This window comes from Chenopodium album, chromosome 11 (assembly GCF_948465745.1).
Source record: "Chenopodium album chromosome 11, dcCheAlbu1.1, whole genome shotgun sequence".
In the NCBI taxonomy this organism is placed as follows: Eukaryota; Viridiplantae; Streptophyta; class Magnoliopsida; order Caryophyllales; family Amaranthaceae; genus Chenopodium; species Chenopodium album.
In genome coordinates this window covers 15,622,302-15,694,390 of record NC_137844.1, presented here as the reverse complement: position 1 = coordinate 15,694,390, position 72,089 = coordinate 15,622,302, and the positions used below count along the sequence as shown (strand labels likewise).

The window sequence follows — 72,089 nt, the reverse complement described above, 5'->3', positions numbered from 1 at the left end:
ATCTTAGCCCTTTCAAGTTTACCAAGCCTTTGCAATTTCATAAGGAGGCTTATTGCTTGATGTACTACATGCTGGACTTGGATATAATCTGTTTTTCAGTCAACTTAGGGGAGATGTGTCGTTATTTTTGGTTATGTACCCATTTTCCGGTCAGATACCGGTACCTTACTAGGTTGTTGTATTTGTTTATGGACATTGATCAATGGATCGCCGCCATGGACGATCTCATTAATACCCATGGGCATGAGTCTTGGACGTTGTTAGTTCTTTGAAGGGAGTTCTCCTGTGAGATTGTCATAGGCATCACGGTGAGTTCAGTGGAATGGATTAAGTTTGGTCCAGTTGATTTTGTGGATGTATTCATGGAAAACCAAGAGGAGTACAATCAGTTCAAGGATGTCATATGTACTAAGAATGGAGTCAACATCGGTGACCACCCGGAATTGGTCAACCGCCCAGCATATAGTGAAGAAGGCTATCCTCTAGTGTACAAGGAGAACATGCTTAATGCTATTCTGACCTATGCCGAAAAGGTTTGCAGATGGTTTGCCCGGAGGGTCCTCAGCCTTCGATGTTGAAGGAGATTCAAGTGATGATGATGATGACTTCTAATAAAGCAGGATGCTTAGTTTACTAAGTTCAAGTTTATCAGATAGTTTCTTATGTTGTTATTTTAAAATTGTGTTATTAATGTTATAATGTTTAGTATTCTGTAATTAATGTTATCATGTTGTTATTTTAGTATTCTGTTTAGTATGTAGTAAATCATAATTAGTTATGGTATGTTTTATGTTTGTGTTAAACTTTGTCCTCATAATGACTTACTTTTAACATATGTTACAATTAATTATGTTTAATTTGGTTATTTTTGTGCCAATTATTTGATTATTAAAACCACTTAAAACAAACAACTAAAAATTTGGCTTCACAAAAGAATTCTCTTCTACATTAAAGGGAAAATATGTATTTTAATTTAGAAGGGGAACTTAAAGTAGTCAAATGTAGGGGTGAAAGTTCAGATTTCGATTTGGATTATACACCAAACCGAAAAAATTCGGTTTTAGATTTTTCAATCCAAATCCAAACCGAATAGAACTTTAGTCCAATCCAAACCGAACAGAATTCTCAACCCAGAAACCGAATCCAATCCATAAACCGAAATATGTTTGTACTACTTTTGTAGATCTGTGATTTTTTATTAAAATTATTGCAATTTCATACGAACTTAATTACAAATTACAAATTAACTTAACAAGGCATAAATTTACCCTTATACAGTCTCACATTTAATAATTACAAGCAAATTACATCTAACAACCATGAATTTAGATAAAATTTCAGACCCAGCAACCCATTACCCAGAAAAATAAAATACATTCTAAACAAAATAAAAAGATTAAATTATAAATTATAGCATAAATAATTAAAATCAACAACTTTGAAGCATTTCACCTACTGTTTCTTCAAAAACATTCTTGAAAAAAACCCTTGACGGCAACGAGGTGGTTGTCGTGGCTGGCTTCGAGAAAGTTCCGGTTGAAAAAGAAATTGAAGAAAAAAATGGGCTAAACTTGTAAGATGTATAAAGAGGATTAATAGTTGATAAATTTGAGCGTTGGAAAAGGGGAAAACAAAAGGATCTAAGAGTAGGAGGAGAGAGAAATAAACTAAGAAAGGGGAATGAAAGAGGTGGAGTGAAAGAGAGGAGAGAGAAAGGTAATTAGGCTATTTTAGCTTATATATTACGTAGTATAAAGGTCAATAGGGAGGCTGGCTAAGGGATGAACTGTGCTTATGCTCTTTTGGGCCGAAATTCGGTTTCTTATTCGTTTTTCGGTTTTTAATAACCCAAAACCGAATCCAATCCATAATCCATATTTTGAAATTTTTTCAATCCAAACCGAACCAAATTATAAAATAATCCAAACCGAATTGCTTATTCAGTTCGGTTTTCGGTTTAGTTCGGTTTTTATCCAAATTACTTTCACCCCTAGTCAAATGTCAGCTAGTCAGTGTGTCAAATCCAAGTCAAATTAAAGCTACCCTATGGATTCTTAGGTCGTTAGAAATACATGACCTCACAATAAAATGTGAATATATTATCACATACTGTTATTATATTATATATTACAGTTAAATTGGTAATAAATACTGTTATAGTAACTTATTCTTTTATGTCATAAAAGTCTTAATACTTCATAATACTTCATAATACTAAAATTACATTTTTAAAACATAAGATCTTAACTACATTAAGCTGTAATACTTTAAGACGTCTACAACATTAATAGATTAAAGACGATATTAAGCTTGTCGCGATTTGTCTTCTTTTTTAGGCTGCTCGTTTTCATGTTTTAACTTCCCCACTTTAATCCCGGCCCACATTTGCATCAGTAACTTTCACCGCACGCAATAACCTGTAAGAAATAAACCATCGGGGAAAAAGTTATTTTGTTTAGACCATTAGCTAAAAAAATCGTTAACAACAAAATAAACATGCACCTGTGGCACTTGGTTGTGTCCCTGGTCAGCCATTTTTGGAGGACTTATGAGGCTATTTTGGATTCTCCTCGCTCCCCTTTTATAAACACGTTCCACCAAATAAGTATTAAAATAACTAACTATTACTTTAATTATGTTGATAATTATTATAAACCGTAATATAATTCTGTTATTATTAAATTGATATACAGCTATTAAAATTCTATATATATAGTTATCAACACTATACATATTACTAACACGTGAAAGGATAAGACGTATATGACTTAGAGAAATATTTTTTAAAATGTGAAGGGATGCATGATCTGGTGATTAGACGTTTATGACCTAAAAGAATAAGCTCGTGGCAACATGTGAAGAGATGCATGTACTAAATATGTGTTATTATTCAATCAACAATACAAAAGTAGTTATAAACTGCATTTGAAAAGTAAATCAACAATACAAGAGTAGTTATAAACTGCATTTAAAAAGTAAATAACAGTATGTATTAACATTTGTCCTTATCACGTACTGGTGATTTAGATGTTTATGACATAAAGGAATAACCATGGTGAAAAATGACTTTGGTTTTATTGTTTGAACAATGTAAATTCATCACTTACTCCCTTCTCATACCTATCACAATTTCTAGGCAAAAATAAGTTCGAAATGCATCACCCACTGTGAAGTAATTGATTTTATTTTGGATGCTGGGATCAATACCGGTGAAGTTACCGAAATATATGGTGAAAGTGGAGTTGGCAAAACACAAATATGTTTACAGTTGTTGTTGACGTGTATGTTGAAGCCTCGGGATGGTGGGCTTTATGGATCTTCAGTTTACATACAAGCATATTCAGTGTTCCCAGCCAACAGACTAAACCAACTAAGTACATATTTGGTTAAGAGTAAGTTAGATGATGAAGATCCACTTAGTTTGGTACTAGTGAAAAAAGTAGATAACCCGGATCACATTTTTTGATCTTAAATCAAGTATAGCTGATGTTGTTGAACTTGCATGAAGGTTGTAGGCACACGAGGGTTGTGGTCCTTGATTCAATAGACTATTTATTCAGACAAGAACACGACATCACATCCAGAGGCTTTAATGAGTGGAAAAGGGTGTTACTAGCTGTAGCCAAAAAAATTAACGACATTGCTAAGACTTACAACATTGCCTTCATTGTGGTGAACGAGGTTACCGGTGTGTTTGATTCACCGACTGCTTCGGGTGGGTCCTTCCAAACTTTTACATCTGGCCGAGAAGTTAAGGCATCGCTGGGGAAAGCATGGGAAGACATGATTTCAAATAAAATGTTCATTTCAAACCAATACAATACAAGTACTAAATCATGGTACCGTGAGTGGATGGTGGTGAAGACCACAAACCCTAACCTAGTAGGCCGTCGTTGTCCATTCCGTATCACAACTTTGGGATTAGTAAGCTATTATTGAGTTTAATAAATTCATCTTAAGTAAGCTGTGTTAAGTAGTTAAGTAGTTTTGTATGTAACTAGTTTAGTATTTAAGTAGTTGAATTATTGTCTTTAGTATTTAAGTAGTTGAATTGTTGTCTTTAGTATTTAAGTAGTTGAATTATTGTCTTTAGTAGTTAAGTAGTTATGTTGTAATTATTAATTAATTTTTTTGCTTAAATATATGTTCTAATTATTAATTATATTTGATTTAAACTCCACTTAAACATAAATTAATTAGAAATGTCAAATGGACCTTGGGGTACGCCACTGACAAAGATTAAAATCCTTGGGATAAAGTGCAACATGTCAACTCAATCATATTGTATAAAGTCTTCAATATTTTATATATTAAAACCGTCGGTTAAAGATCATATTGCCGTTATAATACTTATATATTCAGCCTATAAAATATTGAATACAGTCTTCTATATTTTATGTACTGTTATTTATTTACTAAACTGTAGTATTTTAAACAAGTCAACTCAAAAGTTCTCTACTTAAAGAATAAACAATAGTATTTTAAACAGGTCAAATCAAAAGTTGTATTTACTAGTAAATACTGTTATTATGTTATCAAGTGCTATTATATTATAAAGAAAACTACTATTATATTTGCAAAACAAAGTAGTATTTTAAACAGGTCAAATCAAAAGTACTCTATAACTTATTTTTTCTTTTAATACAGTTATTATGTTCATAAGTTTTATTATATTTTTATAAAAACTACCATTATGTTTTAAAGTATTGTTATATCTGCAAATCAAGGCAAATTTGCCAATTACTACCACGTATTAATGCCTCTTTGGCAATTACCACCGCAAATTAAAAATCTTGTGAATTACTACCGTAAAAAATTTTAAAAATTTTATTTTACTACCAGACTCCACTTTAGGTCAATTATGACGTCATTTATTCCCTTAACCCATATTTAAATCTTAATTAAGCATTTAAACGACCCTAAAAAAAATCCCCCAATTCATGGTTCCCTAGCAAACTAACCTAACTAAAACCCCCCTCTTTCCTTTCTTTCTCTCTCATTGATCTTCCTCCTTCACCATTGCTAAAGTCCCTTCAAGCTTCTTACTCCAAAATTAACACTAATTATTCCTCCCATCTATCCTCCAATTGCTCCACAAAAATGTGTAATTCGCCTCAAACAATTTCGTTTTCGAATTCTAGGTTTTTCGAATTTTAGGGTTTTTGCAATTTAGGGTTTATGGATTATGATTTTGTTGATTAACATAGGCCTTTTGTATTTTTCTTTGAATTAAGCTATCGATTAAACATAGTATGTTATTTGACAAGTTTGATAGGATAGAAATGCAAGTGTGAAGACTTTAATTATGAAGTCTTAGCTTGGACCAAAGAGAATTGAGGAAGAAGATTAGAAGGATCAAAGTGCATAGTGTTCTTTAATGGAGGTTGAATGTCAAAAGGTCAAAGTGAAGCTATGAGAGAGAAATATGGGTTGGATAATTTGGGTAACCTTAGGTTAAGAGGTTTTTTTTTGTCGTTTAATTGCTTAACTAGGGTTAAATGGGCGTTAAGGGGGAAGGTAATGTCATAATTGGCCTACAGTGAAGTCTGGTAGTAATAGCAAATATTTAAATTTTTTTGCAGTAATAATTTGCAAGTTTTTAAATTTGCGGTAATAATTGCCGAAGAGGCCTTAATACGCGGTAGTAATTGGCAAATTTTTCGCAAAACAAAGTAGTATTTTTAAACAAGTTCAAATCAAAAGTTCTCCATGGTTATATTTTCTAAAAATACTCTTATTATATTCTCAAGTATTGTTATTATAAATACTGTTATGTTTTCAAGTATTGTTGTATTTGCAAAACAAAGTTTATAGATAGTTTATAGATATTGAGCGGTAAACCAAAATTTGACACTAATTCATGTAAATGTAAGATATACTGTTATTATATTTATAAATACAGCTTTATTTGAAAACATACTGTTTGTTTTTATTTTACAAACCTGCGCCGGTCAAATTCAAATGTGACACTATATTGCCGCTAAATATAGTTCGAAAGCCATATAAATATGCAGGAACAATTACCCAAATACAGATCTTATTACCCAAACTCAAACCATGAAGGAGATCCTGATTAGTTCTTTGATGATGAAAACTCAAAAGATTAAAAAAATTGCCTCCAAACACGCTCCTTTCAATCTCCAAACACGAAATCGAAATCAATTGCCAATCTATTATGCCCAAGCTTATCTAAAATGATCGCCAAAATTAGGTTCTTTACAAAAAGGGAGCTGTTAAGTTTGATGCTACAACCACAAAGCATAGATCAGTCAACCAACATCGTTCAAGTTTCAAACAATGGTTTTATATCACCTTTCCACATACCCGATTTAAGCGACCTTTTATTACTACCAAAACCAATGAAGGTGTACTTTGGGTGGGTAATTGGGAAAGCAACGGTTGGGAACCTATTAACATCCTTAGATGAAGTGTTAGCATTCACTAGTTCGACGCCAAGGATGTTTAAATCTAGTGGCATAGTTTGTGGGGAGTACTGTAGTTCTTTTCATAGTTCTTCTAATGAACTGAATTTGGTGGTCACTCAACGAAGAAACATACGTTTGTCGTTGAAGACAGTGAATGCCACTTCTAATGCAAGGGATGGACGTCGTGTCACAATGAAGGTTAACAACTATTCTTACATGGAACTGTAAGGGTTTGTCTAACAACTATTTCCCAACTCGAGCTTCCCAATTTATAGAACTCATTAACCCTGACATCTTAATTATTGCAGAAACACGGGTGTCTAATGTCATTGTGCGATGGGTAACAAGTGAATTAAAATCGTACAACATATCTATGGCTCAGCCAGAAGGTGTTTGAGGAGGCATGGCATTACTTAATTTCAATAAGCAATGCTCATTCAAGAATGTGATGACATCAACAAATCAGTGGAATGGTCTGCTTGTAAATAGTTAGTGTAATTAGTAGTAATAAATTACGTAATATTAGTGGGGCAATACTTGTGGAATTAAATCAACTTGGTTACTATTATCTTATCTCAGAGTTAAGTCATATTTGTGGAATTAAATGATTTTGGTTAGTATTATCTTATCTCATAAATTACTTAATATTAATGGCCAATAATTAACTCCTCAGTCGCTTATTTCTAATATGTCAACCCATGCAGAATAAATGCAGAATACAATACATTCCAAATTTGTACGGTATTAACATTATATTTAAAAGAGCTTCTAAATCAAATAACAATTCAGGCCCAGGCCCAAAATAACCGTCACATTATGATTCTAAACTTTCTAAAACATTAGACTTTAAACATGATTTTTTTTTTCTGAAACCTTCTAAAACATTCAACTTTAATTATGAATTTTTTTTCCTGCCTAAATTTTCTAAAACCTGCCAAAACATTCAACTTTAATTATCAATTTTTTTCCCTGCCAACACCTTCTAAAACCTTTCCTAATTTAACAGTCCACAACCCAACCTTAAATCTTAAATCACTAGTTGATCACCTACTTATACTTACATCCAAAAACAACAAGTCATTCCTCCACATAAACATAGATTTAAAACACAATCTTCATTTTTTCGCAACCGCATCCAACACCGTATCGCAAGCCTCGTTGAAATCAGACATTAAGTCCTCGAATAATAGCCACGACCGTTCCACATTTATATCAGGATCCTGTAGGTGTAGGTGATACAATCAACTATACAGTTTTTTTTTTTTTTAAAAAGTGAAATAAAAATAAAATATTTCAGGGATACACACTAACCACTTTCAAATCGGTTAGAAGTCTCTCAGCATTCCGCTTAATTGCCGCTAGCATATGAACTCCGCAACTGTGCCTGATTTAAGCATTTCATGCATTCATAAAGTACACACGTAAGGATGAATACTATAATACTCAACATAAATATAGTTACAAAACTTATTGGTAAACATAGAAGTCTCCCTGTTGATCCATTGTAAGCGATGTCTGCGTCTAGGTGCCAACTGTCCCAAGAGGCCAATCTTCTTGTAGTAACTGGAAGACCAAGTCCATCGCGTATGCTTTCCAATACACCCCGGGTAAACAACGCAATATACAAAAATGAGTTATTAACAAAGAGTTGTGTAAAATTTTTTTACCAATTTCTTCACATGTAGCCAGTGGAGATCTGCAACCATGGACGTTTCTATGGAGTCATCACTAGAATCTCTTCCCCATTAAGCGAAAATGCCACACACCACCAGTGATTGTTTAACACAACAGGGACAAAGACCTAAGCAAAATGCATGTTTCCACAAAACTCATCAGTTAAGAAATATACTAACCACCTCTTTTACAACAGAAATAGCTGAATAAATTCCGTACCACGTTAATCAGGTTTGATGTTAAACCAGACATATGAGCACTAAACACACGTGTGACCCGTTCCAACTCTGCTGAATTCTTCATTTGCAAAACACGAATCTTGAAAAACAAATCACACTTTAGTATCCTAAATATTACAGTAATTACAAACATATGAACTCTGCATATTTGTAAGACAAGATATACTGCAAATGCAGGATCCAACATGAATCGTCGACTACGGCCTTCAAAGCGATGAGCCCATACCTTTTAATACAATCTACCAGCAACCCTAACATACTATACACATCATGGTGAAATCAAATCAGATAAGCTTATTACTTTATTAACAGTTGAAAAAACATAACTTGTTATCGTGTACTACATTACCTGATCACAAACTTGGCCCCTATTCAACGCTATACCAGAACACATACTAAGAGTTGCTACCTGTTCATCGCACCTTAGCATTACCGGATCTTCTTCCCTACAAAAACATAATAAAGTTTATCATAGTATCAGAACAATAATACGCGGATGCAGACTAAATCACTATGGACAGAAAACTTACATGTTACCGTGCTTCCTCCTCCTTGGGGAGAAATTAGTGTTGAGTCTTCAAATAATGGTTTGCGGAGGCTTCGATGCTTCCTAGGCCGCCATGTGATTACATACCCTTGAACTATTCGACTGGGGGTTGTCGTTGTCTTCCGTTTCCGCCGAGTTCTTTCACCAACAGCAACCAAGGTCGACGGTGAACCAAAATCATCGTTCCCATCCTCCTCAGAACTGAAACTTATCTCTTGATCACTTCTCTCCGGGCTTTTTGGTCTTCGTATTGTGTTGCACTCCATACTTTTCTGTTTTTCCTCCCTTTCCAACCTCTCTTTTTCCTCCCTCGCCATCCTCTCTCTCTCCAACCTTTTGGTTTCCTCTCGCTCTGCCTCAAGCTTGTCTAATTCCTCTTGCTCCTTCTCCATCCTATCTCTTTCCTCCCTTTCAAGCATTTCCTTTTCCTCCCTGTCATGTTTCTCCTTAGCCTCCGTTTCTAGCCTCTCCCGCTCCTCCCTCTCCTTTCTTTGTCTCTCTCCATTTCTTGCGTTTCCTTCTCCTGCCTTTCAAGCCTCTCCTTTTCCTCCCTGTCATGCTTCACTTTAGCCTCCATTTCTATCCTCTCCCGTTCCTCCCTCTCCTTTCTCTGTCTCCCAACTTTTTCCATCTCTTGCCTTTCCTTCTCCTACTTCTCCCTCTCCTTTCTTTAGGTTTCCTCCCACTGATTTTTTAGCATAGGTGTGCTACACATTAATCCACTTAAGATGTAATCATTTACATCTATGTCATGGACAGCAGAAGAAGAACCTTGCATACTAGAAGATGTAATCATTTATTAATCAAGACTGAATAATTCATAAACACTATTTTGTTTCTGACATAATTGGACCAAACCAGAAGAGTAAATAATATTAATTTTATTAGTTACCATAAACTCACATTGTTTCATTAGATTCATTTTTGGACCCATACATTGAATAGCTACCTTTATACTTTCTACTAATTATTGATAGATACAGAGTTTGCAATAACATGCTTCTCATTCTCATGTGAAATTGATTCAATCTGGAGAAGTTGGTTGGTTCTTGATTCATTCTCATGTGAATTTGTCACATATTTGGAATCTTTCCCAAGTGATGATAATAATTATAGATCTTTCTCTTGCAACTATTTATATAAACTAGTAACATCATGGATCTTTTTGCGTTTAGGATAAGAGGACCGGTGGCTTTCAAGTTTTGTGAAGCTTTACCCCTTGTTAGTAAGGATGGTTACTTCAGAAACACTGCACTTTAATGACTGAGGATTTGCATACCTGAAGACTTATTCCACCCGCAATAACCCGGCCCGTCCTTTGAGCGTTTTTTCTCACCTTGAGTGGATATAAGTTCTTCCTCTACATCCTCCTCCTCTTCTACATCAACAGCTTTCAACAAAGCTTCAGCAACCTATTGTTTTAACATATTACATTTTCCATCAGTTACACATACACAACAAACAAATTAAACAAAGTACAAAGAATTCCATAATTCCACCTCAGCAGCAACAACCCCAGCCCTTCTTTTAACTAGCATAATGTCCATTGCAGCCCTTTCATGTGGCCTACCATACGTCGCATTCACACATACAAATAACACCTAAATCACTCAGAAATTTATTATAAAAAAATTATTGAGATTATTTACACATAATAGTAAGTTTACTTACCCCTAATTTTCCAAAATCACCACTCGTATGACGATCAGCCTTCTTCACCTTTGTTATCTCGGTTTCTGTCCAAACTATCATCCGAGGATAAACTCCCCACTTCATTGGAGGCCGTCTCAACCGATCAAGATACATTATCTGCAAAAAAAATGTTGTCATCATTTAACATGGTCTGTGATGGTGTCATCATTTAGAAAAACCAAAATAAAATAACTTACCGAAAGAAATATTGTACACCCTCCACATCCTTTGGAATACCCTATCGGGTAAAACCTCCTGATTGCAAAGCTCTTAACAGCATACATAATTTGATCAAGGACAGCATACATAAGTTGATCAAGGACTAATGTGCACCAATCATAAGACTGAGGGTCACTTGCTGCAATGGCTGCTGGTATAAGCTTAGGACAAAGCCTATGAGATGTTGTAGGACACAGAACATCCACCAAGGCCAAAAGCAGGAATGCAATCCTAAACTCATAAACATCTTGAAGTGGAGCTTGAACTGCATCCACTAAATTTTTCCTAGGTATCCCTTTCACATTGCTAGGTGTAGTCGCGCTGAATCGATTAACGACAACTTAAACAAAATTTTCCGTGTCTTCATCAAATGCTTCCTTCGGGACCGGCAAACTCCCCCTTGGAATGCCAAGAACTTAGTGGACTAGAACAAGGTCAAATGTAAACTCTAGCCCGTCCGGAGTAACAAGGCAATAATTAGGTACATCAACCCTTGTAGCAAGCCAATAAGCCAACTCCCTGGGAAGTCTCCTATCAATCAAACCAAATAGTCCAGCAAATCCCATCTCCTTAACTATCTTCCTTTTTTTCTCACAAAATTCATTCAAAATCATACCAAACATCTCCACCCGACAATTTACATTTTCAGGCTGTACAAACAATATATAACAATAAGACAACATGACAAAGCCATGCCATATTCAAGTATAAACAAAGATAAGACATTTTACCCTTGTCAACTCCTCCTTGCTTCTTTCGATAACTTTACCCAGTTGCTTAATCTTACCACCCTCACTAAGTGTATTGTCCGACACAAATACATTTTAAATATATTCAACAACACTCCAATAAGGCAAACCACTATCACAGTCAAGCAACATTAACATCTCACCCTGTACACAACATCATCAGCTTTCTTACAAACCTGTAAACAAAAAGAAATGTGCCATCAAACAATATATACACCCCTTTCAAATATTCTTATTGGATTAAAGGGGTAAAAAGAGTCCTTACAAATATTCTTATTGGACAATTACAAATATTCTTATTGGATTAAATCGTGTAAAAATAAGGAAATCATTTCTTTTTTACCATAATTATGCATTACAAGAACAAGCTAAAATCATCAACAAACAAACCTCAACAAAATGAAAGCATAGCATATGTATTTGGAACCATAAAAGTTGTTTTCAATGATAGGCATAAAACGTGTTATAACTTCGGGCCATATCATGATAAAACTAGCTAATGTGAGGTTGTCGAAGTAACCTTTATGTCTTCATCATGAGGTTTTATTATTATTATTATTATTTTTTATTTTAATTCAAGTCAATCATACACCCACATGATTTTCTGCACATAATTAAAAAGGAAAGGTTCATTATGGAGCACACAAAATTCTATTATGGACTAATCATACAATGATCCTTGATCCTGGGAATGATTGAAAGAATTACTGATAAGCTGAATTGTAGATTGTTAGGAGAATTATTCATTTTCAGATTGCAATTCATCAAAGTTGTCACTAAGTTCACATATGCTTCTTGTTTTCAAATTAAACATGACCAAAAAAAAAAAATATAGCCAACCATCACTACTCATTTTCATAAGTACTTAATACACATCATTTTGAAACAGAGACAAAATCAATTTGAAACAACATCAGAATACAAAATGTCGAGCCTGTTTAATTTGAAATAAATAGATTATGGTTGGAAGTTGCAAGTTTAATTAATTTAGAGATGTTATGTGATAATCCTTTTCCCCTCATAGAGAATTTGATGTAATTTCTAGCCTGGACTTATTGTTTAGAATCTTATGCACAACGTCGAGAAATTAGGTGTCCTGAATAGGGAGGGAGTAATGATAAGAGAATGTTATGGACCATTGCTATGGTTTGTTTGGGTGTGAAAGATTTTGTTTAATTTGTTAGTTTGTGATGGTAGGTTCATCAACTAGGCAAATAATGATCAAGGATGGGGGTATCTTGCAACCAGGAGGTAATGCGAATAGAGTCAGTACGAGTGAGAATGACCAGCAAGGAAGAGTAGGGAACTATCAAAAAATGGTTAGAGTTGCAGAACATGATGGTGGTGATGTGTATTATATGCAGTTGTTGCAAGGAACAGAAGGTTGCACCTAAGGTTAGAAGGATGTAGCTGGGGACAGTGGTTGTGGGTTCAATGGAAGGAAGCACATTGCTATTACTACCGATAACATGAGTGCTTGTGGAAATTAATTCTCTCTTGTTTGACCAGACGCTTGAAAGTTTTTTTTTTTTTTTTTATTTTCCCCCTACTTTCATTTAGCCATCACTACTCATTTCACAAGTTTCACAAGTACTTAATACACATCATTTTCAAACAAAGAAAATATCAATTTGAAGCAACATCAGAATACAATTCCTAACATAGTCAATTCAACCATACTATTCACAGTATTACTAACATACTCAATTATGTAGAAGGATTACCGAGTACTCACAAACACAAATTCCATTTTAATCATCAACAAATTCCATTTTAATGGAAAACTAACTAACTACTCAGGGCACAATTACCTTTCCAACGACACCAGATGGCGCATGCCCACCAAATTGCGCACGCCCACCTCTTCGTCCACCCCTACCACCCCTTCTACCACCTTATTCAGAAAAAGACTAGTTTGTTACACAAAATCCTAAATTCGAAATTGAAAGTTTCTATTCAAATTAATAGCTTAGTTTACCTGCCATGGCATGACAATTGCCGAATGTATGTAATAATCCTTCGAATTATGTAATAACAGTCTATCGATGTAACGATCTGTATAGTACTTCGACTTGTCGCAAAAATCAGGATCTCAAAGAATGCTCTTCAATAGGACAAAATCGAGATTAAACATGACAACTTTCCACGCCCTTTTCCGCTAGGGTTTATGGTAATTTTTCCGACGAGTTTTCCGGTCACGAATTTTCAAGAGAGAGAATAGAGCAATTTTTACAGCGCATTAAGTAATGAGAGAGGAGAGAGAAACATTTTTACAGCAGTAACATCACTGGGGTTAATGTGATGTGTTATGAAGGAAATGACTTTTTTGCCCCTGGTATGGGACAAAGGTGTCCCTACCGGGTAGTGGTCCATCACATCTCGGGGTTAAGGAAGGAATTAGAGGAGACTTAGAAAAAGGGGTGGGAATCAATACTAATATCTAATATTTAAAGACAATATAGAGTGCCACGTGTACATTAAGTCCCTTCACATATTCATCTGATTTTTATCTTTTTGTTTCTTGGACTCGAGTTTTTTCCCAAACAATGTTTCCCTTCAGTTCACCATTTATCCTTTCCTTTCTACAATTTCACCCATACGACACATCAATCCTTCCAATTTTCCAGTTTATTTATACATCAATCTCCTCCGCTCGAGATGTTCTTTCTCTTTACCTACGCTCTTCAGTTTCTCTCTTTTTTTTTTTAATTCTATTTAATTTCTAAATTTCATCTCTCTTTCATTCCTTTTACCAAATTCAATTTTAGGTTTGGATTGTATTTATCTTCCCCAGTTTTGAATTTTAGAAGCAGGTAATTCCTTATTTTGATATTAATTTTATTTTTGTTAGGGATTTCTTCACTTGAAAAATTATACAATAAATTTTTTGATAATTTCTGGTATAATAAGCTAATAAGGAACACTCCAATTGTTGCACGTTAGTTTGTGATAGTTGCTTTGTATTTGATTATCAAACTACTTGATTATTTCGATGTTCATCAAACCAATTTCATTTAAATATATTTCATATTAAATTTCGAATTCCCTGCAAATATGAATTTCTATTGTAATTTACAAGGGAATATGACTTTAGAGGAAATGATGCACTACTACAAAATTGGGCTTAAGTAACACTCATTGCTAACACTTTATAAATTTCATGATTGTTTGATTTTTACGTAACATTTTTGTAACATTCTAATATTAGGTAACACTTTTTGTAACACTGTAAAATTAGATAACACTTTAATGTAACACTTTGATATTAGATAGCATTTGGTTGTAACACTTAATTTGATATGCTAAATCGTTCTTTCTTATTAATTTTTTTTTCTTATCTTTACCCAATATTTACTTGAATCACCTATTCTTTAAATCATTACATTCACCCACCTTTATAAATATTAAATCATTACTAAACTTGAATCACCTTTTGGCTTTATTCATACGGTTTCACTACAAGAAAGTGTTACAAATATAGAAGCTTTTGTAATGACTTTTTCAAAGGGGAAGCTGGCAATTTTTGTTGTTGGAAAATTTAATTTACAAATTTTGACTTTTTTTTTTACACGAAAAATTGTTTACGCACTTAAAAACATCACTATAGTGAATTAGTGATAAAGTGATAACTGAACACGTATGACGTGTCACACAAGTAAAATACAAAGCCGCTTTGAAAATTTCACTTCTAAAATAAAATGGGAATTTTTTTTTTTGAGGAAAAATAAAATAGGAAATTAATACTCCGTACTCCGTATCCCGCTTTCACTCCTAGTCCCACCTCACTCATAAGCTCCCACGAAACCCTTAATTTTTCCTCTAGTAACCACCGCAATCACTCTCTCTATTTCAGAAAGAGGAATCCAAATCTAAACCCGTCGCCGCCACCACCACGCACCACCACCGTCGTTACCTCTACCGCCGTTGTTAGAGTCGCTGGGGCAATGGCTTGAAACTAGTTATGATTTCCGATTGTCGCTTCTTTGAGTAAGTTCGTTCCTTCTCTCATTGCCAAAGAATAACTTAATGTTGTCCTGTTTTCCCTTGTTTTTTTTATTGCTAATAATGTTGATTCCATTATTGTTACAGAATTATGTAATTTAAAGAAATGAAGAATTAGTTATTTATGAATTGAATTCTCAGGGGAAAAAATTATTTATTATATTGCATTTCTATATTTGTCCAAATTGAATAGCTTTGTGATCTTTTATTCAATTTTATGTTGTGATTATATATTGATAGTAAAATTTTATAAGACCTAGTCTTGTTATTCAAATTACTTGGTGGTTTTCAACAGTTTAGTTTTTTTTTTTTTTTTTTTTTTTTTTTTTTTTTTTTTTGTATTTTAACCATGGGTTTATTTAGACAGTAAGGTTTGATATAAGATGGAGATGGGTTGATGTTTAAATTGAGGGAAAAAGTTGAATTGGAATGTGTTAACTAACTCTTAATTTTGTTTTTTATTTGTTTGGAGTAATGGTTTAGAAGAGGAGTTTGAAAATGTAGAAATATGATAGAGTACAATGTCAAATTATTTTCGTTGTTAGCTGCATGATTAGTAGAATTTAATCAATGTTGGAGCAGCAATAACTTTATGTTCCTAAAACCAAACTAATACTATAATAAAGAGCACAATGTCATTGACAGGCGAAAAACTAGGTCGTTGACTAATCCTCCCTAGTGTCAAACAAAATTTATAATCACTTAACAAACCTAGATACGAGTATAAAGGTAAGTCAAGGGTCGAACCACTAGGAACAGTTATGTTCAAGTGCTTTCAATTGTGCGCCTAAGCTAGGTCGAAATCATGGGGTGAAGAGGTAACACTAGCAACTACCAAAACAAAGACTCAAACAAATAAAACACTAGGGAATGGGGATCAACAAGTAATCATGATAATTGCAACAACTTGGGAAGAACACACTATTAGAAAAAATGTCATGTAATGCCTTATTAGTAACTGACATATGTTATGCTAGTTACCAAAATACCAATAGTAACCAGGAAGAAAAGAAGAGGAGATGAGAAGAGTAAGAAGACCCTACACCTAGCAGGCTAGCAGCACAAACGAAGAATGGAAAAAAAAGAAGAACTGATGTCAGTATTAAGGGCAACATAAGGAAAAAAAAAAGGAAGCAAAGGCATTACAAGGAAGTAATTGTTCCTAAGCTACAGTACTCGCATTTGAACAGTGTTTTTGCTATCCATATTTTAGGGTTTAGGGATAACTCCACATGCATATTTGTACTATCAACTATTAGTTTTAAGAAATCTACAATTATCTTAATTCTCGTGAAAAAATCCAACTAGGCTCTTAATAAAAGGACAAAGGGAGTATTAAATTATTGTACTATGTTTATTTGAGTGAGTGTGCTCAACAATGTGGTGGTACAAAATGTGCTTATTATGTAATAAGATATATGTATGAGATAGTTTCTTTCCATAACGATTGCAAGGGTAATTTTGCATGAGGTTAGTGATGAATTTGCCTCTTTTGCAAGTTAAAATGCTTTGTACACGTATTTTGGCCGATGTTTTATTTTTAAAAAACTATAATAAACATGTGTTTTTTTTTATATTTGCAAGAGTATTTGGCAAGACTTGCAACCTACAGCGATGTATAATGGGAATGGGCTAAGTTTTATAGACTTAATATTTTGTTGAAAGACTAGTTATTATTATTGATCGTTGTTATGATTAATCGCATTTAGCTTAATAAAACAATATAACACATTTGAATCTACTTTATTAAGCTTACTAGTTATTGTTATTACATTCCTAAATTATAAATCAATAATTTTTTTTTATTAAAGTTGTAATTGTTTTGTGGAAAGTGTAGTTTATTTTGTTGTATTTTTGTGGATGAATTCGGGTTGTGTAGAATTATTTGGAGTGTTTGATTTTATTGTATGTTGTGGGTGAATTCAAGTTATGTGGAATTATTTGGAGTACGTGTTTGGTTAGTTCAATTGTAACAGGTTTTAACCCATTTGACGACGGTTGTTCGGTAGGATATACTATCAAGCTTGTTGTATACAAATCAAATATTTATATATTAAAGAAATTATATGTTTATTAGTGTAGACACCCAAATGTGTCTCCCCAAAACCAAACCCAGTGATGAATACCTTTCGCGTCATTTGATTATCGAACGAAGTGAAAGTGTGGAAAGTCTAATGATGAGGATGTTGTTTTTATTAAAATATCTCTTTTTCTGTTTTTGAAAATATTTCTTTTCCTACTCTTATTTTATGAAAAGTAGCCAGTCCATTTTGGTTTGGTCCATGATAAAGGTCCAATAATAGTGTAGTTGGAATGGGCTCAAAAAGAGCTTTCCTATGATATATTATGGACCCAATTCCGATGATTTATGAGGAAGTTATGGATTAAATTATATTAGGCCCAGTGATTTTCAAAGGTGGCCCGATGATCTAGAGGAGGGCTTATTAACTATTATTTTAAAAGAAAGGATGTTTTATTTAGAATAAAATATATTAAATCTAATTTCGAAAACTGCTCGGACGCTTAATTACCTCCAACCGGTGTTGAAGGTAATTACTCGTGGAAAAGCGAATTGACTTTTGGACCAGCGCGAGACGACGACGTCGTCCCCAGGCGCTGACCTTCGTCGCCTGGCGTTGGCCTTCGTCGCCTGGCGACGAGCTCGTCGTTTGGCGCTGACTCCTGTCGTTTGCGACAAGAGGAGTTTTTATTCCGAATATGATTTTCTTTGATCCCGTGCTATTTTTCTTATAAATAAGGGTCGTATCTCCCTGTTTTAAAATCATCTACATTCATCATTCATCAACAATCACCAATCATCTCTCTATTCTCTCTCTAAAAGCTAGAAGCTTTCTCTCTCTATTCTTTTTCTAAACCTTCTCTCACAAAATTCCACATACATTAGCTCTAGACACACCTAGCCAAGTTCGAAGTTGCCTTCGCCCTAGACGTGAAAGGTTTGATATTTCTGAGGGTTTGGTCCCCAATCTCTATTTCAATTATTTGATTTAATTGTTTTATTATTTTCCTTGAAGTTACTAACGTGTGTATTTTGTTATTAGAAAGAGGTACGAGACATCGAAGTAAGTAATTTAATTGTTTTATTGATCTTTTGATATAGAAATCATGCTTAGATTGTTTTGTTGATTCCTAGTATCATGTTAGGATGTTTTATTGCTTCCTAGTATCATGTTTAGGGATAACTAATATTTCTAATATCATGTATAATTATTATGATACTTCCTATTTCTTTCCTAATATCATGGTAGTATCATGTTAGGGCTAAAGCTTTGATCTTTAATGCTTAGTGACATGCTAGGGTTTGTTATTAATCTTGTTAGTATCATGCTTAGGATCTTGCTATTATTCTGCTTTGAGATTGAGAATATTATTATGATGATGATTGTTATTATGTTGCTTGATATTATATTTATTTATTGTTATTGCTTGATCACGCCCTCTCTTGCAGGTTTAAAGGGAATTTATACTTGTAATCACGCTTAATAAGATAATTAATAATCTTGTTTAGGTTAATATGATTATAATTCAAGTGATTGCCAATAATAGATTTGTTTGTGCATTAAATTCAACCAACATAGATAAACAGGTTTAGGGTTAATTTATTGGTTGTATGTTAGTCAGAAAGCGCACATGAATACGAGAAGAATAAAGTAGAGGCCTATTTTTAGGGCAGATTTAATCTCTTTTAGGTTGAATTTGTACCTTCATCCCCGAACTTCCAGTCATGGTTCCAGACCTATTGGAGTTAACGATCTCTGTTAAGGGGTGTAACCTTCACCATGTGAATGGTTTACAAGTTCCTAAAACTTGTTGGCGACTCTTTTACTCTAGCTTCCTTCCCTTTGGACGCCACCATGCTTAGGTGTATGATCACAGTGGGGCTCAAGTGTGGGATGGCTTGAAATATTCCCTACAATTAGTAGCTGTCGTAGTCTAATGCTAGTTACTAATTTTTTTTTTTTTTTAAAAACAAGAAAAAAACTATTTGTAGCTGGCGTTAGACTATGCCAGTTACATATAATACCTTAATTATAAGAAAGAAAGAGGGAAAGGAAGAGTACATTAGAGGGAGTGGCAGAGCAAGTAGGAAGAATGTGATTGCCATTGAAAAGGAAGCGAGCGGGTGCCATGTTGTGTGTTGTTAACTTGGTAGTATTTGTTAAATGCCTTTGCTATCTTTGATTTCCGAAGCACCTTTATAAATGTTGCCTTATCATTCTGTATATATACAAATTAATCATATAGTTGTAGTAAATCAAACGTACCTGATTGACAAACTTGAGATACATAAAGTTAGGATTAATTGTTTGGAGGGGTTGTGGTTGGTCATTAGACTCGATTATTGCAGTTTCTTCCGTTTTTATGTTTTGTGAGTTATGGTTGTAATTTTGTTGTAAATGGTTTGTAGAATGAAAGATAGGTTGAATAATAGAGGAGGAGCTTTTACGGGAAAGAAGGGAGTCTTCAACACTTAACTGTGAAATTGTAAAACTAATGTACTTCGTATTTTTAAAATGTCCAATGGAAAATATGGTGCTTAATCTTGGGTTTCCACAATTTTTGGGCTACTTTTTACTCATCCAAAACCCTTTAATCCATAAACCTTAAAAGCCAAATTGGGTATGGGAATTTTGATCGATTTATAGTCATTTGTTCATTTCAAGGTACACTAAATTTTTGTTCTTATGGGTTAAATTCTGATTTTATTAACTGCATTGCACTTAACATCTAATTGTGTGGAGTTTTCTGAGAATTTTTTCAAAGTTTAATTTTTTGTCGATTTTTTTTCCCTAATAATTTGTTGCGTGGGCTTTGTTTATTTTTTCTTTTATTGGTGGGAAATCTTATTTGATATATATTCCCTTTCTAGCTATTGTTAAACCGTGTGCTTTTTTTAGACATTGTTTGAATTTAGCATTCGATTGGATCATGGAAGGATAAAAAAAAATATTGATTGTTGGGCACACTCTTGCAGGGAAATGGGTTCTACAATAGGATGTGAATTATGTGGGTGACGTCGGAAGATAATTTCTACCATCTTTATTTTGTGTGTTTGATATATTTGAATGTGAAGATTGTGATCCATTTTAAGTATGAGTTTGATTATTTTGATCTTTGTTTATACTTATATTTGGATTATCTTTAGGAATTGCAATGTTTGCTAATAGAGATATAACATAAAGGATAGTCAAGAGTATGTAAGACCGGAGATGGTTGATTCCCAAAGTAGTAGTAGCCAAACTAATGTCAATTAGTTTAAATTTGAAATTAGTTAATTAATCTTGTAGTAGCCAATCTAATGTCAATTAGTACGCCTATTTAATCTTCCAGGTTTAAATGACGTTTAGAAACAAAACTAATTAATAATGTAATGTAATTTTTTTTTTTTTGTAAAAACAAAATAAAATGAGATAATGTCGTGCTTTTTTAAAACCTCATCACGTGAGTAATGAATTGCGTTTTCTACTTGTAATGACCTTTACAAAAACACAAAACGTGAGTAGTTTATTACGCTTTCTACTTGTAACGACCTTTAATAAAAAAAAAACACAAAAAAAAAAAAACTAATCACCCAAAAAAAAGGGAAAAAAACACGAACCCGGCAAAACACATGTACATATATACATATTAGAAGTGAAATTGAAACTAAGGGGGAAAAAACGTGCCTACATTGTTGCTTATAAGAGTACAATTTCATTTGCGTGTGTCAAGTAAAGGTGATCAACAAATGCAGTGTATTAAGATATTGTGATAATTTTGTTAAAACCAATAATCAAATGTGCCTTCTAAGCCTCTAAACAATTACTTAGGTAGTTAATTGCATGTTCTCCTTGTAATTAGATGCTACTTACAAGTGATTAGTCTGAAATTTACATGCATTTGATTGATATGTGGTTCTTATTTTTCTTTTTTTTGGATATAAATAAGTAATACATGCTCCTTTATTTTTAGTGAATGACCACACTATGCAAAGTACATGTACATTAATTAAATAAGCTATAGCATAGAAGTATTGAGTACTTTAGTGTATTGTAGGGTAGGTAGGGTATTCAGGTTGAGTTGGTGAAAATATTTGTACTAAAATATTGCTCTTTAATTTAGAGTTCACAAAGTAGAAAGGTTCTACAGTAACTTTGCACTTCTTATTGCTTGTGTGGTTTGGGTTACAGTGAAGTCACTTGCATGAGTCTTTCTACATACAACACAAGAAGAAAAATAAAGGGGAATCGCTGAAAAGCAAAATGAAAGGGAGGGAGGAAAACCAGGAAGAAAAGAAGAGGAGATGAAAAGAGTCAGAAGACCATACACCTAGCAGGCTAGCAGCACAAACGAAGAATGGAAAAAAAAAAGTAGAACTAATGTCAGTTTTAAGGGCAACATAAGGAAAAAAAAAAAGGAAGCAAGGGCATTACAGGAAAGTAACTGTTCCTAAGCTACAGTACCCTCATTTGAACAGTTTTTTTGCTATCCATATTTTAGGGTTTAGGGATAACTCCACATGCATATTTGTACTATCAACTATTAGTTTTAAGAAATCTACAATTATCTTAATTCTCGTGAAAAAACCCAACTAGGCTCTTAATAAAAGGACGAAGGGAGTATTAAATTATTGTACTATGTTTATTTGAGTGAGTGTGCTCAACAATGTGGTGGTACCAAATGTGCTTATTATGTAATAAGATATATGTATGAGATAGTTTCCTTCCATAACAATTGCAAGGGTAATTTGCATGAGGTTAGTGATGAATTTGCCTCTTTTTGCAAGTTAAAATGCTTTATACACGTATTTTGGCCGATGTTTTATTTTTAAAAAACTATAATAAACATGTGTTTTATTATATTTGCAGGAGTATTTGGCAAGACTTGTAACCTACAACGATGTATAATTGGAATGGGCTAAGTTTTGTAGATTTAATATTTTGTTGAAAGACTACTTATTATTATTGATCATTGTTATGATTAATCGCATTTAGCTTAATAAAACAATATAACACATTTGAATCTACTTTTATTAAGCCTACTAGTTATTGTTATTACATTCCTAAATTATAAATCAATAATTTTTTTATTAAAGTTTTAATTGTTTTGTGGAAGGTGTAGTTTATTTTGTTGTATTTTTGTGGATGAATTCAAGTTGTGTGGAATTATTTGGAGTGTTTGATTGTATTGTATGTTGTGGGTGAATTCAAGTTATGTGGAATTATTTGGAGTACGTGTTTGGTTAGTTGAATTGTAACAGGTTGTAACAGGTTTTAACCCATTTGAAGATGGATTGTTCAATATGATATACTATCAAGCTTGTTGTATACGAATCAAATATTTATATATAAAAAAATATATGTTTATTAGTAACTAGCATAGCCTAACGCCAGTTACAAATAATTTTTATATGTTTATTAGTAACTGGCATAGCCTAACGCCAGTTACAAATAGTTACAAATAATACGCTAATTGTAACCGGCGTAACTTAACGCCAGTTACGAATAGTATGCTTTCTAACTTGAAAAATAGACTATTTGTAACTAGCGTTAGGTTAAGCCAGTTACGAATAGTACATTATTAGTAACTAATATTAGTCAGTTACAAATAATTTTCACTAGTTGTAACGGTGGCAATAGCAACCAACGATGCTAGTTACTAAAAGTCAATTTCGCCAGTTACAAATAGAATTTTTTTCCACTAGTGACATGCCAATCAATGGTTGTGAAGACTAATGATAAGAGACATCAATTGGAATCAAAGAGCTATCTCCTAATCGTTAAGCTAGTGGTCTCTATGAATAACAAACTAGGAGAATCACAATTCAAACCAATCGACAATTGCAATTCCTAAATCAATAGGCCGTGTCATTAGAAATCACAATGCAATCTAGCATAGTTCTCAAGGCCTAATCAAACTACACACATGCAAACTTACATTAATCACTTTAATCTCAACCGTCTATCAACATAATTCCCAAATTAATCACAATCAATCAATCATACAAGTTTCACCCAATCCCTAGAAAACAACTACTCAAGAATCATCATCTAATCAACAAGCAACTATAGAAATCAAGAATCAACAAAATATGAAGAACAATTACACTAATCAAGAATCAAACATCAAAATCAAATCAAATCAAACATGAAATTAAACAAAGCAATAAAATGAGATAGAGTTAGAAATCCTCATTGATTGATTATGGAGATCTTCAGTACAATTATCACCTTGAATCTTCAATCTCTCAAATTACCAATGAAATCCCTCACTTTCTCTCTCTAAATCTACTCCTAAAACTAACCATAGATCTAGAGAGAGAAGCTCTCAACTAAGCTAAGAAAAATGAGATCTAAAAATGGATTCTAAAATCTTCTCCTTATTTTACCCCAAAATGGGTATTTAATAATTACAAGGATAAAAGAAAATAAAAGAGAAAGGAGAAATAAAAGAAAAGGAAATGTAAATAAAAAAAAAAAAAAAAAAAGAAAGGAAAGTAGAAGGAAAATAGAAAAATAAAAGGAAATTAAAGAGAAAATTAAAAGAAAGAAATTAAAAAAAAAATCGAAGTCAGTGACTTTCGATTTTTGGCTGCTCTTAATATGGAAAATAATCATGCTTCTCATATCACCAATCACGCAGCATCACAACCTTTCGATCATCAAATTAATCAAGATCAACGGCCCAAATCATACCCAACTTGTGCACACGCACTAGTGGGTCTTCAAGCCCGCACCGAGTGGGTCTTGGCATCGAATTAGTGGCTGGTTGTGATGGCGGAAGTTGGAGGGATGTTGTTTGCGTGGGAAAACAGGGGAAGGTGGTGCGAAGCGGTGGGAGAAATTGGTAGGCTGCTAGGTGTGGTTGTTACGGTGGAGAAAGGTGGTTGGAGCAGGGATTGCGAGTGATGTTGGTGTTGTGTGGTGATAGTGGCTGATTGGTGGTTGTTGCGGGAGCAGGGGAAGTGCGTGACAGGGGAGTTGGTGGTGTGCTGATGTTTTGTGGGAGTTGGTGGTTGTAGCTTGTTGAGTTGTAGCGTGTGTGTTGGTGAATAGGGGGAGTAGGGGAGTTGCGTTGATGTTGAGTGATGCGTGGCAGGTGCTAGTGGGAGCAGGGAGGTAATTGGTGTTGTTGCGGTGTTGTTTGTAGCTGGTGGGCACGAGCATCATCCTCATAGCAAGCTCGTGATGCCCACTAGAACAGGCAGTCCCGAAACGATTCCATAGTGGGTTCAACACCACCCGGCTTGAGAACGCAGCTTTGCGAGCGCAAAGAATTGAACTTAGAATATTCACCTACAAAACATAATGAAAATCGAGGAGAAGATGAAGTAAAATAAAATTAAACTTAACAAACAAAAGTAAAAGAAATAAAATGAAAATGAAAAGAATGAAAGAAATCAACATAAAAAGAAAAGAAAATAAAGGAAAGGAAAATGAAAAGAAAATAAAATAAAATAAAAACTAAATCTATAAAATAAAAACTAAATCTATAAAATCTATAATAAAGGAAAAGCAACTAAAATAACGAAAAGAGAACGAATAAAGAAGAAAATACTAAAAGGTAAAAGAAGGTAAAAACAACCTAAAAATTTATCAAATGAGATGACACTCATTAGCAATCTTTGCTACTACTACTACTTTATTAGTTATGTGAATAAATAGATATCCATGTATGTAATAGCTTGTTGCATTTAGAACGTGTTAATTGCTCGAAGATGGATACTCATTTTCAAAAGTATTGAGATATTTGTGGACATTGTAAGTGTATGGAAAGTGATATGCATGAAATCTTATTCAGTCTTTTGATCAAGTAATATTGTGTTTGATCAGTACATGTTAGAGTAGTGTTGTCACAATAACTACGGCTATCTTCTGAAATATTATAGTTCACTCTTGCATTAGTTTTTGGTTATCAAGTCATCTGATTTCTTTCTTTTAGGAAGAGGTTCTTATTGTAAAACATTCGATTGGTTTGTTATGTCTTTATTATTTCAACTAAAACTGTGTAGCTAGTTGGTATTCTACATCACAAGCATCTGCAATATTCAGTTAGAGCATATCATCGTGAATTATTTATGCACATAGAACAATTGGGATTCACAAAAACCTAGCCCTTCTTTATTTATTTGATAACTTGGCACTTTCTGTACCTTCAATAAAGGATCAAACTATAAATTATGGCATACTCTCATTTGTTAGGACTGAAATGATAAAACATTTCTTTAGTCTAGTCTTGAGAGTTTATATTTTTTAGCATATGCAAGGGTAATGTAAGATTCAGATTTCGTAGACTACATAAGGAGGATGATTTTAAACTTGTTAGTCCAACTTCATATATGACTTAATTATCTTTAAGTGTAGCTGTTGCATCAGTTTCAAGAATGTCTTTTGATTCCCTAGCTCATCACTATTCTCTTCTATCTTTGTATATTTTTCATCTTGTAGGGTTGCACCTTCTTTGGAATAACGTATTGTCATATCTTATATTTGTGTGCATATAACCCATTGTAGAGTCAAGAGCGATATACCGTTATATATCAGAGAAATATGCAAGCCAAGGAAACATAAAAATTTATGGGATAAATTTATTAGAGAAAGCATCTATATAGTGGATACAAGCAGAGAGCTAGAGCTTCAATCCTGCATCAGGTACCATGGTGTTTCAACTAGCGTTTGCTCCTCACATGAACATCAAGCGTTTTCTATCTACTACAACTGTTTGTTGCTACATAGTGTTGTCTCCTGGTATTGACGTCTGATATGTAGCTGCAAATACCGTTGTCGTTCTGCTAGCTAGTTGCTGCTATCATACTGCTACCACCATTGACTGTTTTTTGAAATTTAGAGCTGTTTCTTATTTCCTTCTTTTTATTATTATTTTATTTTTTGGCATAACATAAAAATTGATGTTTATTTTTTTTTTTTTTTTTTTTTTTGTAAGAATTATGAAATTATTTCAATTCAAATTATTGTCTATCATATATTTAATTTCTCATTCATGGTTACGTTGTTGTACATTTTAACATTATTTTTATATTTTATAATAATAATAATAAAATAATAATAAATGGTACCCATTAATTAATAATGTGTTACATTAGTTTGCAAAAAGTGATACATAATGTCGAATAAGGTGCCTATATGTCCAAAGATGATTGAAAAATGTTACTAAAGATAAGTAAGTGTTACCTAAGAAATAAAAAGTACCACTTAAAAAATGATACTAATAATATAAAAAGTGTTACATAAGAGGGTTTATAGTAACACTTTTGAAAGCGTTACCATACATTACCCAAAGTGTTACGTAAGACCTTAGGTAACATGGGCGGAAGTATCACCCAATAAAGTGTTACCTATTGTCTATAATAACACTTTTACTACATTATGTAACACTTATTGGGTGTTACTTAAGATTAGTTTTGTACTAGTGATGGATTGTTCACTAGAGTGACTTTGAACTATCAACATTTAATCAAAGTAAGATTTTTCTTTTTGAAATAATTATTATTTGATTTTTGTTTTTCACTATATTGCTAATGGGTCATAAAGATTGGATACTCTGATAATTTGACTTTTAACCTAAGAATTATGTGAAAATATAGTATTTAAAAGGAAAAATTGCCACCATTAATCCTAACTTTGCTCCATCCACCGATATTAATCCTTACTTTAGTTTATTCTCTATCACTCCCAACTTTGCACCCTATTTATTTTGGAAAATTTGCCTAGAATAACACCACCTTTCAGCAATCTTCCAAAAATGGAACGACCTTTACATTATTTCAAAATGGAACGACCTTTGATACACATCCGTCATAAATGGAACAAAAAAACCGGTAACCTGTTTTATAGGTTACATTTGCCACATGTTGCGTTATCATTTGTTAATATTGTATTTATTTATTTAACATTTTTTAAAAATATTAATGGTTTTAATTAATAAAAAATTAAAAAAAAATCCCTTTACCCAGCCTCTCCCCCTTTCACCGGAAATCACCTGCCCCCTTCCACCAGGCTCCTCACCGGAAACCCCCTTCCCTAGACCCTATCCCTGTTTCCGGCCCCATTCATCTTCCCGTCCCCGTTTTCCATTCCCCCTCTCCTTCTCGTCCTTGTTTCAGACCCCCTATCCCCTTCCCATTTCCGTTTCCAGCCACCCTTCCATTTCCCGTCCTCAATTTCAACACCCCCTTCCCTCCCTGTCCGCAATTTTGACCCTCCTTTCTTCCTTGTCCTCAATTAAAGCCCCAACTCCTACCTCGTCCTCAATTCGCGCAACCTCCATCCTTTTCCGATAGGTTAGGGTTTTGGGAAAATGGGTTTCTATAAGGTGGTTTCGCAGCAATAGGGAAGAAGGGAAATGGTTTTGAGGTCATTTATGGGGAAGGGTTGCGGGGTTGTTTTCGGTAAGGAGGGAGGCTCGAAAATGGGGAAGGGATGAGGATGTCGTGGCGTCGGGAATGGGGACGGGAAGAGGAGGGGGATAGAAACAGGGACAAGAAAGGGAAGGGTGGTGGGAACAGGGTTGGGGGCTGGTGGAAAGACTGGAAACCGATGAAAAGGAAGGGAAAGAAGGGTTAGTTTTAAAAAAAAATTCATCTTTTTAAAACAAAATTATTAAAAATAAATTGGCCAATGATATTGTGACACGTGTCACGGGTAACCTATTAAACAGGTTACTAGTAGGTCATGTTCCATTAATAGAAAATGTGTGTCAAAGGTCGTTCCATTTTGAAATATTATAAAGGTCGTTCCGTTTTTGGAAGACCACTGAAAGGTGGTATTATTCATGGAAAATTTTCCATTTATTTTTATCACCCCCAAATGACTTGAAATCGGTTGAAGAGGTAAACCTTGCTAACTTGGGATTACTTGTACACATGTCGTAATCTGATTGGTTAAAAAGTAAAAAAAAAAAATTGAAAAAAAAATCCCCAACCCTCCCTCAGCCTTAACATTGACCACCACCACCAACCTCCCTTCCCTAAGCCCCAACCACCTCAGCTCCTCCCTAACACCACTATTGGAACCACCATGGTGGTTAGAATTAGACAGACAAGGCAATAAGGTGGTCGGAATTTGACGGAGAAGGCGCAAGGTGGTCGAAATTCAACGGGGAAGGGAAGGGGAGTTTGGCGTGGAAGAACCCTAACCTTTGATCTCCGGTAGCGGCGTAAAGAGAGTAGTGTTGGTGGTTGAAATTGGGCTGATGTTGTTGGCAAAGTTGTGAGCTGGTGTTGTTGGCGAAGTTGCGAGCTTGTGTTGTTGGTGGAGTTACGGGCTGGGTTTTGTTGAATGTGCGAATTGCAGTGTTACGGTGGTAGGCGTTTGCGGAATTACGACTTATGGCTGGTGACGAATTGAGGTGGTTGGTGGCTGGTGGCGAATTGAGGTGGTTGGTGGCTAGTGGCGAATAGAGGTGGCGGTGGCTGTTGAGTTGCGCTGCTTTAGAGGGGAGAGGGAGGGTTACGGAAGGTTTTAAGGGGAAAGGGGAGGTTGGTTGGGCTAACGCCGGCAACGGAGTAGGGGAAGGGGGTCTGGTGGCGTCCGACGCTCAAGGGGACCGGTAACGGCAAGGGCTGCTGCCCGCCGGAGGTGGCAGGGGGCTGCCACCAGCTGGGGTAGAGGTTAGGGTTTTAATTTTTTTTAAAAAAAATTTATTTATTTTATTTTTTTTTTAAAAAATTTCAAACCTATCACGCATTAACACGTGTATGGTAACCTCTTACATCAGGTTGGATGACCGGTTGGGGGTGATAACACTACAAGAAAATCCATTTATCGCAATAAATGTTTGGCAACAACAATGTAGTCGTTGCTGAAAATTTTATTAGCAACGATAATGTCGTTGCAGTTGGTAAATTTTCATTTCCCTCCACACCATGTTAACGCGCGACATTGAATTAATTCACGGTCTATTTTTTACAATAACTTTTTTGGTTGCAATATATTGTATAAAATATAGCAACGACTTGCTTTGTTGTTAAATATTCAAATAATATACCACAACAACATCTTTGTAGCAAAAAATTAAAAAAAAAAAAAAAAAAAGGTAAAAATTTAAAAGATTGTACTAGTGGACTAGAAGCTTCTTTTTAGAGAATGTCTTACTTTACTAATCCCAATTGTAAACCCCTACCCTCATTCACTTGCCATTATTTCGCTTTCATCCCGCCACCGTTATCCTTCTCCAGCAAAGTAATCTAGCCACTAATTCTCACCTCATCGCTGCAACTCTATCTTTCTATTGCATTATTAAGTAAAAAAAAAAAAATTGAAGTCACATAAACCAGTAGAAAGATTTGGGTGTCGATAATATTGAGGGTGAAAACCTAGATGGTTCAAAATTTCGAACATTACTGGTGAATGTTCCTTCTAGCCCTTGCATTTTCGGTTAGTATTCTGATTCTATTCAACAATTTCATTATTTTGTAAAGTTTGTGTGTATTTCTAACTATTTAGTGTAATTTGATTGAGTTTCCTGACTTGAATTGACTCACTTTTTTAAAAAAATTTGGATTTGTATTGTTGAGAATTAGTTTTTGAATTTGTTCTATACTTGAGTATTACTCGAGGTTTGGTGTTTGAGAATTACTTGTTCATGTTATCTAGAATTTTTTAATTGTTATTGGAATGAAAAAGTTATGATATTGCCTCCTAAATTATAAAAGCACTTGGTAAGAAATTAGACCATTTCTTGGAAACCGATTGTTGTGCACTGGCCACTTATGAAGAGAACCTCTTGGTTTGTATTGATGGAGTCTTATTTGGTTGTTATTGTTGCAAGTATTATGGTCTTTGTGCACTTTCTTTGTTTAGTTATCATTTTTATATTTGTTGGTTGCTACTCTGCTTGTACTTTACTACGGCAAACTTTTTTCTAAGTTTATTCTTTTCCTTAAAAAAAGGAAGTAAAGGAAGAGTTTAATTTTGATCAATATGTTGTGGCAGAGATATTATCGGCCTCTTCGTCCTATTTAATTCAAAAGTTTGAGGTTCAAGAATGACATATTGCAGACAACTCCAGGGAAAATTTAACAAGCTTAGTACCTCTGCTTAACTTATTTTGTAGTTTATTTACATGTAGCCCCTCCAATTTTTAGTTTTATGTCGGCTTTCCAAAAAATACTTCATTTTAATTTTGGTTAGCTACAAGAAATTTCATTTTTTGTTAATATAATTTTTTTTTTTTTGTGATTCCCTTGAAAATCCTCTATCTTTCTTTATCTTTCTTAGAGTACAAAGTAAGCTAACCTCCTATGCATTCTTTAATCTCAGGAACCTGTGATATTTGATCTCAAGTAGTAGCAGTTGACGAGGCTTAGTGTTTTGATCACGTACTTCATTGGTTAAAGAGATTGAAGTAGCATAATAGAAATTGATTACCTCTCTAATTGTAAAAGGTTGGTCTTTAATACTAAATAAACTAAAGTTGTATGGTTAGTTAAAGTTTAAAGTATGATATGTTCATTTGGCTTTGAGAAATTTGTTACAAATTGTAATACATTTGAGATCTGTTCTCTGATGATTCATATTGATTAATAAAGGGCCATATTGTTAAATAAGAATTTTTATCATTAAATTGTATCTACAATTTTCATGACAATGAAATTTAACTAAATACCCCTAAAAAAAGAAAAAAAAAATAACAAAAGATATACAATCAAAACTGTATAACAGCAGGTATTAGTCGGTAGATAGTCAGTTTTTATTGTTTACTTTTCATATTTACATGCATTATCATGATTAGGATTAAAATTGGAATTGCTAAATAACTTTGAGTTATTAATCTTTGTCTTCTACATGTATTGTGTATTGGTAATAAGATTATACCTATGATTTTAATTTTACTTTACTTATTCCACTATCCAATTTATTCTATGCTTAATTATGCAATATGATATTCCTTAAAATATATGTCTTCATTTGGATTCTACCTTGTGAGAAGCTATTGTGGCTTTCTGCCATCTCTGAACTTGATGTTTAATGTCTATGGTTTTATACTTACTCAACAATCTTTGAGCAAAGTAAGGAAATTTATGTGGAGTAATTAATATTTTTACGTTGTATAATGTGGATTGTGGACTATGTGGTGGGGAAAAGGAAAATGGGGAATTTTATTAACATGGGCACTATCCTATTATTATTAGCTATACATGGGTACTAGCCTATTTTTGTTTATTATGGTTATTTTCTATACATGGGCACTAGCTTATTACTATTTATATACGTTCACTTTTTTGTGAATAGCAAATTGGCCATGTTTTTCTTTTACTTTGCAGATATGACATTGTATTAGATATGATATGATATACATGCTTCTAAAACCTCCTTACAATGTGAACTTAGGGAATGGTTTTTAATAAGGAATGGATGAAAATTAGTGATCATTCATTGCCCGAATACAGGCAGGGTGTTGATGGCTTTCTGAACTTTGCATTTTCAAATGTCACAAAAGTTCATGATACTACCTCGATTAGATGTCCTTGTGATAAATGTCGTAATCTAATTTGTAAAAAAAGGAGTGATGTGAGGTTTGATTTATTAAAGTGGGGAATGTATGCGAATTACACTACCTGGAACTGCATGGGGAAATTGTAAACCATTCTAATGCTGGTCACATAAGTGAAATTAGTGACATAGAGGGGACTGGACATAATGACAATGAGGTTAACATGTTGGAGGATGCTTTTGGAGTGCCAAGCATGCATTTAGGGCAAGATGAGGCGGATGCCAATAACAATAATGAGGAACCTAAAAGGGAGGCAGCAAAGTTTTATCGTTTGTTGAATGAATATCAGGAGCCCCTAACAGTTGGTGGCACTACAATGTCAAAGTTGTCTTATATTGTTAAATTATTGCACTTGAAAGTCTTAAATAATTGGAGTGATAGTTCATTTGATAGTCTATTAAAATTGCAATGCCAAGCCTGGGGAACTAGCCTTCCAGATTCTTATTATGAGGCAAAAAAACTGATTACTGATTTAGGGCTTGAGTGTGTTAAAATTGATGCATGTAAAAATGATTGTGTTTTGTATTGGAAAGAAAATGCAAAGTTAGAAAAATGTCCAACTTGTGATTTACCTAGGTATAAAAATATTGATATTGGGCCTTCAAAAGGAGCTAAAGTGCCACACAAGGTTTTACGGTACTTTCCATTGAAATCTAGGCTACAAAGGTTATACATGTCTAGAAAAACAGCCAAGGATATGTTGTGGCATATGGAAGAAAGGGTGGATAAGAAAGGGGAAATGAGTCATCCTGCCGATTCTCCTGCATGGAAATCAATTGACGAAGAATATCCTTCATTTGCTAGTGATGCATGTAATGTAAGTCTTGGACTAGCTTGTGATGGTTTCCAGCCTTTTGATAATTCACAGCATAGTATTTGGCCAGTAGTTTTGATTCCCTACAATCTACCTCCTTGGATATGCATGAAGCCACATTCTTTTTTGTTATCTTTACTCATACCTGGTCCCACAAGTCCTGGTAGAAATATTGATGTATATCTTCAACCTTTGATTGAAGAATTGAAGGATCTTTGGGAGAATGGGGTAGAAACATATGATGCTTACTCTAAGCATAATTTTAATATGCGTGCGATGCTTTTGTGGACTATTAGTGACTTCCCAGCACTTGCTGATTTATCGGGTTGGTCAACTAAAGGTTGATATGCTTGTCCTTCTTGTCACAAGCACACTAAACGTACTTCATTAACGAGTAAAGGTGGTTACTTACGACATCGTCGTTGGATACCTAGTAACCACAAATGGAGAAAGGATAGAAAGTCATTTGACAACACAAGAGAGAAAGAATGTGCACCAATTTCTTTAACGGGGGATGAAATTTTGACTTATTATAATCAATTTCAGCAAGAAAAGTTTGGAAAGGTTTCTGGAAAAAATGGAAAAAAAAAGCGAGATCCCTCGAAGAGCTTGTATGGTTGGAACAAGAAATAATTTTTTACCAACTGCCTTACTGGAGAAAGCTGCAAATTCGACATAATTTAGATGTTATGCATATCGAAAAAAATGTGTCTGATAATATCTTGGGTACATTGTTGAATATTAAAGGAAAAACAAAAGACACAATAAAGGCTCGTATTGATTTGATGAAAATAGGAATTCGAAATGACCTTCACCCTATATTAAAGGGAGACAAAGTACGTGTTCCTGTAGCATCATACACTTTAAACTCAAATGCCAAGGCTGCAATTTGTGACATGTTTGCAAGTATCAAGTCTCCTGATGGATACATGTCTAATCTTTCTAGGTGTGTAAGGGAAAGCAAAAATAAAATTTCTGGTTTGAAAAGTCATAATCATCATGTATTTATTCAGCAGCTTCTCCCTCTAGCAACTCGTGGATTTTTTCCAAAGAATGTATATGAGCCTTTAGTCGAGTTAAGCTCTTTTTTTTGAAATGTTTGCTCCAAAAAAATAACTACAGTGCAACTGGATGAACTTGAAGCTCAAATCCCTTACACATTATGCAAGCTCGAGATGGTTTTTCCTCCTGCCTTTTTTGATGTGATGGTACATTTAGTGGTGCATTTGGCTTCTAAAGCTAAGATTGGAGGTCCTGTACGGTATAGATGGATGTACCCAGTTGAAAGGTATGCCACTTTATTGTTTTACTTATTCTGTATATTTTTTCGTATTGATACAACTTTCTATTAACCATGTGTTGATATTAGGTACCTTCGAACCTTGAAAAAGTACATTCGAAATAGAGCCCAACCAGAAGGTTGTATAGCAGAAGGATACCTCGCTGACCGGTGCTTAACATTTTGCTTGAGATATATGAGTGATATTGACTCAAAATTCAACCGTAAAGGAAGAAATGATGATGTTGATGAATATCAAGAGGATGATTTGAACTTCAATCTGGATATATTCAAACCACTTGGACATCCTTTAGGACAAGGAGTGCCATTACATCTAGACTTCAAAGAATTTAATCAAATTCATTTGTACAATCTTCTCAATTGTGATGACCTTCTAGATTTTGTTAAGTAAGTTGTTTAACATCTTATAGTTTATTTTGTATGATTTACAATCAATCTTTTATTATTTTTCTGTTTTTTTATTGATAAATTTATATAACTTTTTTTTTAGAGAACACAAGTTAGAGTTAGAGAAGGAAAATGCTAGAAATGTGGAACAAAGACACAAAAGGCAATTTGCTAGTTGGATATATGACCGCGTAAGTTAACTACTAAATCAGTACCTAAAACTGCATTTTTGTATAGTATCAATTACTATAAATTCTATAAATTACCATTTATTTTTTTTATTTTTTTGTACAGGTGCGTAAACTCTATCAGGATGGGAAAATTGATGAGAAAATATATAATTTAGTTTGTTCTCCTTCAAGAGTTGTAAGGCGTTACGCAAGATATGTTGTAAATGGTTTTCGACTTCATACCATTGATCGATGCGAGAATAGAAAAACTCAGAATTGTGGGTAATGGTATGTGGGGATGATTATTCAGACAAAGAGTATTATGGGGTATTGAAGGATATCTTTGAGATGTCTTGTCCAGGAGGAAATCGCATATTTTTATTTAAATGTGCATGGTTTGATGTGCAGCACTTGGGCAGAGGATATAAGGTGGATGACCATGGTTTCGTTAGTGTAAATAAGAGGGGTTCTTTAAGAACAGATGAAGTGTATGTCTTGGAATCACAAGTGGAGCAAGTCACTACTAGAAAAAGGGTTTTTAACGACAAACAATTTCGTCGTTATAAGCCCAAATAGTGGTCGTTAAAATTGTTAACGACGAAAAAAATTTCGTCGTCAAGTTGATGTAATAGGCTCTCTCGTTATTGGTTATAACGACGACGTTCGTCGTTAACAAACGACGACGAAATAAAGAATTGTCGTCACTCATTGACGATAAAAAATCAAGTCGTCGTTATTTAATAACGACGGTGCATTTTTTTGTCGTATTTAGAAATCAATAACGATGAAAGATTTATATATTAACGACCACATTATCCCTTGCTAAATAATAGACTATAATCTTGAAAATTCAAAAATTCCTTTATTAACGACAATGAATGTTTGTCGTTAATAATGGATACATACAACAAGAACAATTGACTACGCAACAATAATTATCATTTGATTTAAACATAATTTCGTCAACCATATGCATAATTTAACATCAATTATTGGTTTTCAATTTCAAACGAAGTGTCATACAAATATTAGTTCGATCCATATAGATCACGCTAACAATAAACCAATTCTCCATCCTAAAGTTAAGGAAATAATACTTAATGCTAAAAGTATCATATTCGCAAATAATTGTCATACATACATTAGTATGATCCTTATTCCTAAAATAATCCTATTAGTAAAAGACAAAGAAAAATATCCTATTCTTTATGGCCATGAACATCATTGCTTTTCACGATCAGGTGCTTGGAGTTTGTGTGTCTGTAACATTGTTCGTAAGAGAAACATTAAATTGTTTTAAGAGTGTATCTTTAAACTTCTTCATTTTAGCTTCAAACAAACCCATGCGACTCTTAAGTTCGGTGTTCTCTTCTTGAATAAGTTCTACCTGATTTGTAAGAGCTTCATTTTGTATTTGAGCCGCATTTAACTCAGTTTGAAGAACTTCTCTACTGGGTTGTGGTCCATTCATATCCTTTAGAGTTATTCCTCCACCTAAGCCCACAACTCGATCTCGAGACTTGGATTTAAAAACCTTTTGTGAAACCTGATATTCAAAGACAATAAAATATATGTTTCTAAATAAAAAGTTATTTCTACATATATACATTAATGATATCAAATAAAAACGACATATGACAAAAATATGAAATTTCAAAAATTGAACGACATATGACAAAAATATTAGTGCCTCCCATATTACCACATCTAGTTGTCTAGCACGGCCTATAATATCACCATGGTTCCACAATGCAAGTTCTGGTTCTATATATTATTTTCAATTCATCATGTCAAAATATTTATTTCCCAGATCAACTAAACCACAATGACTGCATGCAACTTAAATTCCAAGAAACGTTATGCTGTTAGGAAAAAATATAAAATACAGATATATCATCAATGGCAAGACCATGGACTACCAAGCCAGTAATCATTGAATTCCAAGCAGACATACTACTACTAGCTTTTGCAGCCATCAAAAACTTCTTTTGCTATTTCTATTTTACATTTTGCATACATATCAATAATTGCAGACAGTAAAATATCATTCAATGCAATTTTCTCGATCAAGAGAATATGTATCCCATAAAATATGATCAAGAGCTTCAAGCCGTGCACACCCAGCAATAACAGAAGAAAATGTAAACTCATCCGGCTCAATACCCAATAAGCACATATCCTTAAACATTCTTAATGCCTCCTCTAATCGAGAATTTTTAACACAGCCACCAATCAAAGAATTCTATGAGACAACATGCACAATTATTTCAATTGAGAAAATCTGATTTAAAACTACCAAACCACTGCCAAAGAGAAAAAAGAAAAAAAAACAAAAACAAAATGAGTAATACGATAGAAGTAAGTTACCTGGACATATGAAAGCGACGGATCGTTTTCCATGGTTTATTGAATTTCAGCCTACAAGATTTTCATGAAAAATTTAATATAGTGGATTATGAAAAAAAAATCAAATAAATAAAAACATACATGCTTTTGAATTGTCCCTGCATTCGGAAGACTATTGCCTTTTTTGCAAGTTGAATAAAACACATCAACCAAAGTAGGTTTATTACCTTTACTTCCTCCCTATAATCACATGATAAAACATTTTTTCTGAATAATAATTAATCATATATGACAATTCAAAGTAGAAAAAAAACCTATTAAACAATATCTATACCAGATCGTCCCAAATGATTTGCCGTACAGGCTTGCTTCCAGTTCGCGGCATTAAAGCTTTGGCATATTTACCTCTATTAACATAGTTTCTTTCACATCTTTTCTAAACAAAAATAGCATTACATTAAAATTCAATACATATGCTCGTTCACAATCTCAGGTTTAGTAAAAATTACCTTAAAGTTATCATTTGAATAAATCTCTTTTATGAGCCACTTCCACTCTTGTGTATCAAGCCCCTTTGGAGGATCACTTTAGCAGCAACTTCTAAGGTTATTTTTTTGTTAGTGACATTATACCTTAATAGATCTCCTCTCCAATTCGTCCACAGCTCTTTCATATGCCCAAGAACATGCTCCTTATATGTTTCCATGCTTTCATTAGTAAAAACATCCTACAATAATAATATTATGAATAATTAAAACTATATAAAATCTCTTTCAAAAAAAAAAATAACTATATAAAATCAATCATGACATGCTGCCAACAACATCCAAAACCCCATACCTTGCAAAAAATAACAAAATTTGAACAACTCAATAAAAAAATAAGACAAAATTTAAGAGCATCAAATTTTTTGGTTAAATTGGTACCGTAGCCGCTGTCCACATATGGTCTTTTTCTCTCTCCCCAATATCATCCCATTTATGCACTTTTAATGGGAAAATGTTAGTATCTCGGACTATGATCCCCAAATGTCTTGAAAATACTTTGTGGTTCTCTCCTACGGCCCGATTGTTGAAGAACTGTATTTGTAACTTCTCATTGGGTTTTAGTCTAGCAATCTCTTTGCATTTGTTTCTTCCTCTCTTTTTTCCATTAGCTGCTTGCTTCTTAGTAGTAGATTGGTCACCACCTTCAAAGAAAATAATGTATTTTTAAAAATTAATAGTATCAAAAGATAACGATAAAGAAAAAGTACAAATCTAAATCTATACCTAAATAATAGCATATCACTGACATAGGAAAAATAAACAAAGTAAACTCAAAATAGGTATTAAAAATTTAGGTATTACCCCTTGCATCTCCTTGAAATGTTGTAGGTTCCTCTGTTCCATTGTCATTTCCATCATCTTGAAAGTTCATCTCGTGGTCAAGGCCATCAAGATTTGCATAGCCTTCTTAATAGAGCATATCTTGATCTTCATGTGATGTATATTGTATCTCACCATCAGCATCAACATCATCATCATCATTGATATTCTCATTACATGACTCAGAAAATGAATCATGATCATCTATATTAGTATTACCATTAAACTGAGCACAGGGAGTAACTAGTGGATTAAAGGAAGCTCTTACGTTTCTATCAGCATTAGGGGAAGTGGTTGGAGCTCTAACATGACTAAAAGGGAGTTTATTTGATGATAAAGGGCCTTTATTAACACAAAGAGAATCATTACCATTACTAGAACGGATTAAAGGATGTTTACTTCTGTGTAAAATACCAGTACTAGCCCCTATTCCATCAACATTAGAATTAGCATTACTTTTGTTTGGATATAGACCTGCTAACCCCTTTCCACGTCCTTTAGAGAGCATAAGAGGTGGAACATACTCCCTTTTAGATCTTGGCATCGATTGTCTTTGAGTGGATCCATTAGGGACAGCCATTATGTTCCTATTAATTAACATTAAAAGATTAAAATTAGATTTAAACAAACAATTTACTTTAGTATTTCTATCTAGGATATCAATAAAACAAGCATGTCATGCTTTAGAAAATTAGTAAATACTAATATGAAAATAATTAAAAAAAAAAAAAAAGACTGCTAGGGGATTTCTAGTGTTGCTCGTGCATAGCACTCCACATCAAAATTTATTTCTCCTATACCTTGTACCTTTACATGTCTGACATACTTTGATACATGTCTAGCATAACCTTCAACAACTACTTTAAAAACAGAGAACATACAAGATCTGCCCATCAACTGTCAGTCTTAGAATTATATATTCTTTAAGTGGCAGGTGCTTGTGTGTTGCCTGCTGTTTTACAGCCAGGACATTCAAGACTGCAACATAATTAAAATATTTCATGTAACCTTTTCATTTAACTCCAACAACATACAGTATAGTTTCACTCCAGCAACATATAGTATAGTTTCACTCCAGCAACATACAGTACCAATTAAGGGGAATGGTCTTGAGGTAAAATTAGGACAGGATAATAAGTTTCAGACAGATTTAGACCATAGTTTAAATGTCAGAAAGATTTAGACCAACACGGTGAATTTTAATAGTAATAAAAAATCAGAACAACAATAAGTTTTATTCATCTAACATTGGATGCAAGAAAATATTATTAAAAACAAGCACTAGGCATCAAAGACAATAGCAGAGAACTACACATTGCCATTTAAATGCCAGTAGGAGATAATTTATGGGCGTATTTTTCTTCTAGAAATAAATAAAAACAATGAGAAAAAAGATAATTGACAAATTATTCTTCTCTTCTCCTCTTCAGAGATACTTCATCCCCTTTTTTTTGGAAATCGCACCCACAAAAATTGGATCTATACCATCCGACTTCTACAAATTTCAGCACTTGCAATAGTTGACGAAGTTGCAACATATGTAGGCTTAAAAAATTCACCATGCTGATTTGCATAACCTTCCTCAAAATCATTATCCTCCTCACTTGATAAGTTGCGAGGTTGAGTCTTTGACACGATATACCAACCTTTGTTAGCATTGTCAATGGCATAAAAAGCTTGTCTTGCTTGGCTAGCTAAGATATATGGTTCATTATTCTTTAATTGCTTATTGCAATTAAAACTAACAATTCCATATTCGTCTTCTTTTACTCCTCTAACCTTATCAAATACGTCCCACCATTTACAACGAAATAACACTACTCAATTTCCTCCAAGATATTGCATCTCAATTATATCTGTTACTACTCCATAATAGTCTGTGTTATCATCTTCTTCTCCGGTGTTTCCAATCACAACCACTCCACTATTTTGTGTTCTCAAAGTCTTCTCACGATTTTGTATGTGAAATCTATACCCATTTACAATATAACCACTAAAAGAGGTTACATATTGGGTTGGCCCACGTGATAATGAAAGGAGATTTTCCATTTCCTTGCTCTTATTATTCACATATAACCGAGAAACCTACCAGAAAGTACAAAAAAAAAAATATGTATTAATGGCAAACTTGAATCTCAATTATCTTATTATTTGATGAAAATTAAAAGGCTTACTTCATCTTTGAACCACAATTTAAAATTCTCAGTCCATTTCTCTTCGGATATTCCATTAATTGGACAAGCTTGAGAATATTCTCTAAAAAAAATTTTAAAAAAAAAAGTTGATGATGAAACTATAGCGACGGAAAAAAAAATAAAGAAACCTAATTAAGGCTAAGAGTCTTACTCAAGGAATGGTTGAACCTCATCACAATTCTTCAAAATATAATTATGAGCTTGATCTAACTCAGACTTTGGAACATCGATGACAGTTGGAGCTCCTACGCCTCGGCTAGGATGACTAAATATAGGCAAGGCCTCATCATCACCATTTGCATTTTCATAATTTCTCTCTAGACGATTAAATCTAGTTTCAATATTCTGCATGTACCTTGAGCAAAGAGTCATGCACTCATCTGCTAAATAGCCCTCTGCAATTGAAGCCTCTGGACGAGCCCTATTTCTTATGTAAGACTTGAGCTTGTACATATACTTCTCAATAGGATACATCCATCTGAAGTGAACTGGACCCCCAACTCTAGCTTCACTAGCTAAGTGAACTGGTAAATGCATCATCACATCAAAGAAAGAAGGAGGGAACACTTTTTCTAATTTGCAAAGGGTGATAGGAATTTGAGACTCTAGTTGTTTCAACTCTTCAACATTGATTACTTTAGCACATAAAATAGTAAAATACCTTGACAGCTCAATTATTACTTCGCGTACAAGTGGAGTTAGTAGGCCACGCATTGCTAAAGGAAAAAGATGTTGGAGTATAACATGGTAATCATGACTCTTCAACCCTGAAATTTTGGCCTCCTTAGAGTTGACACAATAGGATATATTAGATTAAAAACCATCCGGAACCTTTAATTCTTTCAAAAAATTGCAGAAAGTGCGCTTCTCTGCAGAAGAAAAAGTAAAAGGGGCTGGAGGCATCTTCCACTTGTCCCCTTCTTTGATTGGATGTAATGTTGGCCTCAATCCCATTTCTTCTAAGTCATGACGAGATTTAATAGTGTCTTTTGTCTTCCCTTTCACATTCATTATTGTCCCTATAATGCTTTCACAAATGTTTTTTTCAATATGCATCACATCCAGATTATGTCGTAATTGATGCACCCTCCAGTAAGGAAGCTTAAAGAAAATACTTTTTTATTCCAATTGTCCCCCCTAAGCTCATGAGATATATTTGTCTTTACTTGTGGATCATTAGACAATATGATATTCTTGAGATCCTCAAATTGATGAAGAATTTCATCGATCGAACAAGGTTCTGGAGGTAAACTGTGCTCCACCGTTCCATCAAATGAAGCCTTATCCTTTCGCCATCTATGATTCTTTGGCAAATACACTCGATGGCCCATATAACATTCCTTGCCTCCATGAGATAACCTCTTTGATCGAGTTTCTTTAAGACAACAAGGACATGCTAAATAGCCCTTAGTACTCCAACCCGATAACATTGCATATGCTGGAAAATCATTTATGGTCCACATCAAAGCTGCACGTAGTTGAAAATGATGTTGAATTGCTGCATCAAAAGTATTTACCCCAGTGGCCCATAAGTTATTTAATTCCTCGATCAAAGGTTACAAATATATGTCAATTGCGTTACCAGGCCCTTTAGGGCTAGGAATAAGCATTGATAGAATCATATTAGACTGCTTCATACAAAGTTCGGGGGGCAAGTTATAGGGAATAAGAACCACTGGCCAAATACTATATGATGTTTTCGAATTTGCAAAGGGTTGAAAACCATCACTAGCAAGCCCTAACCTAACATTTCGAGGATCCGATGCAAAATCGGGAAATTCTTTATCAAATGAATCCCAAGAATCTCCATCAACAAGATGTCTCATTGTACCATCTTTCTTCTTTTTACCATGATGCCAAGTCATCAAAGAAGCAGTTTTTGAGCACATGAATAATCTTAGAAGCCTAGGCTTTAGAGGAAAGTATCGAAGGGTTTTCTGAGGTATTTTCTTGCCATTTTCTTGCACTTGTCCTCACCGTTGTGTTTGTTACTTTTCCATCTTAAAGCACCACACACATTGCATGCATCCAACTTTGCATCATCCTTCCAATATAACATACAGTCATTGATACAAGCATCAATTTTTTCATAAGAAAGCCCCAAATCTTTTATGATCTTCTTTGACTCATAATAAGAATCGGGCAAATTTGATTTTTCGGGCAAAAGCTCTTTCTTAAGGAAATCTAATAGCATGGTAAATGATTCATTACTCCAACGACCAAGAGTTTTGATATGAAGGAGTTTTAAGAGTGCAGACATTCTAGATCTCTTGCAACCTTCATAAACAGGATCTTGCGAATCTTTCAACAAGCTATAAAATTTCTTAGTGTCAACATTTGGCTCCTCAACATCTTTGACATCAATGGGGGAACTACCATTATTATACTTTGGATAGAAATCCCGTAAGATATTATGTAGCTCATCTTGGTTTTCATGATCTATCCCATCATCCTCATCAGATTCAAGTTGAGGCTCATCTAACCCCTCTCCATGATGATACCAAAAGGTATACCTTTTAACTACTCCAAAAACTAGTAGATGTTCTCTTACTTTTTCAAGATTACCAGACTCTCCATTCATACATTGACAACAAGGACAACGTATTGTTGTAGTTTTTAATTTTTTAAATGCATAGTCTAAAAAAATATCTACTCCCTCCACTTATAATGGGTCATTAACATAATCTTCAATGGTCATCCAATCTTTACTAGGAGTCATTTCTACAAACAAAAAAAAAATAATAAAGAAATAAAATAAGAATAAAATCATTGATGACTAAAAACTTTTTAGGTTATTATACTGCAATTTTATAGGCCATTAATGATTTAAATATTTTATACAACAACTAATAATTCTAATAATTGTCAATCAAGGAAAAAAACAATACGTTGAATCCTACCACAATTATTCAGTTAATAGCATAACCAACCACTACTACAAACCATTAGCTTAATTTATAAATCCAAAAAAAGACAAAGTATATAAGAAGAAACATTATCATAGATCAAAGCCAAAGTAAAGACAAGGAAGTTTATGCCATATCTTTGGAACTAATAAGTTAATACAGTTCAATTAAATTCCTTGAGATGTTAATTAATATCTAGCTGGAAATAGCTTTGCACTCACAAAAAAGTCATCATTTCCATTTATATTCATGTAAAAGAAAGCTCAAATCATATACAATGGAAACCTTTATAATTTTATATATATCCATGCTAATAAGGACAAAAGTTCATGTCCGACAAATTTGTTGTATGAATCATATCCATTTCAAAGTTTCTTTAACTTAGCCAACACATGAGACAAATCTCACCAGGTTATAAAATTCTCCTCTTCACTAATCCTATGATATTCACTCCAACACAAGATTAGCAAGCAACAACAAAATAGCATATACACCAGACCCCAAGACTACATTGGTAGAGGAAGGATTCTAAAAGCATCATAGATCATTTCTCTGCTCTGATCAACAATTACAAATAAACCAGACCTTTTCAGCAAGGATCTAACCAAGACACCAACAAAATATTTTAAGCTAAAATTAGCAGTTTTATGGCAAATTCATTTGAAGGACTAGGCTGGTGTACTTTACCCACCCCCACAATAATGTAACAATGTTAAGAGTCTGATAACCTAATTCACTCAAATTCTCCTCTACGACACAAGATGTTTCAAGCTGCTTCATCTACGCAGCAAGTAACAACAGTCTCTTAACTATATAGATTATGATTCTACCCTTTTTGTCATGAACCCAGCTTGTAAGGTGCCTCAAAGTCAATGCCACTCTCCAGCTTCAAAGAAAAATCAACTCTTTCCCACAATAATCTACATGTCTTTGGAAAAAACAATAAATCATGCAACTAATTAACTCAAATAAGCTTTTTTCAAAAAAAAGACGTCTATGACTTATCACCAAATCAGCCCCTAGATATCAGCACCATCTCCCTACTATCAAGCCACTTTATGCAATGAAGCATCTATACAACGAAAATTCTTGCACGGTAACACCCCTTTTCAAAGAAAAAACCCCTAACCGAGCCATCAATGGCTTGAGTTATATGTAAAATATTAAAGTTCATGTCTGACAGATTTGTTGTATAAATCATATGATTCATATCCATTTCAAAAGTTCATGTCCGACACAGTGTTAATTATTAAAAACGAACTGAAGGAAAAACTAAAAGAAAACCATATACATGCATCTAATATTAAAGAAATCGAAACTTTGAAGAAATGAAAGTAAAAAAATAAAAAAAATAAAAAAAATAAAAAAAAAACCAGAGAGAATATATAAGATTAAATAGCTAAACAAGATGAATCCATCAAAACACCCAAATTACATCAGATTGAGAATTAATTATACAATATTATGACAATTAAACGGAAAATCGAAACTAATTGAAAAACAAAACTAAAGTAATTCAATGAAATCTATGATTCAGATTATACATATAACTATAATTAATAAGGAACCAAAGCAAAAATTTTAGATTATCAACAATTTATTCATAACCCTAAATTAGAATTATTGATTTGAAAGAAGACATTAAACATACCAGAATTATGAAATATTCCTTTCAAATTCGCTGATTTGGAGAAATTTCGAGCCCTAACCGCAAGAATTACGAACCACAGATTGAGAATTGGAGAATTATTGATTTGAGTGTAGAAAAAAACTGTGGGTTTTAGGGTGCAGAATAATTAAGGCCAGGGGGAAGAGTGATTTATTTTAACGCGCGCTAGGTGAAATTTTCATCCCGCGTATGTGTTTACTCCTATTAACGACAGATCTATGCTTTATTATTTTATTTTATTTTATTTTTTAAATATTAACGACGGGCATAAAATATTGTCTTAACATTTGACAAATAATTTACGAGAAACATTTTATATTCACGTTACAAACCAGAAAAATAGTGCTTTTAACGACGAGATTATGTTTTCATCGTTATTAAATTGTTGTTAAATATTAAAATTTTAGTAGTGAGTATTTTATATTCAAGATCCGAAAACTGATGATTGGCAATTTGTTATAAAAGCTTAACCAAGAGATCTTTACGATATGCCAACTAAAGATATTGTTGACCAAGCTGAGATTAATGACCAGGCTGTAGATGTAGATGCATATCAACAAGTGGAAGTCAATGAGGCTGTATTTCATAGTTTAAGCCAAGCAAATGATGATTTTTTAGTAGATTCATTAGCTACTAGTACTTTTGTGGTGGAAAGAGAACCTTCTATTGTGAAATTAGTTAGAAAAGCGATGGAGGATATTGACAAGTTGGATGATGACTTTATCAATGATGATGTCATTGAATCAATTGAGGATTCAATCGAAGAAGAACTTGATAATGAGTCATCATCGGAGTGATGTTAACATTTTCCTTGAGTTAATTGATATTGTATTGTGCTTTAATTTACTGCTAGTGGCATGGTTGAGATTGTTTGGTTCAATATAATGATGATTATTTTATTATAAATGGGTTACTTAAGATTGTGCATATATTTGTGATTTGTTTAAATTATTGATTAGTAGTGGTTGAATCTCAAAGTAGGAAGTAAAATATGGTTGGAAGAGGTGGAGCAAAGAATGTAGGACCTCACAACAAAGATGGAAAAGGTTTGGAATAAAATATTTAATTTCATAGATTTGTTTCTATAATATGTTTTTTATTCATAACAACACAAAAGCTCTCTAGTTTCATTATGTAACTTTGGTTTTATGTTTACTAACCAGGTGCTACAGGGAATCGAGAAAGCATAAGACTTCAAAATCAGAATCCAAATAAATGCAATCACAATATCATGCGGCTCAAGTTTCCGAATCCTGCAAATCAACATCAAACTGACAAATCTATGAGACCACTCCTCGTGACCCTCCTACGTTGCATCAGGAAGAGCACAATAATATGGATATGGAAAATAATAATATGAACACTGATTTTGAATAAGGATTTTTTTCATCTAATGACGGTAATCTTTTTATCATGTAATACTTGTACTTTTTACGCTTTCCTTTTACAAGCAGAAGCTGACTAATTTACTTGATATTTTATGTAATTATAATATTGCATGAACATGTTTTAGATGTTGGTGAACAACTTGGAAAGAGGAAAAGGATGAACAACTTAAATGCAAGGATATCAAAAGCTTTTGTAGCAAATGTTGTTGTGAATAACCCTGTCCAAATAAGGGACGAGTTCAATGCAGAGAATGGTAGAACAGAAACTCTACGATGTGATAACTAAACAGGTTTATCACACTCAGTAGTCAATAAAGATCCTTCTCAAAATGGCGAAGGTAAAAATTTTTAAAAGCCAGTTGTACTCGGTTCTTTCTTTCATGTAATTGTTATTTGTGAATTATTTGGGTGTGCTACTTAGAATATATGATTTTCTATAAGACCTACTAACCTTTTACAACTTTTTACTTGACTATTAAGCTACAAGCAAATTGAAAAAAAGAGGAGACAGAGGAAAGTACAAAAGTTTTGTTGTTGATATGAAGCTGAAAGGACATAAATCTAAGCTGAAAGTTTACATTCTGGATGACATTGGTCGTGCAATTGGTGAAAATGCGCGTCATTTAGTTAATGAATGTGGTCGTGTGGTGAGAACAAGGGCTCCTTTAAATGTAAAAAATTGGAAAGAAGCATTTGCAAAGGCTGGTGATGTAATGTGGAGAGAAATTCAGGTTTTTTTTTCCTGTTATTATAGTGTGGTTTAAGTTTACAAAATTTCTGACTTTTTAATCTCATTAAGTATAAGATGAAATATTATTTCAGGATAAGTTTGAAATTAAGGAAGGTAGCTCTTACATTAAGATGCAAGCCTTTTCAATCGACACTATGTAGTGCTTTTATAGGTTATGGAAGACTCGATTGCACTATTATTACAAGAGTAAAGCTTGTGGACAGACAGATGAAGAGCGATTAAAAAAATCCACATCCAGACTTACCAGAAGAGCAATGGGAATACTGCGTAGGACGATTTGGGTCTGATGATTTCAAGGTTACATTTAACTTTTTTGTATGTAATTTACTCTTATTTTTTTTATTAGGAAACCATATAAATTTTACATAGGTTCTATATATATTGTTTAATAGTTTTATCCTATTATTTATACAGAAAGTAAGTGAAAGAAATTCCAGAAATCGCTTGTCTAAGAATAGAACAACACAGACTACTGGAAACTTATCATTTGCTGAAGTCGAAGATATTCTGGTAAAATATGTTTTGAACTAAAATAGGAATTATAGTTTATGCTTCTATAGTGGAAGTTTAGTGACTGTAAACATTAATCCATTTGTTTATGTATTATTAGACTCAAGAAAACAATGGAGTTAAGCCACCTGCTGATGTTATTTGGCTTAACGAGCATACAAAAGAAAATGACGAGGGCGTTTTGGAGTGGGCTGATGAATCTCGTTCGAAGGAGATACATGTATGTTAGAATTATAAAGTGACGATGTAATGTGTTGTGTTAGTTGTATGAATGTTTACATATTTTAACTTAAAATTTATGTTTTTGGTCAGGAACAATTAAAAGTTGGTGTTGCTGCACATGGTGAATCAAAGACTCAAGATGAGATTCTTCTGGATGTTTTGAAACCAAGATCAGGGTACTTTCGTGGGAAGGGAACTGCCTTGCCTGGATTTAGCAAAGGAAGACATCAATTAGAGCATCAAAGCTTAATATGTGAGCAGCAAAAGAAAATTCAGGAGCAACAAGAATTGATTAAGGAGTTGCAAGAGAATCAGGAAAGAACTACCAAACAATTAGAAGAGACTCAGGAAGCAACAGCAAGACAATTACAACAACAAAAGGAGGAGACACAACGAGTAATGAATGCAATGAAGAATTACTCAGAGCACTTGGTAATAGAGTTGCAAGTTAATCATCAAATATTTCCAGGTAACTTATTTTTGTAAATCTTTGTATGTGTGTGTGTGTGTGTTTTTTTTTTCTTGAGTTGGGTAAACTTAATCCTCCAAAACTTCCACACCATCTTTCTCTACAATTTTCCAAGATGCTCCATCAGTACAACCTCTCTGAAAAAAATAAGTTTTATAGTGCTACACTTTGTTTTTGTTACAATTATTTAGTTTGTTTTTGTGTTTCTACTCCTCTCTTTCTCTGCTTTTCTCCTCTCAAATCCAGGGTTCTTATGTGAGATCTTTGCTCCCTTTTCTAGCTCTAGTTTCTTTGAAAGTCATCATCTCAATTATAGTAGTAATAATACATTAAAAAAGCGAATGACTATAATTTTTTAACGGAAGACTAAGTTGGCTATCAAATTGTGCTTCATATGTATATGGTATAAGATTTCTATGATCATTATATTTCTTATTTATGCAAACTTTGTTACAATAATTTATAATTTTCTTTCATCAGAATCATGCTTATAGTAAATCACATACATGATGCTGATATAATTCTTATAGATCTTTTAATATTTATCAAAATTTCTTGAAACTTATTACATAGATTATATATAAAATCAAAGGAATAAGTGATGCTAGATTTTGCATTGGGATCTTCATAATTCTAAAATTATATCTTGCTTTATTTTGCTAATGCAGGTTATGTTGGAAAAGTATTAGTAAATGCATGGAGAAAGTATGTGCAGATGATATGTAGTATAGGCTCATAATGACTACTTGTTGGACGTGACTTAGTGGAAAGATGGTGTGATCTATTATGGTTGTATATTGGTGGGATGACTAAAAAAGTAGCCTTTCGGAACAAAGATGGATGTAATCTTTTGGGAGATGTCATGTTTAATGTTGACTTAGACTATTAGATGTATATATTTATCTAATCTTTTGGATATAATCACTTGTATTATGTTAAATATTACACATGTTAAATAGATATTAACTTATTAGCAATTTACGTATTTGTATTTCCAATAAATTAATAAATAATTCTACAAAGATTTATTGCTAAAAAGCCATAAATTAACGACTTGTATTGTTGTAAAAAATATAATGCATTATCACAACAATAAATGTCGTTATAACATACAACTCTTTTGAAATGACATTTGTCGTTACCATACACCACATTAAATAAAGCAACGATATTAGTCGTTGCAGTAAAAGGTTTTTTTACAACGACAAATGTCGTTGCAAAAGGTTATTCAGTATATTGCAACGACAAAAGTTGTTGCCATAATTTTCTTCCAACAGTTGTGGATTTCATAGGTAAGGCAATGACAAGTTTATTAAAACGCGAATAGTCGTTGCAAATTATAAATTTTTCGCAATGAATTTTGTCGTCACACCGATTTTTAGTGAAGGAGGTACCCGCAACGACAATTGTCGTTGCTATAGATTTTTTTGGAACGACTTTATATTTTTTGCAACGATTTTTTTTGTTGCGAAAAAAAGGTTTTCTTGTAGTGTAAAAATTAATAGGGTGCAAAGTTGAGAATTATAGGGAATAAATTGGAGTTGGGATTAATATCGGCGGATGGAGTAAAGTTGGGATTAATGGTTGCAATTTTTGCTTTTTTAAAAACAATATTGTAAAGTTTGGTATCTACACAACTTTAGTTGATTTATTTTGAAATTGCAAAATTGTAACATAATTAATTTAATTAATTTACTTTAACTTTTTTACTAGATGGAATGTCGTTGCTAAAACTGTCAACCATCATTTATCTAGGTCTCTAGGAACACATTACAAGTTCTTGGATTGATTTTCAATACGATATTGTACTTGAGGGATTTGTGAATTCTTAATAGTGCATGATTGTGTTATTTGTATAGATCAATCAAAATATTGAAGAGCTAAGGACATGAAAGATAATTATGCAAAATATTGATTCGAAAACACTTTTCTAATGAATGAAGGGTTTTTTTTTTGAAGGGAAGATCAATTCATTAATAAGAATCCATACGACATCTACAAAAGAGATCAGAAACAATAAATACAATGAAAATTGAATCAAATAACAATTCTAATTCTATAGAATTACAATCGCGAGTGAGAATTGACATTGATGAATACCCTCGTCTCTTGAATCGATCGCTGTCCTCTACAGCCTTCTTCTACAAGAGGGCCTTGCGATTTTTGATAGTTTTTGAATTGAACCAAACCTGATTTAATTAATTGTAGTCGTTGATCTGACAATTGATTCAACGTCGCACGAACCACCACCAAAAAATTAGAACTTTCGATGACAAAAGAGAAATCATCTACACCGATCAATACCATCATAAGGACGGCATTTATTATTATAAGCGATTAAAAGGGATTTTGGATCTTACCACTGATCAATGAAACTGTGGTAGCCCCTATCAATAATCACAACGGAGATCAAGGAGAAAAGGATGAAGGAGGAAAAAGAGAGAAGATCAAAGGTAAACCCTAAAAAAACCTGAAAAAATCCTAGCAAAAAGCTAGGAAAAAACACTCTCCCAAGGAGAAACTTAGAGGGAAAACCCTAGCAAAAAACTTTCTAATGAAGGGTATTATTGGGGTTAATTTTGTTATATTTTTTCACAAAATTTAATTTTACTCTAAATATGTCTTTTTTTTCATATGTGATCAGCCAAATCAGGACTTAGCACTGCAGATTACCACGCTCAATTGACCACAATGCAGCCACTGACATAGCCAATGGTGACTGGTTCCTTATGATGTATATTTGCTACCATAAACGATGTATATATGTAAATTTGTATACCATGTATAGTATTTGCTACCATATGTTTTTTTTTTTTGGATTGTTTTCTTGTAATATGTAGTACTCTAAATTTCATTTGCAAGAAGTTGGAAGGACACATGTCATCTTCCTATTTTTTTTATTTAAAAAAATATTTAACAAAAAAAAAAAAATTCATGCCATTCCAAATAACAATTATTATAATACATCAAACAGTCGTGCATCGCACAGGTTTATGACTAGTTGTAACAAAAACTCATGTGACATGCACATGATAGGTCAACATGCACCGAAAAATTGGCGAGTCAATATTGAAAAGTGAAACCTTCTTATTTTGAGCGAAAAAAGTTTTATAAATAGGTGTATTTTAAAAAGTTTTTTCAAAACAAAAAATTTTCTTAGAGAAGTTTTTTATTTTTTTATTTTTTTTGCTTAGAGAAGTGTTTTCAAGCAAATTTCACTAATTATTTTTAGAAAAAATTAGAAATAATAATCCCAACTTTCATCAATTTTGGTAGAATAATCCCAACTTTGGATTATACTAGAATTATCCTAACTTTAGGGGGTCTTCTTTTTCTTCAATCCCAAATACCGATTACCGGTTGAATGGTTTTTTTTTAAGTGAAACGTGTCACGAGTTGATTGGTTAAAAAATATAAAAACAAACAAAAAATGATAAAAAACAAACAAAATTTAAAAAAAATAAAAATAAAACAAAAACAACCAAACCCAGAATCCAGCCATACAAACCTTGCCGCCGGCGACTGCTGCTACTCCCTCTCCCCTTGTGCCGATTTCTCCCCTCCCCTAACGCCGGTTTCCCCCTCCCCCAACGCTGGTGATGCGACCCACCTTCCTCCCCTCCTTTTCCGCCGGCAACCACTACTCAAAACTCCTTTTCTAGCCACCACCACCACTCGAAACTCCCTTTAAAACTCTCCCCAACTCCTTAAAACCCCAAACACCCTTCCCCCACCATCGAAAACCCTATCCGCTAGGGTCGGGGTGGAGGAGGATTTTTTGGGATTTTTTCGAGAGTGGGAAAGGGGTTTTTTGTGGTGGTTTCGCGGGGGGGGGGGTGAGGGGATTTGGGGAAGGGGGAAAGCGGCAGTCCGGCGTGGAAAGAGCGGTGGTCCAGCGTAGGAAGGTCAGTGGACGGCGAGGGGGTGGTGGTGGAGGTTAGGGTGGGAGGATGGGGAGGGGAGGTTGGCTAGGTTTTTCTGATTTTTTGTTTTTTTTTTATTTTTGGACCAATCAGGGCTTGACACGTGTCAAGTGACCTGATATAATAGGTCATTGACTTTTGTTGATTCGTTAGGGATTGAAGAAAAAGAAGACCCGCCAAAGTTCGGATTATTCTAGTATAATCCATAGTTGGGATTATTCTACCAAACTTGATGAAAGTTGGGATTATTATTTCTAATTTTTCCTTTTTTTTATTTATCAAAAACTTGTATTTTCCCTTTCAAAACCCACTTCTGAAAAATCCATAGTTTGGCCAAGCTTCTCAAAAACAACTTTTGTTTCCTAGAAGTAGTTTTCTAGAAACTATTTCTAGAGAAACACTTGTAAGAAACAGAATTATTTGGCCCATAAAAAATCAGAAGTGATTCTTAGATTAAGAAACTATTTTACCCTGTTTGGCCTATATTAGTTTTTTTTTTAATTTTTTATTTGGGGGAATAAATTAGTATTAATTTCTTGTACATTGTTGTTAATAATAGGTTTTTAGTTTTTTTTTTCTTGTTTTGTTTGTTTATAATAGCTTGTAAGATTAAATTTAATTTAAAATTTTAAACAATTCATAAGTCTAAATACTTAGATTATTTTGTCAAAATATAAAAAATTCATGTCCAAAAGTTTCATACGTTCATAATTATCCATTATTGAAACAAAATGTCTGATATTATTAATCCTAATAAAAGATCCAATAATGTTACAATCCATGACTCATTAGAGAAGTTGCAATATTATAGCAAATAGACTCCATACTAAAATCATCCATTGATACATCATGTTCTTCAAGAGTAATTACCGAGTTGCCTCCAATTTCCTCATCCTCGGCCCTTCAACTTCAAGTATATAATAAGGATCTTCACTGCATTTATCAAATTCCAAATCTTCAAGTGCGTGTCTTCTTATATAGTAATGCATAGCCATAGTAGCTGCAACAAGTTTCTTTTGAGTTTCCAACGGAAAGCTGGGCATAATTGATAATATCTTCCATCTTTTCTTTTAGACACCAAATGTTCTCTCTATAACGTTTCTCAACGACGAATGTGAATAATTAAAGACCTCGTAGAAACCATTTGGAGGTTGTGTTAAACGGCGAAAATCAGGAACATGGTATCGTTCACCTTTAAAAGGAGCCAAAAATCCTTTCATATTCGAATAATCCGCGTCAACAACATAATATTTTCCTGTACATTGTATAATATTAGATAATGACAACATAGTATGATAATGGTAAAGATTATACACATAATAGTTTTATAAATATATACCTTCCGGTGGATGAGGGAAATATTTCTTGGGGGTCTTCCATTGCATCTTTTAAGATTCGATTATCATGAACAGATCCCTGCCACCCAGCAACAAAATGTGTAAATAACATGTCAAAGTCACAAATTGCTAAAACATTTTGTGTAGGGTTACCTTTGCGCCTTATGTAAGGGATTTTATCCTACTCCGAAACAACACATGGAATATGAGTTCTGTCATGACACCAATACAATCCTTGAAATGTGGCCAATATTTATAATTATTTCGTATCTTAGTTGGAACCTCCTTGAAGTTTGGATCAGAAGGTCTTACAATATCTTTAGAAAATCTTGTCATTGCTTTAAGAATTTCATTGAATTTTCTACTTATCTTCACAAACCTCACAAAAAAATCTTGTTTATTCCCTGCACGGACCTCTTCAGCACAACCTCACAAAAATCTTAGTTGTTTCATCAGACCAAGTTGCTTTTGACCTCTTTACTTGTTCGTTAATCTAAAGACAAACAAAGTCATGAAACGTGGAGCATTAAGTATAAGCTTCACCAACCATACACACAACATAATAATGTAATCTGCCTCCCAGGTCACGCTTAATAAATTCTACCAGCATTTTATTGACAAACCTTGCAACATACAAGCATTTCCCATAAAACAATAATTTAGCTTACAAGCATCTAAAAAAATGATCGGCGGTTAAATTATAATAAGAGGTGCATCTTTTTTGTGTACTCTTATCAATCTCTAATGGAACTAGTAAAAAAATCCCATTATTGTTGCTTATAAAAAGTGTTGTGGGATGTAGCAGATTCAGGTTTCAACAATGTAAGACTAATATGACTAATATTATAAGGCTATGGTTTATAAGCTGAACTTGGATGATAGTTTATGTGATTCATTTATCTGGTCTCCTTATGCTTATATATATATTTATGTATAAATCTCATTCATAACATTTTCATTAACTTGTTGATGCATAATGTATAGCTAAACTTTATTACCCACCTTTAAGAAAGGTTAGGTAATGGTTCCCTGTGTATCAGTTCTTACAATAAGAATATGATACTATGACATCATAACCTCATAACTATATTTCAACCATTCCACTATCACCTTGTCTGGATATAATTAAGTAAGTAAATTTGGCACCAACACAAGCAATGGATTTACTAAATAAACATCCAACTACGTACATATACTACACCATTGTCAAATCATTTTCTTATCAATGAACTCATGCCTGACTAAAACATTCTCATTCTTTCTAGTAAATTATTAATATTGAATTTAATTGGTTCAAACAATCCAAAATGTACTATTATACATATATTTAATTACAACCACTAAAATTGCAATTGACAATGAAAGAACCCAATTTGAATAAATTGAATCAAAATTGAAAATTTCAAGATCTATTTTCTGGATCAATTCAATTCACGAACCTCATTGATAGAACTTCTTGTTCGTGAAGTATTGGGATGATTTGGATGAGGAGAACCACTCAGATTTATATCTTTCTCCTATTTCAAAATCAATGTAAAGAAATTAGGGTTCTGCCCACAAAAGAGAAGAAATTTCCATAAATAAAAAAAAAATTACCTTATAATTGCTTGGTTGTGTGCTCTTGGGTGGATGAAATGGTGGCGTCGGTGGTCTGGAGGACCAGATTGTATATCGTCGAACTCCGTTGACGTTTGGCCTTGAAGAAGTACACGAGGGGTTTGTGTTTCTAAAGAGAGAAGAGCTCATATGTTTTGAGAGAGGAGATGAGAGAAGAGGGGTTTCTTTTTTTTTAATGGGATATTAGAGGTCTTTCTGTTAAGGGTATTTTTGTCCAAAAAAAAGTTTCATTAAGTGGGAAAATAGCTCTCCGAGAAATTGATGTAGAGAAGCTCAAAATTGGTGCTTCTCATTTTACTCACTATAGAAGTTGTTTTGGGCTTCTTGAGAAAGTGTTTTTGTTTCTTAAAAAACCCTTGTTGGCCCACTTTCTATTTCTTAGACCCAAATTTTAAGGTGCACCATGCCTTAATTTTGAACATTTAGTAAAAAATTCAGAAAATTGCAAATTTTTAACATTTTGTAAAAAATCTGAACATCACAAATTTTGAACATTTAGTAAAAAAAAAATTGAACAATCGCAATGCACCACGCCTATACTTTTGAACATTTAGTAAAAAAGATCTGAACATTCGCAAATTTTGAAAATTTAGTAGGAAAAACTGAACATCGCAAATTTTGAACATTTAGTAAAAAAAATTGAACAATCACAATACACCACGCCTATACTTTTGAACATTTAGTAAAATAATCTGAACAATAGCAAATTTTGAACATTTAGTAAAAAATCTTAACAATCTCAAATTTTGAACATGTAGTATATTAAATATACGAATTTTTCACGAAATACCACTGAGTTTTAACAAAATTCACCAAATACCACCAACTTTTTTCAAATTCACCATACACCATTCAGTTTTTACACATTATCACACAATGCTTATTTTTTTAATGGACGTTAGGTAACTGTTTGTGTAATTTTACAAATTCACCATATACCACTCTAAGAAATTTTTTTTCACCATATACACACTAATAAAACTTATTTTGCCATAATAATAATAATAATAATAATAATAATAATAATAATAATAATAATAATGACTACTTTTCCACCTAGGCAACTTACACCACCACCAACAAAACTTGTCGGAGGCTTGAAGAAAATCCTATGGTGTTTTCAGCAAGGCTATGCAGGCATCTGTTGCAAGGCTTGGAGGCAAATCCTGACATTATAGTGGATTCATTGCGGAGAGTGCATGTATAGAAAGATATTAGCTTAATGTGAAGTTGAGGTTATTCTACAAAGTGAAGGCATTTTTTTGGGTGCAAATTTATGGGGGTTTTGCTGATTCGTATGGACTGTTACCCTAAGATGATTAAAGCTACAAATCATGGATCCTATGCACTTGTTACCTAAACTGACAGTGGAAATGAAAGATCAAAATTCAAGGCTTGTTTTATTTCATTTGCAGCTTAGGTAGGGATTTTTGGGTGGATGTAGACCCATCATAGGCATAGATGGTGTACATCTTAGTGACTATTATAAAGGCAAGACATAATGCTCACTGCAGTTGCAATTGATGGCAATAATGAAATTTTTGTCATAGCCTACAATCTTGTTGATACAGAAAGTATAGATAGCTGAACATATTTATTTAGGAACCTCTGGATTTTGTTTCAGCAATATGGATGTCAAAAACATGACTGGACATTCATTAGTGACAGAATGAGAGTAAGTAACTATATATCCATGTTCTGTTTTTGTACCAACCTACACTAACTACTTTTGTTTCTTTTATGAAGGGTGTTGAATCAGCTCTGTTTGAAGTTTTTCCAAGACTAATAACATTTGGAGATTCATAACATGAGGATGAGAATTTAGAATGTGTGGACATGTTTACAAATGAACTTAGTGGTGTGATTGTGCTTTAACTCCCTATAGGTAGCTGCTTTTATTATACATAAATTAGCCGTTAGAAAAGGCAATGGCTTATTTTATTTTATTTTATTTTTTTAAAAAAAGAAAGTAGCCGTTATTATTTTTGGGTATATGGTGAAATAAGTTTTATTAGTGTATATATGGTGAAATAAATTTCCTCAAAGTGGTATATGGTGGATTTGTAAAGTACCATAAACAGCAGCTTAACGTCCGTTAGGAAAATAAGCATTGTGTGATAATGTGTAAAAACTGAATGGTATATGGTGAATTTGAAAAAAGTTGGTGGTATTTGGTGAAGTTTTGTTAAAACTCAATGATATTTCATGAAAAATCCGTTAAATATAACACTATATAATAAACATCAATTTTTTTAAAGAAGTTTGTATGACTCGTAATAATTCAATAATTTTGTAATATAAACTGAACATTTACTGTTTATAAAATGAACATTTTTCTTTATAAAATGTGAACATATAAAATTGCAGGTTTATGTTCATTTTTTGTGACGTGTTCATATTTTTTTTTTACTAAATGTTCTTTTTTTTTTTTAAATTGTTCAAATTTTTTTACTAAATGTTCAAAAGTATAGTCATGGTGCACGTATGGTGCACATTATAACTATTATTTCTTAGATAAAGAAACACTTGTAAAATAAGTTGTTAAATTATAAGACCCTCTTCAATGGTGAGACCCGAGTGAGTATTTTAGGAGAGAGAGAGAGAGTATTTTTTGCAATGTATTCCAATAAGTTGATATCTAAACTTATCAACTCTAAAAGAAAGTCGCTAAGTTTGAATACTCAACTTTGATTCTCATTTGACAAAAAGTGTGGGGTCCTTGTCAATATTCTAATATATTTTGTAATCATTAATCAATCAATATTATATACTAAAGTAATCACCAGCCTTATCCCAAAAGTACACATGTCGCGTCTATATTAAAAAATTTCCCTCCAAAAACTTTTTTTTCCCTTAAAAATATTAAGATAATGTATCTTTTAAAAATAAAATCTACAGCCTAAACAATAACCTAAAAAATAGAACAATTACAACTACTTCAAATAAATAAATAAAAAATTCTTTGCTTTATATATATAATATATAAAAAAAAAAGAAAAAAAGAAAAGAAAAGTGAGATACTTGATTAAAAAAGATTATACACAACGAACAACGTAGAGTCATAGTAATTTATAAAAAAAATAAAATAAAAAATTAGTGAGCATCCGAGCATTATTCGGGCAAAAAACTAGTTTGTTTAAGTTTTACTTTTTTTTTTATATATATATTTTAATCTTATAATATTTGATATTAAAAAAGAAATGGATTTGGTGGGCCATAAATTAAAAGTGACATTTGTATATTTTTAAAGAGTCTCACCATTGGAAAATTATGACTTATTAAATTGAAAAGTGTGTACACCATTGGAGGTAAAACCCAGCTCATTTTGTATTTCAATACTCAACTTGAGTCTTACTGTTGGAGATGGTCTGAACAAAATTGTATTTGAAAATTTGAGTTTCAAATTCCAACCAAATCTCCCAAACCGAACGCTGTAGTAGGCGTAGCAACACAATGCCGACGCACGAAATCCGGCGAGCATACAAACGCCCAGCAATCTCCGACCAGCAAAAGAGAAGAGAACTCTCTCTCCTCCGCCAACAACAAAGCCGCGCTGACGCTCAATCCCATGCTCGCCGCCTCGCTTCCACTCTCTTCTCTTTCAATGAACCAACCCCCTCCACTTCCTCCGCCATTGACGACGACAACGCTTTCGATATCGATATCGATACCGAACCCGAAGAAGAGGAGGATCATCAGAATGCTCCTCAGCTTGAAAATATAAAGGATGTTCGACAAGCTTCTAAGCTTCGTGGTCAAGAATCTCGGCGTTGGTTTGCTCGTCAGTTGATGCTTCCTGAGTGGATGATTGATGTTCCTGATCGCCTTTCTCAAGACTGGTTCGAGTTTTTTTGCTTTGTTTATTGAATTTTGTTTACTGGGTGAAATGTTTTTATGGCTTTTGTTAACTTCTGTTGATGGGTATTGTTTAGTTTACTTGGAATTGAATGATTGTGTGATGGGTTCAATGTGGATTTTTGTAAGAATTGAGGGTTTAGTGGAGGAATGTTTTGCAGGTCGGGTTTTTTTGAACACCCCTTGTTATAGATGAGTTTATAAGGGTTTAATTTTGAACTCTGGTAGTAGTGGTGGTGAAGTGGTTTTATTAGGGTTTAGTGCTTGGAATGATGAAATGATTGGAATCTAAATTATTTTGGATATTGTTTTGAATTTTTAAACTTTAGTACTTTGGAAATGTTGATGAGGTTAGGAAAGAGTAGGCAGGAATTCTATGTTTGTTAGTCCTTCTTGTATGGAAGGGAAAGAATAGCATGGTCGTGAGATGGAATACTCGTGGTTGTACGGAGTTTGTTTATTTGAATACAATTCTTCAAAGTCGGCTTTAGCAGAAATTGTATTGAATTAATAATTTGTATACTCATCTTTCCCTCAAAAAATTATTAGTTTGATTTTTCAAACTTTGTTCATATGAGCATGGCTTCACTATATCCTATATGATATCTAATTAAATTGTTTGGATTAGATATTACAACTATATGATTTTTTATGGGTGATTGTTTGGTTAATTTTTAATCGTGTCTTGAATATATATTTTTGCAGGTTTGTATTAGCTAGGCCGGCTGGGAAGCGATGCTTTGTAGTTTCCACCAATGGGACTACAATTAGTAGACAACGTAATGGCATAGTGTTGCATCATTTCCCATCTGCTCTACCTTGTGGAGCCAGAACGAGAGGGAATTCTGGATCTGGCCAGTCGTATTGTATACTTGATTGCATATTCCATGAGGTGAGATTGTCATTCTTAATATTCATGTTTGTGATTCTGAGCGTATGTTTGTTCTCTTATTGATGAATGTGAATACAGGTAGACCAGACTTACTATGTGATCGACATGTTATGCTGGGCAGGATACTCTCTTTACGATTGTAATGCGGAGTTTAGGTTTTTTTGGTTGAATTCCAAGCTTGCCGAAAGTGATGCTTGTGGACCACCTTCACAATATCATAGGTTTCGGTTTAGTCCAGTTCCTGTACATAGCTGTGACCAGAGCGGACTGCTCTCAGCATATGCAGGCCGAGTACCTTATGTAAAAGATGGTCTCTTATTCTATAACAAGTAAGACTCTACTACCTATTTGCTGGAATTGTTTGCTCAAATGGCCTTCAAATTTCCATTTGTTTGACTGCATATTTTCACCAATTAGGATCTCCCAGTAACCTAGTTCTGTGGTACTTCTGCCTTTCTTAGGCATGCACACTATCAACCAGGAAATACACCGCTTACGTTAGTCTGGAAGGATGAAAAATGTAGCCAATATGTTATTGATACAGATAATAAAGGCGAAGTGCCAAGCAAACAACAGGTAATTATTCGAAAATTTTCACCTTATTAACCCTTGGCTTCCAGAAGTGCCATTGAATGGCATTGGATCTGTGTTGCTGCCATGGTATTTTAACTCTATCTTCTGAATTTGTTGTTTAGAGATTTTTTTGACGTGTCAGGATTTATGAGATGTGATTTTGCTAGGAAGTCAATAGCAAGTGTCTGAATATTTTAACTTTTTATTTGGTCATTTTCTGTGCTGTTGTTGTTGTTGCATCTTAGAAAGGAACATACTAAGGGGAAAGATACCCTTTGTGACCATGTAGAAAGGCTGTGTTCTGATGAGTACAGCGGGTCGGAAACATGGATGAATTTGAATTATTAAATAAATTCTTCCCCAATCTTGGGAAGTCATACAAACAGAGTGGGATTAGTCCAGAAAACATTGGAAGTTGGATGCATTAGTCAGTTGCTCCTCTTATCTTTTGGCGCTAATTGTTTCAATCCTCTGTACTTAGTAATTCAAATACTCGTGTTTCAGAACTTATCAATTATCTTTATGAACAGGTGGTCTTAGAGCTACAAAATGATGGAAAGGTGATTACTTCGGATGATCCTCCTGTTGTATTTGGCTGCCTAGATCAGGACTTTCAACAAAAGGTATGTGCATTTTGGTACTTGTGAAATTTCACTTTTATTCTTGTCTAGTGTTGAAGATAGTACCATAGGTCTCAATCTTCAGCTCATATTGATGAATTTCATTATAATTGAGTTATGCTTTATAACTCTTTGTGTGGAAAAAGTGCTGATTGTCATCGTTAGCTTAAAGTTGAAAATTTGTATGTTGAATTTCATTATAATTGAGTGATAATTATTCCTATTTGTGTTGATCAGAGAGGATTCATTGGTCAGCATTAAGTGGTGGTAGAGATCTTGAACCCTTTTGAAGGGTAGGGGGGGGGGGGGGGGGCGGGGGGCGCTAGGGTGAAGTTCGAACCCTGCAGGATTGAACCTTGATCATCACCAATGTCTTTGCTTGGTGCCACCATGAAATATTCTTGCGTTATATCTTGCATTCCTCCTTTTCTACTGTGTATGAATATCATATTCGTTGGGTGTTTTGATGGACTCTAGCTACAGTGGCAGTGATAGTGGGTTAGAAAGTGGGACACTGTGGGTGAGAGGGATCAACTGAAGGTCGTGGTGGGATGCAGGAAAAATGGGTTCTTAGCATCAGGCAGTGATGGCTTATGGAGGAATAAATGTGGTGAGCTGTGAGAGGAAAGGTTAGAGCTCATTTATTGAAGATTGAAAATGTTTTTTCTTTTTTTTTTTCTTCTTTTGGGTAAGGAATTGGGGTGGTTGTGGGAAAGAATTAAACACAATCAAGTGGAACAAAGAAAGTAGAAAAGGAATGGACAACTAAATTGAACTAAATGCCTGCAAATTTAAACTAAGAGATATATTTTTTTTCTTTACCAAAGCCTCCACAAAACTCCTTTAAAACTTTCTTGAATTTATTTTTGGTTCTCTTATAGAACTCCCTTAATTTTTCTTGGATGCTCTTTCTTTTGCTCACTTTACTCACCTTTTTTCAAAGTCTTTCAAATGATATTCTTGTTATGTCACTTTCTTTATAGTGTACGGTTCCTTGTGACAATTCATGTTAGCCGACCCCAAATCATTTTGTGAATAAGGCTGTTGTTGTTTACTGTAGCCTCCGTCACCAATTCAGCAGCCTTAACACCCCAAACTGCTGCCTACTATGGTCCGATGTTTGACATTATGAACATTTGTTTTTCCTAATATGTGCCAGGCTTATACAAAACAACTATCTAGTTATTACTTCTATCACTGATTGGTGTACTGAATTTCTTATTAGATACTTAGTCATGGTCTCATGGATCTTTGAATGAATTAAAAGGAAAAAAGAGATAAAGAGAAAACATGTCTCTAATAATTTGAATTTATTAAGACATCAAGCATATTCCTGTGAGCTGTGACATGATCACTAACACATCAGGTATTGTTGGCAAGGCGAACATTCATGGATGCTTCTGAGAATCTAATATTATCTGTCAGAAACATTCTGTTCTATTGGCTAGACGGATTCAAAATGAGTTTTTTTTGTAGATAATTTTGTTTTGTGTGGTCATTTTTATGTTAAATGATGTATCATTTGCTTGTATTCTTTTCTGTGCTGCTGTAGTCATTTGTTGCTGATAATGATGTTGGAAGTATTTTTTAATTCAGTCATTGATTTAATTTTTTCAGTCAGGATTAAGTCCAGGTAATCTTCTGCGTTTTTCAATCAATGATGGAGGATTGACTTTCGTTGATGGGAAACTTGAGAAGGCTGATTTACAATTCCAAGATAAGCCCAACCGTGCTCGCGCTTTTGCTGACAGTTACTCAAAGGTCAGTTGGAAAAGCTTTTAGATATTACTGTATTCCTCTTCCACTCAATTTAGATATTACCACTGAAGCCTTGGAGTGTGTTTTATTTATTATTTTTATTTTTTATTATGGTCTTAATTTTTAATTTCAATATGATCCTCAAGTGGTTTTTACTTTTGAGAGAGAAAATGACCGCGTTGATGCAATTAGCAAAATTTGTTACAGTCGTGTATTTCTTCTTTCCGTATAGTAGTGTCAATGAAAGAATTTAAATCAAGCTACCATCATTCATATTAAACCATTGTATGACCCTTATTTATCCTTGATTGAACATATGGGAGAAAAAGAGTGGGGAAAAAGGAATATGAATGAAGAAAATATTCCATCCACATTTACCCCTCTTTTTATGTTTTCATATTTTATGTTGTCAAACATTGCTGTCAGTTGAATTATTCCATCCAGTTGTCATTTATTTCAGTTAAGTGTCATACTGCCATTGCCTTAATTGTTATTAATAACAATGTTGATCCAGAGAACCTTCCCTTTCCTCCCCTCTTCTTTCATTGTTGATCATCAATCACCGGCCTGTCCAGCCATGCTGGCCTCAATTACCACTATGTTCAGTCTTTATTCTTTCTCATCCCATCTTCTCCTCCATTTCCTAATCTCTTTCACCTTCCCGCTCCGCTAAAATTTAGGATATTGAACTTAACGATCAAGATTTAAATTGATGCTGATTGGACTTTTGAGTTGAGGAATAAAGTTGGACACTAAAAAATTCCAACACTAAGGCCTAGATTAATGTCAAGTTCTTTACTCTCCACATTACCCAAAATCCTACATTTGAGACAAGATTCTTCACCAACAACAAACAAGAACTCTGAATGACTACCTTTGATGGTATTTCCTGGAAGAAGCTTCTAATTGGATTTTTGTCATGCACATTCAACATCTTATGATCAATACAACACTAGGAATGACTCACCTAGACTAAATATTCCTCATGGAAAAGACTCATTGGCTGTTTCTATTGAGAATAGTAGAAGCAAAAATACAAACAATAAACAAAATTTAAATGAACGCATTAGAGGTATGCAAAGACAATGATAAACAATATTTTATGTGGAAAACCCCTCTGAAACTAGGAGGGGGATAACTATGAACTGCCAATAATTATTATTGACCCTCACAACGCCCACACCTCCTAAGAACTCTATTCTAGAAAGCTAAGAATGTTTGTAATCTCTCCTTGTTGTGCATTGAATAAAGAACACCATGACCTCTTTATACAGAGATGGAGGTGTGTATTCCAAATTCAATCCTAGATCCAAATACAAAGGATAATAGGAATATAGAGGTAGAGGTGTGTATTCCAAACTCAATCCTAGATTTGCCGTTATGCGGCAATATTTAGCGAGTTGTGCCAATCATGACGTGGCGTGACAAATTGTCTACGTATCTTGGCTTAATTCTCCCTCTTTTTTTCTTCTCTTTCCTTTTCCATCTTCTTATTTTCCTTATTTATTTTCTTAAGGAAACCTTTGCTTTACTTATTTCCTTTTTTTTTTCCCCTTTTCTTTTAGGTTCCCGTTTGTTTTAATAGAAAACATTTTATTGGGAAAATGATTTTTCATGGAAAATAATTTTCAAGGGAAAACCCAATAGTAAAATTAGTTTTCCTTACAAAAAAAAATATATAAGATGGGATGAATAAGAGCGGATGGGAGAAGATGGATGAGAGGAGAGGTAAGGGATGTAAGGAGAATGGAGGAAAAAGTGGCATGCCTTTCTTTTAGAAGGAAAACATTTTTTACTCATGGGAGAACTATTTTCCATCTTTGGAAAAAAAATTTCATCCCTTTTCTAACCAAACAACGGAAAATGAGAAAATCATTTTCTTAGAAAATGTTTTTCATCAAAACAAACGGAGCCTTAATTTTTTAAAATGAATTTAATCTTTTTTTGTGTTTTTAATATTATGAGGAAACTTGTCTCATCAAAGTTTTCCTTTATCTTCTTTTTCTTCTTTGGGATTTTTATAATTTTCCTTTCTTTTATTTACTTTCTTTTTTGAGGAATTTTCAAAACTTATTTTCTTTTTTGGGGGGAATTGTCAAACTTGCCTCTATTTGTTTCTTTTTTTTTTTTTTTTTTCGGAATTTTCACGTTGAGAATTTTCTAATTTTCTTTTTTCTATTTCGTTTTGTTTTCTGTTTTTGGGAAGAAAGTCGGATACCCTGCACTTGTGAAATAAAAACTAGCATTTAGCTCGTGTAATGCAGGGGTTAAACTTGTTGGTTAAATGTTTGCCAATTCCAAGATCAATTTGGATCCTTAAGGAGTAAAATGGCCGCTAAAACCTTAACCGAACATTTTTCAACACGTGAACCGATGAAAAAATTGAATTGGGTTGCAATTTACAATTTATAACAACTTTTGGGATGCAATTTGCAATTTTTTTTTAAATGGCTACAATTTGCAAAATACTAACATTAAATGGCTACAATTTACAAATTTTCCAAAAAGGAAATGGAGGAAGTAATAAAATACAGCCGCAAAAGAAAAGTGGAGTAAGTAATAAAATACGGAGGGGGTAGTTAAATTTTCTATCTATTTATCTATTTATCTATTATATTATCTACAAATTACATTTGCTATCAATTATTTAGCTATGTTAAAAGTTCTTAGACCTTTGAAGTAAGTATGAATTACATTTGAATACTTGTTGTGTACACAGAAATACATATTTACAAATAATAAACCATCATGCATTGGGCTTAAGATTACCTGTTAGATTGTTCTCATCAGATTGTGCAGTAATTAGCAATTAGCTGGGCCAAAAGTCTAGCAATAAATTAAGAGTTTTGAACTAATAAACATCAACATCACTTATAAGTACATTGTATCCCAGCTTGCCTCTAATCACTTTGGCTAGTAAACAGGAGAAGAAAAATCCTTAATTATCTTACTGTATTTTCAATTATACCTTCATCCAAACCTCACTGCTTACACGAAATTCTGGTTTTGTGAAGGAACACGAGACATGGGTAAGCTCTCTTCTATTCTCATCTTACCTCTCTCATGCCTCCCTCTAGAAGGACCACCATGTCTGTCATCCTTTACTCTCTCTCTCTATATTATACCACCAAAGTCTTAAAAATGTTGTTACCACTCTAGGGGGGATACGTAGTAATATTCTTTTAGGGTGTAGCTTCGGTTGTTATTCCACATGTCAATACTTGGGATGAGGAATTTCATCAATATTCCATTTTAATACGGGCCGTTGAGAATTTGAAAATCTATGTCATTCCAGCTTCTCTCATGAGTCTAATCTGATTTCGACAATTTAATATCCATTTCTTCCTGAATTTCTCTATGTTTTGCTTAGTGAGACACTGAGACACGAAGGATATGGCAAGGGGAAAAAAAATGTTTTAGCTATCTGAAAAAACTACTACATTGGGGTCTGGAGGAATAAAAAGTGCCACCATGAAGTCAAATTGGTAATATTGTGTGACACTCCATCTCATGTTTATATTTTTGGCATATTGGGAATCAAGAGCTGTTCCTGCATGCCCAACTTTTCTGTATAGTCACTTTGCTTTGACTTTGGGCTCTAAGAATTTGCTATTTCTTACTCACTTTGCTTCTTATAGAGTTAAACTTGAATAATGTGATTTTAATGAGATATAGACCTTCAACAGTTGCCTGTTTTGTGTTGCTGACGTTACAACCAAGTGTTGCCTGCTCTTTGTCCAAGGAGAGAGTGTATTTTGGAAGAACTGATCCTTCTCTAGCACTGCTATTTTACCTTTCCAAGGCCTACTTTTCTGCTTTGAAGCCCTAAGCATTCAGAGCTTACCACATAATATATTGCCAGTTTACCACAAAGCAAAGCCCTAGGATTTATAAGTTGACTATAAATGTTAATTGAAGTTTATTCTTTTGTATTTCTCTACTGTATTTGGAAGGCCCTTGAAAGAGGCAATTCTTCTCTTTGGCTACATGAAGATCAAATCTTCTGCCACTTCAAGAACTGTGAAGATGATTTTTCTCCCTAGGTATTAGAGTTAATCAATTGATTGTTAGTAAAATTGGATAGTTTTGTCTCCTAACTGTTAGATCACTACTTTTGCAGGTTGTATTTCAATACATGGCTCGGCGTTCTCCTCTTAGGATTGATGATTTGCTAGGATCCATCAACTCACAAAGTGACCAAGAAAATAAAGATGTTGAAATGTCAGGCTGAGAAAAATCCACAAAAGCCAACTATGTCATTCTTTAACGGCTTAACGTTAGCCTGGTTGAGAAAAGTTGATGCAGCAAGTCATTTTCTACGATCACGGTGTTCTCGGTCAGAAAGAATAACGTGAAGGCTGCCTTGTGCTATCTGTTGGTTTGCCACTGAGATTTACTCCTAGTTTGAGTATGATGAAGGATGATCATCAATAATACTTCGGAGATAATTTTCACCGTTAGCCTCATTTGCTACTCAGGAAGGTTCTGACGTTCTGTGATCCTTTTCCTTACATCTTATGCTGAAATTTTGTTGTTGTAGAGATGTCAATTAAGTTCAACTATATTCAGGTGAAAAGTCATTCCATTATTTTTCGGAACGGTTCAAGTCATATTCAGATTGATGTTATATTATTATATTAATGATAAATCAGTCAATGCTTGTCAATTTGGTGGAGTTCACGAATTCAATTGTTTTGTACTCCCTCCGTCTCCGAAAGAACGACCCATTTGGGTTGATTTTCGGGTATTAAGAAACTTAATTTGCAAGTACAAATGTATGGGAAAACACAAGTCAACAATAATTTGCAATTAATACCTAGAGAGAAAAAATGAAGAGGGAGAAAGAGGGGGACAGAAAAATTAACAGTGGCAGGAAAGAGAATAAAAGTTTAGAAATTTAGAGAAATGGCACAAAGATCTAAAAAAAATACAAGGGTAAAATAGGGAGAAAGAACTACATGACAAAAATATTTGAGGATATATTGGTAATTTTGTGATTTTAATAGTTGTTGGGAAAAACAAATGGGTCATTATTTTTGGGACTGAAATTAGGCTATGGATCGTTCTTTCGGGGACGGAGGGAGTAAGTATATTTTATGAGTAATGTATATTCTAGTGTTACTGTAAAATAACTTATCTTTTGATCATCCATATCTTTTTTAAGGAGTATGTATAAACATAAATATATTTTTCTTAAAAAAAAGTTGATACTCCCTCCGTTTACGAAAGAATGACCCATTTGGCCTAATTTCAGTCCCAAAAAGAATGACTCATTTGTTTTTCCCAACAACTATTGAAATCACAAAAATACCAATATATCCTCAAATATTTTTGTCATGTAGTTCTTTCTCCCTATTTTACCCTTGTATTTTTTAGATCTTTGTGTCGTCTCTTCTCTAAATTTCTACACTTTTTTTCTCTCTCCTGTCACCATTAATTTTTCTGTCTCCCTCTTTCTCTCTCTTCATTTTTTCTCTCTAGATATTAATTGCAAATTATTGCTGACTTGTGTTTTCCCGTATATTTGTACTTGCAAATTAAGCTTCTTAATACACGCGAAATCAACCCAAATGGGTCGTTCTTTTGGAGACGTAGGGAGTATTATTTATGAAACTACACTTTGAGATGTTGTCAATGTTTGGCTCATATTACCCCCAATTTAATACTTTTGATGAGTAAACTTCAATGTTTGCTCTTCTGCTCTCTTAAACATTCTTTTTAGTCATATGAAAAACATATAAATATAAAGGATATAGTACTATTTTAAATTCTTAATAAACTTGGAATGCAAATCAAGTGGCAAACTTGTAACTAATCGTTTAATGAGTTTTTCCCTTGATTTGCATATTCGTTTACTAGTATCAAAATTGACTAGGGCCTTGCTCAGATAAAAGCCTGTTCAAGCCATTTCATAATGCTGGTTATCATCAAAGTAGCGAGCCATCGAGGGAAAGAAGGCTACGAGTTTTTTATATAACTTTTTTTATTTTATATATATATATATATATATATATATATATATATATATATATATATATATATATATATATATATATTATGAAGTTCTATTTGTCAAGGCTGCGAATTCGGAACCAAAAATTTTGATCGATTGAAATTGGAACAACAAGCGTCGTGCTGCTAGGCGAATCTTCGATTTCTTATCAGATCCTTGTTAATGGTAATCCTACTAAAGTCTTTAGACCCACCTGTGGTCTTCGTCAGGGGGATCCTCTCTCCTCATATTTGTTCGTTCTGTGCATGGAAATCTTCTCCGTAATGATCATCCAGGCAGAGAGGATTAGTCTTTTCAAAGGAGTTAAGGTTTCTCGGCATGCTCCTTCAATTACTCATCTGTTCTTTGCAGATGATTCACTTCTTTTCTTCCAGCCTTCCCCTCAGGCCTGTTCTAACATCCTTGGGGTTGTTCGTCAATTCTGTGATATTTCGGGTCAGATGTTAAATTTGCAAAAATCCTTTGTTCGTTTTAGTTCGAATGTACCAGATGATTACCGGGATTTTTTAGCCTCTTCCTTAAAGCTGAAAGCTCTTCCTTCTCTCGGTTCCTACTTGGGTCTTCCTGTTGATATGGGGCGCAGTAAATGCAAAGCTTTTCAACCTATTATCGATAAGATTACTTCTCGTTTAACTAGCTTTGCTCCTCTGCATCTTTCCTCGGCAGCTAAGTTGGTGGTGATCAACTCTATATTGATCGCTTCCCTTAACCATGTCATTTCTGTTTTTAAGATTCCATCCTCTGTTACTGATAGAATAAACAACTTGTTAGTCAGATTTTGGTGGAAGACAGATAATCATTCTAGAGGTCTTGCCCTCACTCCATCCAAGGTTTTGTTTACTCCAAAAGGGTCAGGTGGTATAGGTATTCGGCATCTGGGATTCTTCAACTCAGCTCTTCTCGCCCGGCAGTCTTGGCGCATTATGCATAATCCGCAGCTTTTAGTTTCTCGTGTTCTTTGTGCTCGTTATCCTTCTCTGCTATTTCCTTCTTCTGAAGGTCGTCTTGCCAATCCATCTTGGGGTTGCCGTAGTATTCTTCATGGGTTCCAAACCTTGAAGAATGGTCTAATTTGGAAAATTGGTAATGGTTCGCAGGTTCGCATTCTTCAGGATTCTTGGGTGCCTGATTCTTCCGTGCACTTTAAGGATTCGCTTGCTGGATCGGTTCAGCCGACTCTGGTGTCCTCTCTTTTGGATCCTGTCTCTAATACTTGGGATCCTTCGTTAATCCATGCTCTTTTTCCCCCTGCTTTAGTTTCCAAAATTTTAAGTCTGGAACGTCCTCCAAAGCTTATGGACGATTTTGTGTATTGGAAATACACTAAAGATGGCGTTTTTTCGACCAAAACGGCATATGCTCAGCTTGTTGCATCGGCAGAGTGGCTCCCCCCCGGGTTTCCTTTGATCCATCCTCTTACCTGGAATAGAATTTGGGCCCTTCCCATTCTGCCCAAGTGGAAGCTCTTTATTTGGAAACTTTTTCACAATGCTATTCCAACAGCTGCACTTTTAAGCGCTAAGGGTCGTCCAGTTGATCCATTATGTTCTTTCTGCCTTCAGGCTCCGGAATCTGTTGAGCACTTATTTCTTCATTGCGGCTGTACTCGTCGGCTTTGGCTTTGCGGTCCTCTGGGTATTCGAGTTCCAAACTCGTATAGCTCCTTTCATCAGTGGTTCAGTTCTTTACTTTTCACTGTTATTTCTGTTAAGAACTGGGAAGGACTAGATTCTATCTTATCGTTTGCTTGGGCCATTTGGATTCACCGTAATCACATTCGATTTAGACAAATGGAGTTTTCCCCACTGGTGGTGTTTCATATTGCTCAAGATTGGACTCTTCGTAGTCAGGCTGCTAGGGATTTCTCTCCTTTACACAGCTCCACCCCCCCTGGCTTTGGTTTTCATTTATGCTCCTTCTATATTGCGGATGATTCGACTATCTCTCCTACGGTGTCTGTCATTGTGGATGGTGCTTGGGATTCGGCAGATTATCGAGCTGGTTTAGGTTGGTCTTTTTTTTTCCCTCGACACAGCTACTTGTCTGGGAGGTGCAGCCCAGGCCTGTTTTGCTTTATCAGCTTTCCAAGCGGAACTTCAAGCTTGTGTTTTTGGTCTTAAGATGGTTCTCCATCGCGGCTATTTGCGTGTCCTTCTTTGTACTGACTGTATTTCAGTAATTTCCACTATTTCCCGGTCTTCGACGGATATAGCTACCATCTGGATCCAGCAACAACTCCGTGAGATCCTTCCCTCGTTTGAAGTTTGTATTATTCAGAAGGTTACTAGAGACGTGGCTCTTCCTGCTCATCGCTTGGCCACTTCAGCTAGAAAACGGCGTATAACTAGTCTTTTGTTTTAGGTTTCTGTTTATTTTGCGTTGCTCTTTGTCAAAAAAAAAAAAAAAAAAAAAAAAAAAAAAAAAAAACATGGGGAAGCATTTTAGAGATGAAGGTCCCATACAAGCACCCTTCTCTATATAGCTGGTGTCTGAAAAGTTCTGTGAAATCTAATTTTTTTTTTTTTTTTTGGACAAAAGAACTATCAAAGAAAAATACAAACTACAACAGAAAAAGACAAAATTAGAAATGAAAAAACAACAGCTGCCGTCGTCGAGCACAACCAGATAACCAATGAGCCGGAGAAACCCAGGACCGAGGAACCTTACAAAGGTCGCACACCAAAAACGACTCAACAACCGCCCGCAATTCTAGAATGAGCCACCAAACCGAAATGTCCATTGGACCTGAACTTAGAAGCAAAGAAAGGAGGATTGCACAATCAGAATGAATTCGAATCTTCAAGAAACCTTTGTGAACCGCCGCCTGAAGACCCCATAAACAAGCTTGTAGCTCAGACTGTAATGCCGACCCAGACAAAAAGGCCCTACTACCTCCTCCCAGAACCTCCGAAGAACAAAGGTCACGAATAACCCAACCTGCCCCA

At 33.9% G+C, this 72,089-nt stretch overlaps 3 protein-coding genes and 2 long non-coding RNA genes across 5 annotated transcripts in view; 4 read left to right on the top strand and 1 right to left on the bottom strand.

The window, feature by feature from the left end:
* The first annotated feature begins 15,343 nt into the window (after nucleotides 1-15,343).
* Nucleotides 15,344-21,155, top strand: LOC145568655 (uncharacterized). Its single transcript, XR_014095871.1, has 3 exons — nucleotides 15,344-15,532; nucleotides 18,610-18,630; nucleotides 20,544-21,155. It is a non-coding gene; the product is annotated as an uncharacterized LOC145568655 (long non-coding RNA).
* Nucleotides 21,156-34,249: 13,094 nt separating this feature from the next.
* Nucleotides 34,250-35,241, top strand: LOC145568654 (uncharacterized). Its single transcript, XM_081628086.1, has 3 exons — nucleotides 34,250-34,563; nucleotides 34,667-34,754; nucleotides 34,858-35,241. The coding sequence occupies exons 1-3, from the start codon at nucleotides 34,352-34,354 to the stop codon at nucleotides 35,017-35,019; spliced, it is 462 nt and encodes a 153-aa protein (XP_081484212.1). The 5' UTR covers nucleotides 34,250-34,351; the 3' UTR covers nucleotides 35,020-35,241.
* Nucleotides 35,242-47,577: 12,336 nt separating this feature from the next.
* LOC145568653 (uncharacterized) lies at nucleotides 47,578-49,287 on the top strand. Its single transcript, XR_014095870.1, has 4 exons — nucleotides 47,578-47,652; nucleotides 47,770-47,865; nucleotides 47,966-48,556; nucleotides 49,225-49,287. It is a non-coding gene; the product is annotated as an uncharacterized LOC145568653 (long non-coding RNA).
* Nucleotides 49,288-58,869: 9,582 nt separating this feature from the next.
* On the top strand, nucleotides 58,870-67,776 carry LOC145568652 (uncharacterized). Its single transcript, XM_081628085.1, has 7 exons — nucleotides 58,870-59,272; nucleotides 59,994-60,180; nucleotides 60,259-60,509; nucleotides 60,642-60,756; nucleotides 61,284-61,376; nucleotides 62,991-63,134; nucleotides 67,252-67,776. Exons 1-7 carry the CDS (start codon nucleotides 58,887-58,889, stop codon nucleotides 67,360-67,362), a joined length of 1,287 nt encoding a protein of 428 aa, XP_081484211.1. The 5' UTR covers nucleotides 58,870-58,886; the 3' UTR covers nucleotides 67,363-67,776.
* Nucleotides 67,777-71,725: 3,949 nt separating this feature from the next.
* The window catches only part of LOC145566368 (uncharacterized), a 4,167-nt gene continuing 3,803 nt past the window's right edge, over nucleotides 71,726-72,089 (bottom strand). The window contains exon 4 of the mRNA XM_081625809.1: nucleotides 71,726-72,089. This exon is cut by the window's right edge and continues 635 nt beyond it. Coding sequence (XP_081481935.1) covers nucleotides 71,726-72,089 — 364 coding nt within the window.

Bases quoted from the DNA above. Each gene is read 5' to 3' on its own strand.
- LOC145568652 (XM_081628085.1), top strand. From the start codon at position 58,887: ATGCCGACGCACGAAATCCGGCGAGCATACAAACGCCCAGCAATCTCC. The intron at 60,510-60,641 runs GTAAGACTCTAC...TGCCTTTCTTAG, and splicing joins GGTCTCTTATTCTATAACAA to GCATGCACACTATCAACCAG. The intron at 61,377-62,990 runs GTATGTGCATTT...TAATTTTTTCAG, and splicing joins ATCAGGACTTTCAACAAAAG to TCAGGATTAAGTCCAGGTAA.
- LOC145568654 (XM_081628086.1), top strand. From the start codon at position 34,352: ATGAGTGATATTGACTCAAAATTCAACCGTAAAGGAAGAAATGATGAT. The intron at 34,564-34,666 runs GTAAGTTGTTTA...CTTTTTTTTTAG, and splicing joins GACCTTCTAGATTTTGTTAA to AGAACACAAGTTAGAGTTAG. The intron at 34,755-34,857 runs GTAAGTTAACTA...TTTTTTGTACAG, and splicing joins CTAGTTGGATATATGACCGC to GTGCGTAAACTCTATCAGGA.